This window comes from Strix uralensis, chromosome 2 (genome assembly GCF_047716275.1).
Source record: "Strix uralensis isolate ZFMK-TIS-50842 chromosome 2, bStrUra1, whole genome shotgun sequence".
NCBI classification, from domain to species: domain Eukaryota; kingdom Metazoa; phylum Chordata; class Aves; order Strigiformes; family Strigidae; genus Strix; species Strix uralensis.
This window is the reverse complement of record NC_133973.1, coordinates 49,082,834-49,152,813: the sequence shown is the minus strand read 5'-3', so window position 1 is coordinate 49,152,813 and position 69,980 is coordinate 49,082,834. Positions and strand designations below refer to the sequence as shown.

At 43.5% G+C, this 69,980-nt stretch overlaps 3 protein-coding genes and 4 long non-coding RNA genes across 13 annotated transcripts; 3 read left to right on the top strand and 4 right to left on the bottom strand.

Annotated features, from left to right (window-relative positions):
- The first annotated feature begins 9,496 nt into the window (after positions 1-9,496).
- PRDX4 (peroxiredoxin 4) lies at positions 9,497-18,736 on the top strand. 2 transcript variants are annotated; one of them, XM_074858636.1, is made up of 8 exons: positions 9,497-9,765; positions 12,082-12,199; positions 13,218-13,334; positions 13,907-14,029; positions 14,677-14,807; positions 17,002-17,036; positions 18,223-18,269; positions 18,613-18,736. In XM_074858636.1, the coding sequence occupies exons 1-8, from the start codon at positions 9,522-9,524 to the stop codon at positions 18,614-18,616; spliced, it is 819 nt and encodes a 272-aa protein (XP_074714737.1). In that variant the 5' UTR covers positions 9,497-9,521; the 3' UTR covers positions 18,617-18,736. The 2 variants fall into 2 exon arrangements, with proteins under 2 accessions (XP_074714737.1, XP_074714736.1); XM_074858635.1 differs by lacking the exon at positions 18,223-18,269 and having other exon boundaries at positions 9,499-9,765.
- Positions 18,737-23,905: 5,169 nt separating this feature from the next.
- On the bottom strand, positions 23,906-47,565 carry ACOT9 (acyl-CoA thioesterase 9). 5 transcript variants are annotated; one of them, XM_074858627.1, is made up of 16 exons: positions 47,392-47,565; positions 45,809-45,900; positions 44,200-44,226; positions 41,167-41,212; positions 37,405-37,575; positions 37,274-37,311; positions 35,071-35,154; positions 34,362-34,465; positions 33,177-33,250; positions 30,977-31,044; positions 29,905-30,016; positions 28,638-28,728; positions 28,070-28,155; positions 27,278-27,365; positions 26,966-27,116; positions 23,906-26,712 (listed from the first exon to the last, which is right to left on the bottom strand). In XM_074858627.1, the coding sequence occupies exons 1-16, from the start codon at positions 47,403-47,405 to the stop codon at positions 26,654-26,656; spliced, it is 1,305 nt and encodes a 434-aa protein (XP_074714728.1). In that variant the 5' UTR covers positions 47,406-47,565; the 3' UTR covers positions 23,906-26,653. The 5 variants fall into 5 exon arrangements, with proteins under 5 accessions (XP_074714728.1, XP_074714729.1, XP_074714731.1 ...); XM_074858628.1 differs by lacking the exon at positions 44,200-44,226; XM_074858630.1 differs by lacking the exons at positions 44,200-44,226; positions 47,392-47,565 and adding an exon at positions 42,674-42,772.
- Positions 47,566-47,839: 274 nt separating this feature from the next.
- Positions 47,840-52,273, top strand: LOC141939255 (uncharacterized). Its single transcript, XR_012627526.1, has 2 exons — positions 47,840-49,169; positions 50,120-52,273. It is a non-coding gene; the product is annotated as an uncharacterized LOC141939255 (long non-coding RNA).
- LOC141939254 (uncharacterized) lies at positions 50,068-53,161 on the bottom strand. The gene is made up of 2 exons (XR_012627525.1): positions 52,540-53,161; positions 50,068-50,270 (listed from the first exon to the last, which is right to left on the bottom strand). It is a non-coding gene; the product is annotated as an uncharacterized LOC141939254 (long non-coding RNA).
- Positions 53,162-53,425: 264 nt separating this feature from the next.
- On the top strand, positions 53,426-56,467 carry SAT1 (spermidine/spermine N1-acetyltransferase 1). 2 transcript variants are annotated; one of them, XM_074858624.1, is made up of 6 exons: positions 53,426-53,697; positions 53,997-54,048; positions 54,133-54,216; positions 55,409-55,510; positions 55,598-55,638; positions 55,952-56,467. In XM_074858624.1, exons 1-6 carry the CDS (start codon positions 53,632-53,634, stop codon positions 56,120-56,122), a joined length of 516 nt encoding a protein of 171 aa, XP_074714725.1. In that variant the 5' UTR covers positions 53,426-53,631; the 3' UTR covers positions 56,123-56,467. The 2 variants fall into 2 exon arrangements, with proteins under 2 accessions (XP_074714725.1, XP_074714724.1); XM_074858623.1 differs by having other exon boundaries at positions 53,997-54,216.
- A 333-nt stretch (positions 56,468-56,800) lies between these two features.
- Positions 56,801-60,070, bottom strand: LOC141939253 (uncharacterized). The gene is made up of 3 exons (XR_012627524.1): positions 59,845-60,070; positions 58,983-59,195; positions 56,801-56,935 (listed from the first exon to the last, which is right to left on the bottom strand). It is a non-coding gene; the product is annotated as an uncharacterized LOC141939253 (long non-coding RNA).
- A 779-nt stretch (positions 60,071-60,849) lies between these two features.
- Positions 60,850-68,403, bottom strand: LOC141939251 (uncharacterized). The gene is made up of 2 exons (XR_012627523.1): positions 68,103-68,403; positions 60,850-61,163 (listed from the first exon to the last, which is right to left on the bottom strand). It is a non-coding gene; the product is annotated as an uncharacterized LOC141939251 (long non-coding RNA).
- Positions 68,404-69,980: the final 1,577 nt, after the last annotated feature.

Sequence of the window (69,980 nt, the reverse complement as noted above, 5' to 3'; positions counted from 1 at the left end):
TTAACTGGGAACTTGAGCTCACTCAGCCAACTTTTCATAACAACTATTTCAAAGCGTAGGCCTCAGGAATAATTCCATGTAACAGCTAGCTGTGCAGCAGGTCAACACATTATTTCATTTATCTCAGCAATACTTACCATCTTCAAAATCTTGGAAAGTTTTAAAATCTTTTTTAAAATAGCGGGAATTATTTAGCAGCACCTCCCACCCAGTGGGAGGCAGAGATGATACAAATTTTGACAAGACGGTTGCAGCTCCACAGCAGTTCAGACGTACCTGTCCCCATATCCAGGGACAGGCTTTGCTGCCTTGAATCGTGTGGGAAGCAGCCCTCAGCATTAATGGGAACTGTGCACATGCAGAACTGCTATTTTATTTTCAGATTACCTGATGGCATGAACAAACCCATTCCCTTTTTTATCACTTTAGACTCCATACTGAAGAAAACAGTCATAGTATTTCCATTTTCACTCCTGTATTGTGATTTAAGTGCCTAAGTTTCATACCATGCTTTATGTAGGCTTTGAGAGCAGCAGACACAAGAAAATCAGCTGCACTCAATTGTATCAAGTATTAGTATCTTTTAAACGTTTTCCTCCATATTTTGATTCTGTAATGGTGAATGAGATTGCAGGGTATAAACATATAAATGCTTTGCGTATAAGTAGTATACTTTAAGTGTTCTATCTTGAATACATACAGTATCTTGAAATCCCTATGCTTTCACTTAAGAGTTTGTAAACTTGCAAACTTTCCTAAACATCTAAGAATGATGTCTTTCTGAAGAAAAAGTAAGCATGTAATAATAAACAAAACCCCTAGCTATAAAGGACAGGGGTTTTTTCCTTTAATTATGGGAAAACAACAGCACTCAATTTCAAGTTTAGATGTGGTAGATCAAATATTGGCTCTTGCACAGAGGCATGGCTTCCCAAGGCACCTTGGAAAGTTGACGATTCAAAGCAGAGACAGGGGTTATGTTAGTATTGACCTAAATTAATGTACAGTTTACTACCAACACAATTTATATGCCCAATTAGGCTATAGGAGCTAACTGAAGGAGATTCAAGACACATACCTATGGTCTGGGGAACACGACTATTAGATCTGTTTCACTGCCAATGACTAAGAAATTTTGCTTTGCAAGGAAACCTCTAGGTCCTTGCATTAGACCAAGCAGACAAGGTGAAATAGTTGAATCTCTGAAATGTATGCAAAATTTAATTGGAATGGATGAGAATATTACCATAAAAATTTGTAAAGTCTTCATTTATTTACAGCAATTCTAAATGGAGCATAGGGATTTCTGAAGCAGCAGAGAAGAACAAAGACCTGCGCACTCTACTCAACTTAGTTAAAGTAGAGATGATAGCTTTCTGGACTGCTATTTAACCTCCCAGAAAACTGTGTCTAGCTAGCAAAACAGGAAGCAGAAACAAAAATCCAATATTAATTTCAGTACTTCATAGTGATCAGGTTAAAACTTATCTTCTGTTACAAATTTCCACCTTTTTCACCACGAGTTTTATGGTTATTTTTTTCTTATTTTGCCCCCCTTTTTAAGAGACTACTTTAGTATCCCCAGCATCTTCACTCTTGGAGGCATAATAGAGAAAACTTACTGAAAAATTACACAAGGATGATTACCTTTGTTGTTGTAACAAGTTCACAGGAACTTCATCTTGCATTTCCCACACCTGTGGACCTTGTACTTTAGAAAAAAAAATAAAAAGAAAAAGTGGTTCTGATACCAGATCCTCAGACTTTAGGAAATTTCAGGCACTTGGAGAATACATGACTTAATTTTTTTTTAATCAGTATAACAGCATCTTACTGCCACCTAGTGAGCAGCGTAAAAGCGGCTAACTCATCAAGGTGCGTAAATATTTCTGGTCAAAAGCCATTTTTCTCTTTCACAAGTCCAAATAGAAGAGGAAGGCAAATTTAGATATGGAAGAGTGCTAGAAAATAGATAATACAAAAGGTTTTTCAAGAGAAGACTGAAGAGGGGCAGGTAGGCAAGCATAAGGAGAGGAGCTGGGAATTTTTTAAGACCACATTATCCCGGTATCATGGGAATGCAGCCTCCTCTCTTCCACAGATCTTAATGTGATCACCCATGCTTCAGGCAGTAGGGTCTACTTTTTTGACAACAGCTAAATATTTCATTTTCCTCCACTTATCCCAAATGCAAGGCATCTAGCATACCCATAAGCTTGAGCGAGGCTTTAGTGACTACCCACAGAAGAGGAATATCCAGGCATCATCAACAACTATCAGCATCACCTGTTCTGGTTTGAGAGAATATGAAATTGTGTTGCCACAGAGTTTCTTTCCATCCATGAGGCTGTGGTGCAGATCCCTGCGAGGGCAGGATGCAGCTTCGCTTTTTGTCTGAGCTGAGGTGACAAAGAGCCAAGGGTGGGACCCCAAGGGCAGGAGCCTGTGAACCCCCATGAATGACACTGAGGGAGACCACTACACTTGACACAGTGGGGTTACTGCTCTGTGGGTGAAGATCTGTCTTGGTCAGGAACACCAGACAATAAGATAGATACATTATTTTGGCTAGCAAGCTCCTAGCTGTGATGGTCTCAGGGCAAGTCAGCAGCACACTGCCAAGGGTAAGTCCAGACATCCAGTGTTGATTTTCTGGAGCAATACCTCAACTATCCTCATAGTCCATTGACTTGTAAAGGACAGCTTATGTATAACAGATGTTGTTCGGTGTTGACTTTCTCTGCCTTTACTTGTCAGTGAGACTGTCCAGACATCCAGTGTTGATTTTCTGGAGCAATACCTCAACTATCCTCATAGTCCATTGACTTGTAAAGGACAGCTTATGTATAACAGATGTTGTTCGGTGTTGACTTTCTCTGCCTTTACTTGTCAGTGAGACTGTCCAAAAATCGTGCTAATGCTCAGAGACATTTTGGGCACTTTCTTTGAATACATGTTTGTTAGGAAGAAAAAACGAGATAGAGTGTAGACACACTTGTAACCCACCCACAGGTGACAGCCAAAGGAAAACTGACAGGGCCCACAAGGACTACATTATTTATTAGGTCAAGAAGGTGGTTTCACAATATTTGTTTACATTCACAAACTCCTAGATTCTGTCAGCGCTTACAGAGGCAGAAGAAAGCTTGGAACAGGTGGTGCTTTAGGAACCCTACACCGCCATCACCCAGTGACTAGCAGTATTGATGGCCCTTTTTTGCCATGCTCAGTCAAACACATTAATAACATGCTAGGTCCTGTTGCTATCACACAGGCTCCGCAGGGTTTCTGACACTGATGCCGCAAGAAGCAAAGCCAGCTGGAGGAGAAAGGAAAAGAAATGAAGCAGAACTTTTCTATGGCAGGCATGTTTGCAGAGGAAAATCATAAATTCGTCTCCAAACACTAGCGTATTCCCCAAAGGTAGGTTATGGGAATAAATATATCTGTGATACCTCTACACTACTGAGTGGCAGGTTTTAGAACTTTATATCTACTCAGCCATACTGCTTCAGCTTGCTGATAATATTAGCAGCAGTTAGAAGTCAGGATGAAGTTCCCATCAAAGCAAATGGCACCACCCAGCACTTCCCAGCCTGATACACATTTTCTTCAAGGAGTCTTTGCAGTCAGCGCACACATAGCTGATCCCACCAGTCTAGCCTTATCAAGAGCCAAAAAGGAGAAGACTTCTCTAATTGATAATTTTAATTATGGTCATTCTGATCCAATACCACTTACAAAACAGAAGTTTTCTACCCTCTTTTCTCGAGCAAAGTTTTCTACACTATAGATTTTCTGTCATGCATGACAAGCAATGCAATATATTTGTTAAAATGTCCCTGTAAGCCATGAGGAAGATAAGCACAACTGCTAGTTTCACCAGCACAATATTGAACATCTGCTCCATCTGTTCCAGGAAATGGTGACAGACATCTTGCTACAAAATAGTATGCTAATTTTTCCAAGATAATTTTGTATTAGGTCATTTAAATGATAGTGAAGTATTTTATGACTACAGGCAAGAATAGACAGAACCTCCATAACCATTTCTAAATTGCTTTAGTAGCCTAAATCACTCTCTGCTTCCATAACTTTATTGACACCGTGGCAATTACACCCTGCCACAATCAAGCCCTTTGCCAAAACTGAACAACCTTGTGAGCCTGAATAGGGTGTGACATGCAGGAACACAGCCTGTTAAAAGAAAGGAAAGATTTAAGAGCTTTCCCCTTGCACATGGGTAAACCCTACTATCTTTGGAACAGCTGTACAACTGGATAAGTGTAGCACGGTGATGAACGTAGCACCGTGTTACTCATATTACATATTAACAGCATAACTTAATTTCATCAATTTAATACAAAAAGCAGTATTCACATCAAGTATTTCATCACTAGACAAAGAAAGAAGCTGCCCATGTTATCTGTTTGGACACTGAAGAGTGATAGATATGTGGATTTCTTCTTGGATTTCATTTACAAATTTTTTAATTTTTAATCACTTGCAGAAGTTTTGGTAGTAGAGCAGCAGCCAGAAAGTTTTTCTTGTTGCCCTCCTGAACTCTCGTCCATGTCTATATATATTTAATCACATATGAACTTCAAATTAGTGCTATTTAACTACATTATATTCTGCAGATAAAACCCATTTTTGTCCTTCAGCATTTTCTCCACTCAGTAGAGGCCTGATTCTTTTCTATTTTTACTGCATTGATTTTATTGGTTTTCTCTCTCATTTATTGGTACCTTTCAACTGAGGGATATTAACATTATACAAAGTGCATACCTCTCAACCTCTCACTTTTTTTCAACTTTAGTATACAACTAGTCTTCAAATCACTACTCTTTTACAGAGAAGAGCAGGTACAACCAAAATAATTTTGTGAGGCCATGACTGTCACTTTCCTTACAAGCAGTGGGATTTAGGAAAGCTTGATGTTAAGTTTAGTACGACTAGAGTTGGATCATGCAAGACAGTAATCCATCAATACATTTTAGCAAGCTTAAATGTAAGGCATGCCTGAATCTGAAATCAGGGGGAGCACAAAGATTGTTGAAGTGCTTTTTTTCCATCAGGGTCAGAGTGCTTAAGCAAACAGGTTTTGTTCATCCTCCCTTTAATGACATGCCCTTGATAGGGGAGGAAAGTCAAACTTAAACAGCAGCGCTGAAAAGAAGATCAGATTTTATCCTGCTTCCAACATTTTAGGAGGTATAATCAGACTGACCACCATCAACTCCATGTGAAAAAAAAGGACAAAGGGATCTCGTGCCATCAAGTCCATTTCTCCTGTAGGCAGGCATTTAATACAGTTTTCCATAATTTCACACACACTGATCAAGCCTGACAGCTATGTAGGTGTTTTGCTTCCACAGCCATCAGAGGGCTGTTCCAGAGCCTTACCCTTCTGATCTCAGTAATCTTCAATTCCTTCAGGTGGGCAAATACACCCCAGTAAGATTATTACTGTGACAGTAACAATATGAATGGCATTTTACAAGCATGATCCCTAACTTGTAGAGCCTAGACTGGAACTTAAAGGCAAGCATGACAAGAGATGGGAAGGGAAAGGAAAGGAGAATCTTCTGAAGAGGAGTCAGAGCTTTGGGAGAAAGGAACACTAAAATCACAGGTTAAGAAGTGCAAGCATGCCTGCAAGGTCTTGTTTCTCCCACTTCCATGAATTTAATTTTGTGAAATATCTTTTTAAAGGGTGGATTCTGTTGTAGGAAACCAGAAAAACAGTAGGATTTTTTCAAGGCACAATATATAATGATAGGTGCCTTGCTAAACCCTTTCTTCTTCTACAGAGACCGTATTCTTTGAAAATAGCCTTCAGCATTTTCTTTTGGCTCTGCTCTGTTCTATATCATTTCCCCTGGAAAAGGGGAAACATAACCACCATTTTTAAAAAGGGAAAAAAGGAAGGCTTGGAGAACTACAGGCCAGTCAGTCTCACATCTGTGCCCAAGATCATGGAGCGGATCCTCCTGGAAACTATGCTAAGGCACATGGAAAATAAGGAGGTGATTGGTGGCTTCACTAAGGGCAAATCCTGCCTGACAAATTCGGTGGCCTTCTGTGACAGGGTTACAGTGCGGGTGGATAAGGGAAAAGCAACTGACGTCATCTATCTGGACTTGTGAAAAGCATTCAATGCTGTCCTACACGACATCCTTGTCCCTAAATTGGAGAGACGTGGATTTGACAAATGGACCTCTCGGTGGGTAAGGAATTGGCTGGACGGTCGCACTCAAAGAGTTGCCGCCAACAGCTCAGTGTCCAAGTGGAGAGCAGTGACAAGTGGCACTCCCCAGGGGACAGTGTTGGGACCAGCACTGTTTAACATCTTTGTTGGTGACAGTGTGACTGAGTGCACCCTCAGCAAGTTTGCCAATGACACCAAGCTGTGTGGTTCAGTCAACACGCTGGAGGGAAGGGATGGCATCCAGAAGGACCTGGACAGGCTTGAGAGGTGGGACCATGCAAACCTCATGAAGTTCAACAAGACCAAGTGCAAGGTCCTGCAAGGGATCAAGGCAATCCCAAGCACAAATACAGGCTGGACGATGAGTGGATTGAGAGCAGCCCTGCAGGGAAGGACTTGGGAGTAGTAGTGGAAGGAAAACTGACTATGAGCCAGCAACGTGCGCTCACAGCCCAGAAAGCCAACAGTATCCTGGGCTGCATCAAGAGAAGTGTGGCCAGCAGGTCAAGGGAGGTGATTATCCCCCTCCACTCTGCTCTCGTGAGACCCGTGCTGGGTTTTTGTGGTGGGGTTTTGGCAGTGGGGGAAGGGGCTACAGCTGTGGCTCCCTATGGAAAGCTCCCCTGGCTCCAAGTCAGACCCACCTCTGGCCAAGGCTGAGCCAATTAGTGATGGTGGCCACGCCTCTGCGATAATGTATTTAAGAAGGGGAACCTGAGAGGGGGTTGGGACTTATGAGGAGGAGTTACAGGAAGGACACTATGTGAACACTGAGGTCAGTGGAAGGAAGGAGGAGGAAGGGGGGGAGGTGTGCCAGAGCAGCTGTTATGTGAAAAGCAGATCCATGCCTGGCGCGCAATAAACCAATCTTAACACACTCAGGAGAGATATTGTATTTATTCAAGCCTGGGGGCTCGGTGGACTTTTCCACAAATCAAGCACACCAACAGCAGGTTTTCATGCTCCTTTTATACACAAAAATCAGAGGTTAGTACTTTTCCATAACACGCCTATTAGATACTGATTGATTAGTGATTAACATACAATTATAATATGGCTTACCTCATGCTTGTACTACTATGCATGCTCAGGGGAAGGGTCTTAACCTGGGCAGGGGTCTTCTTGACCTGTGGGTATGTTTTTTAGTATTCTAATGAAGGTAGTTCACTTTCAGGACACTCAAAAGTTAGTTTCATTGCCAAGTTAAGCAAGCGAATGGTCACTTTCCCAAATTGTCAAATAACTCATCCTCAACACAATCCCAGGCATTGTCTTCATGGTCCAGGTCATTCTACCTATTTTCTAGGGTTTAGAGATCAAAACCTATTTTTTATGAATTTCTTATCGCTCTCCATATGTGCAGTAACTATAGCTACTAGCATAATGATTAACCATGGCTACAAGCAGCTGTGAAGTATAGTATATCACAGGGAGCCCCCCTGTAACCTGTGGTGAGACAGCAGGGCCCCCCCCCGCACCACTCATGCTGGTCACAGGTGGAGCAGAGTGTGGAGGACACCCAGGATTCTGTGGGAAGAAACAGCCCCTGCTGTTGTAGTTCGGTGCTGGGAGGACTGCAACACGTGGAGGAGGCCCACGGTGGAGCATCTCAAGAAGAATCCATCCCGCGGGGAGAACTCATGGCAGAGTTTGTGGAGGACTGTCTCCCATGAGAGGGATGCCATGTGGAGCAGGGGAGTGCTTCCCCCTCTCTTGGAGGAAGGAGCAGTGGACTGACTGAAAACCCCCCATCTGCTGCCCCCTGCACTGCTGGGGGAGGAGGTAGAGAAATCGGGAACAAAGCTGAGCCTGGGAAGAAGGGAGGGGTGGGGGAAGGTGTTTTTAAGATGTGGTAACGCTTCTCACTGTCCCCCTCTGTCTGTTAAGTGCTGGTTTTATTAGAGTTTGAATTCAAGTGATGCTCTTTTTCTTCCCCTAATGAGTCTGTCTTTTGCCAGTGACCATAGTGGGCAAGACACCCCTCTCTGTCCTCATCTCCATTCCCGAGCCTTTTGCTTCATTTTCTCCTTCCCTGTGCTGGGGGGGAAGGAGGGAATGAACAGCTGTGGGGCGCCCGGTTGCCCTCTGGGCTCAAACCACAGTAGAACCCACCTGCAGTGCTGTGTCCAGCTCTGGAGCCCCCAGAGTAAGAAGGACATGGACCTGTTGGAGTGAGTCCAGAGGAGGCCACGAAGATGATCAGGGGGCTGGAGCACCTCCCTTATGAGGACAGGCTGAGAGAGTTGGGGTTCTTCAGCCCAAAGAGAAGGCTCTGGGGAGACCTTACAGCAGCCTTCCAGTACTTAAAGGGGGCCTGCAGGAAAGATGGGAAGGGACTCTCTATCAGGGACTGTAGGGATAGGACAAAGGGTAATGGTTTTAAACTAAATGAGGGTAGATTTAGACTAGATATAAGGAAGAAATTTTTTACAATGAGGTTCGCGAAACACTGGAGCAGGTTGCCCAGAGAAGTTGTGGATGCCCCATCCCTGAAAAGTCAAGGTCAGGCTGAATGTGGCTCTGAGCAGTCTGATCTAGTTGAAGGTGTCCCTGCTCACTGCAGGGGGGTTGGACTAAATGACCTTTAAAGGTCCCTTCCTATCAAAACCGTTCTGTGATTCTATGAATTAAAAGGCACTTAGTGGTCTCATTTTTGTTTAACCACGCTCTTAATGCAGCCACCACATGCACAACGTGGAGCTTGCTCACAAATTACTGCCCAGCTGACAGCAATTCCAGATTTCAGACCTAAGGCAGTATGCTTTTTCACATTTTGGGTATTCAATTAGGACAGAACGTACTAGCTGCACTTGGCAGAGATTGGTGTGACCGCGAGTGATGAAATGCCCACAGAACCCACGCTGCCGCAGATAGGAGAGATAGCAGGCGGGAAATCTCACATGTTGGCAGAGAGTTTCCTTCTGCAGGCACACGCACGGGGCTGCACGCACGCCCTCTCCCCACATACACCATTTTTCTTTTCTCCTCTACACACATACTCAATTTGCCATTTCCTCCGGGGCTTAGGCGTGAGCCCACAGCCCCGCCGGGCCCGCCCGAGCCCCGGGGCCCAGGCGGCGGCAGCGCCCAGCCCCACCGGCAGGCCGGCTCTGGGGGGGGGGCTGTGCGGGCGGGGGCAGCGCGGCGGGCCCCGGGCCTCCGCCTCTCCTCCCGCAGCCGGCCCGGGGGCGGCCCCGGCGGGCTGGGGGCTGGCTCTGGGGGTGGGGGGCGGCCCTGCGGCCGGCAGCGTGTGAGAGCGCCCCGACCAAGCTCCTCCCCGTCGCCGGGACGTGCACTCGGGCGGCGGGCTATGGAGGCGGCGCGGCGGCGGCTGCGGGCGGGCGGCGCGGCGAAGGCCCGGAGCTCCGCGCTGCTGCTCCTGATGCTGGCGGCGGCGGCGCGGGGAGGCGATGCGGCGGAGGCGGAGGAGCCGCGGCCGGCGCGGCAGCGGGGGGACGAGCAGTGCCATTACTACGCGGGGGGGCAGGTGTACCCCGGGGAGGCGGCTCGGGTGCCGGTGTCCGACCACTCGCTGCACCTCAGCCAGGCCAAAAGTAGGTGCCGGGCGGGGCGGGCGGGGGCTGCCGCTGAGGGGCGGCCTGGGGCCGGGGCGGGGCGGGAGGTGCCCGTAACGCGCCTCCTCCTCCTCCTCCTCCTCTCGGGCTGTGCCGCGGGGTGAAGGGAGCGCGCGGGGCCGTTAACGGCCGCGGGGGGGGGGACGGGCGGGGGGGCGGTGGCGGCAGCGCCACGTCAGGCGCTCCGCGCCGCGGGGGGGGCGGCGGGGTTCCGGCCCTCCCGCCCCTCTCTCTCCCCCGACACCCCGCGGCGGAGAGGCGCTTCCCCGGCGGGCGGCCGGGGGACCGGCTCGAGCAGCCCCGGGCCCTGCACGGCCGCCCCGCGGCGTGACCGGCGCGGTTTGGTCGCGGGTGTCCCTGCGGGAGTGGCAGCGGCCGCACGCCCCTTCCCCACAGGGGTCCGGGCCGCGGCAGCACGGTTGCTGCCCTCCGCGGGGCCGGGGAGGGGGCACGGCCCCTTCCAGCCCTACGTCTTTGTGGGGAAGTGGCGGCGAGTTTAACGCTCCACAGACCCTTAGCAAGGTCTGTGGTTCCAGAGGTAGCGAATGAGCGAAGGGAAACGCTTTAAACAATATAGAGAAGCGTTTTGTTTAGCTGAGTCGCAGGGAGATGTCAGGGGCACCCGTTCAAGTGGTCAGATGCTCCCCAAAAGTGCCGCTCTGCAGAACAGAGAAGAGAGGCAAGTCGTGTAGAAACTATCTTCGCTGTGAGAATTTACAGCTTTAAATCCTTTTCCTTTACCAAGCCAGGGCATGACTTCTGTTTTAAACGTTTGCAAACATGCTACGAAAAAAATGGAAAACCAGCCAAAATATTTGTAACTAACACTGTTTGGTTTTTCCTCCCTTCCTAATGTAAATTCTTACAGCATTTCAGACGTGTTTTTAATCCCCCCAAAAATCACCTTAATTTAGGAAGGGAGTCAAGATACATATTTTACTTAATTGCTTTTCCTTCTCCCTCGTAATCTGAAAGTCAGATGAAGAGAATGTTTTGCTACAGAGATTAGATTTGGGGTGTCACTATTTTGTAAAAAGCAACATATTTGAAACATTTTTGGAGACCTTGAAGTTACTTGGAGGTTAATCCTTGCTTTCACTTGAAAATAGTCCCATACCTGCAAAGACTCAATAAAAAGACATTAGAAGTCGGGGGCTTGATACCCGATCAGAAAGAATTCTGCAGAAGACTTGAGGGGAAGAAGAGCATTTCTTCAAAAAATGTAAACTGAAATTATCAGTCATACCGACTGACTCTCTGTACCTGCATTGCTGCATCCTTTGTGAATTATATCAAGTGAAACCAGACTTCCCACTCAGGGGCACGAGCTGTCTGATGATTTGGGGTATTTTTTGCAGTCCTTGTTATACATCCTCACTAACTTATTCTACGGCTGTGGGTTGTCCTAAGAAAAGGAGAGCCCAACAACACAGTCATCCAGATAATTAAGATGCCATATATTTTTGTCAGCAGCATTTCCTCGGTTTCCTGGAGCTGTATGTCAATGTCCTTTACATCACAAGTGTATTTAGATCGCCTTGTACATCCAGCATACCCCATCCTTTGTCTCAGAATTCGCATTACTATGAAAACAGTACCTGGCAGATTTCACTTTTAATATTTTAAATTCAAGGTTAATCCCTTCTGATAGGAATAGTAAATACATTTCATGTGTTTTAATTGGATTTTTTTTAAACACAACTATCTTCAAGTTATAATTTGCTTAGGAGTTGTATGTTAATAAATATACACTGTATTTTTAGGCATTTGTCTCCAAAAATGTTCTAGCATGTATTTTTTGTGGACTTGAATTCCAAGTAGTTTTTCATGGCTAAAAAGTAACAATATGAATTTGAACCATCATATGCTTCTGGTTCACAACAGCTATTCAAAACCAAATCCTGAGGGTTCCTGAAGTCTTAAACAGTTTCTCCTTCAGTCTAACGGTTGTTCTGCCATGAGCTGGTAGTGCATACGTGGTTCGTTCAGTATGCCCAGATAAGGTTTGTGTGCCCTTGATTATCAGTGATTCAGAGGGCTCACGTATAAGCACAAGTTGGTCAAAATATTTGCTTTCCACGTGTACTGAAACCTACATGTCTTCATCATCCTGTAACCTCTGCCAGCTGTGAACTTTTTTAAGTGGTAAGAAAATTTCATTTTGTAACTGTGTCCAGTAGGTTGTTTTTCAAGCAAAAGGAGGAACAGTTGTCCTTGCACACCAGCTAGCTAATGAACAGCTTTGAACACGTGCTTCGCATTCTGACTTTTAACTGAATGTCCTTCCTATTTCAGTCTCCAAGCCAGCACCTTACTGGGAAGGAACAGCAGTCATTAATGGAGAGTTTAAAGAGTTGAAATTAACGGATTATGAAGGAAAATATCTTGTCTTCTTCTTCTATCCTCTTGACTTGTAAGTAAGACCAGTGTAGACATACCAAGACTGAGTGCAGCTGCCCTACACTCGTCAGTCAGTAATTTTCTTTTTTTTCAAAGGTCTTGTTTTTTTGTTTGGTAAGGGTTTGGGGGAGAAGAAATGAGTGACAGAAGCAAATACATTCTTTGCATTTGTGTTTTCTTCATGCATTGGTAAAATTGCAACACAATCTTTGTCCTAATAAGTGTGTCCACTAATTTGTGTCTCCACCCAAAAAAATAGCTTTCAGTCTGTAGTACCCAGTCAGGCAACCTTTACTTTCTGTGTGATGCTGTAAATCACTGGTGCAAATAGAAGACAGCACCCCATCTATATTTTCTAGAGTGTATGTAGTGTATCTGGGAGGTGGCATTTTCCCTTTAAGCTCATCCCATAACATCCTAAAAACACTCAACCATTACCCTTCTTTATTTAGAATACTTAACTGGCTGAGTGAAAATATCTCTGCTTTCCACCAGACAATCCCATTTCTTTCCTCAAAATGAGGAAAAGAGGACAGAGATGCATAACTACCATAATATTATAAAGGAAGTAAAGTAGCTCTTGGCCCTTAGCTTCAAGGCCCTAGAAATTGTGATCTTTACCACTTTATTTCTTCTGTAGTGGAATAAGTTCATGTCAAAATAGTTAAAACTTGCAGACATGCACAGTAGCAACAAATTATAGTATGTACCTCTGAGAAAAATTGGCTAATTGTGCTTAAATTCAAGCACTTAATGTTCATAAAGTCTAAAAGAAAGTAAGCGTAAAAACGCTTGAATCCAGACTGTAAACTAATTGTAGGTTTATAATCTTCAGTAATAAATCATGTAACTAAGCTGGAGTCTAAGGCTGGAAGACTTGTCAGGCAGCATTTCAGTTAAATACTTGAAGAAGCAGTAAAAAATAAGTAAAAGCTGAAATAATTTATGATGAATACACCATTTTAAGTTAAACAGAGAACTTACTGGATGTTTCATGAAATTTTGACTTTATCTTGTCTTAAATTATCTAGTACATTTGTATGTCCAACTGAGATAATCGCCTTCAGTGACAGAATTGAAGAATTCAGAGCAATAAATACCGAAGTAGTAGCATGTTCTGTGGACTCAAAGTTCACTCACTTAGCATGGTATGTATCTTATCCTTGCCTTTATCTAAAAATTATTCATGGGTCTACCTTAGCTGAAGAACGGTATCCCCAGATTTTTAACCTATGTAGGTATATCATACTGTGTAAAAGTGTGATGCTATTGATACAAATGCTTAAAATATTTTTCAGTGGTAAAAATTATTAACCCTAGTGCAGAAAAGTACCTTTATCTTTGAAGCTTGTTTAATATGTATTGCTTGAAATACATCATGTCTCAGTCCAAAAAATACTGCATATACAAAAAAAAAAGATAAGGATGGAAGTGTCTGTAAATGCATCACACTGTCCCAATTCATGAGCACATTGTATAAAGCAAATATGACTGATAAGAAAGAGGTCATTATTAATAGATGTAGCCAAAAACTGCAAAAGATCTACTGAACATTTTGCTCGAACCATAAATAGTATTCATCTCTGTTGTGTGCAGAACAAAAAAAATGTCGCTTGCACTAAATCCTGCTGTCTGTACTGTTCTGGTTTATGACTTCTAATTTTGTGTAGGGAATATAAATCTTTGTGAGAAATACATCTGTATCTCATTTCTTTCAAAGGATTAATACTCCTCGAAAACAAGGAGGACTTGGACCTATGAAGATTCCACTTCTTTCAGACTTGACACACCAGATTTCAAAGGATTATGGAGTATATCTGGAAGATCAAGGACATACACTTAGGTATTTCACTTGATTACGGTTTGTTGGGATTTTTTTTGCTGGGATAGTACTTACTACTCTATAGCTAAAGGAGCATTTGAAATCTTTCTTTGAGAGCATATTTTACTTGGGGATTCATGCCGAGAGACAAAATAAATATTGAAGAACACAAAAAAATAGCCCTAATGGGTCAAAACAGGGGTGGAGGTTAATATCCTATTTAATAGCAGTCATCAGCAGGTACCTAGGGGAGGGAAAACATGCAGAATTTCCCAGAATTGCAGTTACTCAGGGACCCCCAAGTCCAAGTGGAGTCAAGACTGAGGGTAACTAATGGCCTCAAGAGAGACATCTTTCATAAACTTTATTAGTTGCTTTCGGGATCCCTGTAACATGATAGCATCTGCAACATCCCCTGGCAGGGCCTGCCAAAGCTTAGTTTCATGTTCTGCAGAGAAGTATCCTTTTTTGTTTTTAACTTACCCTCAGCTCATGTATCTGATAGCCCATGTAAAGAATAGTAGGTTACTAGTATTCTAAGGTGGTGGGTATTGGATGGTGTTTGCAGAGATCAAATTCCTCCCATTCAGCAGACATGAAATAGTGCTTAAACACAACACTGTAATTAGTTCTGTTTCCTAACACACACAAAAAAAATATTTTCACAGAGGCCTTTTCATTGTTGACGATAAGAGAATCCTTCGACAGATCACGATGAATGACCTTCCTGTTGGGAGATCAGTGGATGAAACGCTTCGTTTAGTACAAGCATTCCAATACACAGACAAACATGGAGAAGGTGCTCTTTTAAATACTTTCATGCTGAAGATTGTTTTGCTTAGACTGGAAGCTGTATTTGTAGCTTTTTGGAAGGTACTCAGCAGCCTTAGAGACTAGCCTCATGCTACAAGATTCTATGGTCCCCGTACCTCCACAGGTTGTTTCTAGAATAGTAATTCACATTTTGCTTCACATCCATGAGAATGCAGAGCATAAAGCATTCCTTAGTCTGAATTAAGGCATTCTGTACCATTGTCATGGTTTAACCCCAGCCAACAGCTGAGCACCACGCAGCTGCTCGCTCTCTCCTCCCCGCTCCCAGTGGAAAGGGGAGATGAATCCAAAAAATAAGTAAAACTCATGGGTTGAGATAAGAACAGTTTAATAATTGAAATAAAATATAGTAGTAATAAAATAATAGTAAAGGAATATAATAATAATAATTGTAATGAAAAGGAATATAACAAAAAGAGAGAGAAATAAAACCCAAGAAAAGACAAGTGATCCACAGTGCAGTAGCTCACCACACACTAACCGATGCCTGAGCAGCGATCTGCCCCTCCCAGCCAACTCCCCCCATTTATATTCTGAGCATGACATACGGAATGGAATATTCCATTGGCCAGTTTGGGTCTAGTGCTCTGCCTGTGCTCCCTCCCAGCTACTTGTACACCTGCACACGAGCAGGACGTGGGAAGTTGAAAAGTCCTTGATCTCTTCCTAACAACTAAAAACATCAGTGCATTATCAACACTCTTCTCATACCAAATCCCATACTGAACCCAAACCACAGCACTATTCTAGCTACTAAGAAGAAGAATTAGCTCTGTCCCAGCCAAAACCAGGACAACCATCTGTCAGAAGCGTAAGTCTGTACAAAATGTGAGGCCATGAAGAATAAGGCCAGATATTTCAGTTCCTGCTGGCAGTACAAAATAATTGAGATGCAGGCCATCCTTGTCCTGGGTCATTCATTGAGGATCTGTGACAAGTAATTGAGAGTGCTTCATGTCAAGATACATGGGGATACTGTGAAAGTCAGACTGCCGTCACCTGTGTTTTCTTTACAAGTGCTATGTGATCACCTTCCCCTGACAAAGAAGCTTTCACTGGCTTCAGATCATTACTTTGTCTCAAGGATTCATACTACCCCAGTTCAAGCATAGGGTGAGCTTTTCACATTTCTTTAAATAATGTGGTTAAATAAACACATAGATTTGTTTAAATATTAATACACATGTTCAGCAGCTTAACTTCCATTTCAACTCAATTCACCTGGCATTTTAAAGCAGCTTTATCCGCAGGTACAAGTCATTACATGCTTTGCTGTACAGATTTAGAAAGATAAATGCTGATACTTAGGCTATGCACATGCAACTAAGGAAATTTAGCCTTTCTTTAGTTACAAAGCTGTCTTACAGAATACTGATCTGCAGTGTGTTTCCAGAGTACCACATTTTTTTCCAGCTCTACGTGGAATCTCACTGGCTTTTGTATGCCTTCCTAGGCACCTTACTGAATTCTTTGCACAGAACACAGAAGAAAAATTCTCCAAAATTCCTAATTGCATTTGTGGTGCTTTGTCTAACAGCACGCCTCAAAGCAGTGTAATAAGGCATAACTCATTGGGCTAAAGCCTCAGAGGGAGAGCTCTGAACAGATAAGAGCTTCACTCCAGAATGTGTGACTCTGCAGGTGGTCACAGGGCTCTCGGCCACACTGCATGTTAACCACATGCTATAATCCCTTTACTTTGGAGCAAGGCTCCAAATAAAATCACTCAGTCTCTTGTGGAATCTTTGAACTGATTTCTTTGCTTAAAAAATTTACCCTAGCATTGGTTTTAAAGAAAGAAAGGTAGGTCTCCATGTAGTCACCTGAATTTTATCATGAAACTTTTGTTTCTACTAGAAGAGGTGTTCATTGTCAGATACTGCTTTGCCAGTACTTTGTCTAGAGGGCCATGAGAATTAAACCAAGGCACAGGCATCCATCCAGAGATACGCAGTTTCCAGTTAATGGAAGTGGTATCAGGTACAAAATGTTATGACACTATCCCATGTATAAAGAAAACTGCATATTTAATCGTTGCAGACATTTACATGTGACACTTGTGTGTTGTTTTAGTTTAAGTTCAGAAAGAGAATATTGTGCTCAAAAATGTGTGTCTAAAAACACATTTAACGTTGTGCTTGGTTTTGGTTTTTTTCCAGTTTGCCCTGCTGGTTGGAAACCTGGCAGTGAAACAGTAAGTAACTGTTTTTATTTAAATGCACATACTACTGAAAAACACTGTTACCATTTCCACTAAAGCCAAATCCAAAATCTTTGCAACTTTCAATGAGATGATATGAGTAATCTCACATTATTATAGTTACAGCTTTTGGATTACTACTGATTTAATTAGGAGCTCGTTTCCTGCACACTAGACATATTCCAGTTGTTTCACATTCCCTGTGTGTCAACAAAAACTCTTGAGCAGCAATGAGTTCATGATCAAAAACTTTTTTTCCTCTTAACACCTGATGAGAGGAAGTTGGAAACTCTTGAGTCTCTCCTACCTTCTCAGTTATTTGTCCATATAAATTCTTGGCTCTGTTGAGTCTTACTGTGGATCCTAGGCACTACCCAAAAGAAGAAAGGTACAAGTTCCCAGGCTGCTGTACTATCTGACAGAGCCAATGTGCCACTGTCAGAACTCCAGCAGAGAGCACTGCTTTGCTGTGCAATAGTGCTTCCTCCTTTGTTACTACTCCCCTACATGTGACTACAAGCAGAAGAGGTAGGGTTCAGATAAACACTCATTGAACTTGTTTGTGTTCTCTGGCTTGGATCAAGCCTCAGCAGAATAATGAAACTTTCACTAGAGGTCTGAGCTGCCTAGTTCAGATGAGATCACTGTCATTTATTTGAGCATGTGGCTTTCTTCTGAACCATCTGGTGATGACAGAGCGTTGTTGTTTAAGAGCTGACTCAACAAAAAGTAGGTCCCAGCAGCCTCTAAGAAGGGTAGTGAGCGTGGTAATTGATAATAAAAACTGTGGAATGTTAAACCATGTTTCTTTGCTGGATGTGAAAACTTCCCAGGATGACTGGAGGCTAGGAGTCACCTCTTTCAAGCTAGCAGAGGAGTGTCTTAGTGAGGGAAGCTGGATATTAAGACTCTAAAATGAAAGAGGGCTGGCTGGCCTAACAGACATATTTTGAAGTTCTGCCCTCCATAACCATGGGTCACCTAAATAATACATTACCATATTTTCTAAAAAACTCTCTTAGTGCATCTCCAATACTACCAATTTAAAGATCTAAACCAATACATAAGCATTCTCTTTATCCTCTGTGCAAAAGATGCAGATAATTTAAATAGCATAGTAGTTCAAAAAGCCTTTCTCAAAGATGTAGCCATGCCTTCTAAATGTGTTTGATTTAATTAGATCAAACCAGAGGAAGCCATGAGAGTGTGGTGGCCAAGGGAAGAACTGTAAGTAAGTTCTAAGACTCTTGATTACAGATGTTATTAAAATGTCTCACCTTTGGGGCAAGCAACATAGATATATGTGCTCCCAACTGTCAAAATTCTTCCTTTGGTAGGCTGCCCTCTCTTTTCCCCCAGTCAGTTAAATCTTTCTGCTACTGCTCTGAGGTACCTTTAGAGATAAACAGTAACCTAGTGTCAAGTCAACTGATAAATTACTCTTCAGTGTTGCTGATGTGTTGGCCTTAGCATCATATTATGAACTACTATGCTTTTCTAGTTTTATAGTTTGTTGTGTTTGTGTGGTTTTGGTTCTTGACTAACATTTTCCTTTTTCTTTCTTGCACAGATAATTCCAGATCCAGCTGGAAAACTGAAGTATTTTGATAAACTAAACTGAGTCTCACTTCTGTTGAATTACATAGGTCACATCCAACTTGATTTTTGCCAATAAAATTTCATTAATTTTGTTACTTTCATGAGTTTGACTAATATGTAACTGTAGTAGACCATTAAAGGTCTTGTTGTTTAAACAGGAGTCTAACCTGTGCAAAGCACGGGTACCTCATTAGTTATCAGGGAATGTTCTTATGAAATACATATTTTCCCTTGTTTAGATGCTTTGTTTTCTCCAAATTTACTTTTCTTTGCATCTCAAGCTTAGATTCATGACTTCTGCTATTGCTAGATTACTTAATTTCTGCCAAAATGTTGTCTGCTGGGTCACATTCTAGGAGCTACAGCTAGAAAAGAGCCACTTTGGTTATGGTACATTAGTCTGTAGTCCAGAGGCAATAGCAGCTAACCTGGAAGTCAGAAATAAGTTACAGTTGCTGAATTAAGTTTCCAGTCTGTCCAAAGCTGGAAAACATTTTGAAACTACTGAGAACATACCCTACGCTACATAAATCAGTACAACTGCACTGAAAGAAATACAGCTGTGCCAGTTCCTGTGATTCGAGAGCCGAACCGTGCTTTTCTATGCTTGTGTTTGTAGCGTATGTGCTGATGAGATCAATTCCATTTCACATGGTCTGAATTTTTTCCCTGGCCCTACATTGTTGACATATGTACATAGTGGTTAGTGTCCTGTGCTGATCCACTCATTAACTGTGGCTCCAAGTTTTAAGGGAGTTAATTGTAGCCTTTCCCAAGATCAGTATTGACATGTCCAATGGCCATCAGAAACTCTTGTGGCTCATGTACATTAATTTCTTCTTTCAAGGCAAAAGAACATCTCCATGGATAACATACTTCGTACTTGTGTGCACTGGAGAACCCTTTCATAAGAATGTCTTTTCCTGCTTCTTCCCACCTCTCCCTCTTTTTAACACGGTGTTCTAGAGTCTGTGCAACTGGAAAAACAGCACCTGAAGTCAGTGTCAGCTCTTCATGAGGGTCATCCTTGAAAAGGCAACAGAGAAGGCATCCTCCCTGCTCCAATCCAGCACCACTACATTATTACTCTTGGTTGAATCCCACACTGGTGGGAACCTGCTTCCCCTTCCCCCACCAGACCATACAATTCCCTTCCTGTACACAGACACTTCAGTACAGTTCTACAGAACTAGACCAGAAGTTGCATTTTCACTGTAAAGTTACCTGATTTTGTAGACTCTGGTGAGTACTGAGCAGCTCTCTGGATTAGTCACTGGAGACAGCAGAAGCGGCTGCTTGACTTCTGCTTCAGCTCCAATACAAATACCAGCACCTAAGCGCATGCCTAGGGCAGACGGAACCACGGCCAGAGCAAGCAGAACTCAGCCAAGCCCCAGCCTCCCTGTCCCTGTGAGGCCCAGGGAAAGGAGGAGCTCCTGATCCCGTCCAGGGGGTAATGGAGGCACAGCAGGACCAACGCTCCAGCCCATGGGATCTCAAAGACCAGAGGGCAGCATGTAGAAAGGTGGTTTCTCACATTACTAGGCTGTAAATCAGTGGCTTGAATTTTACTCAGGATTTTGTTTACAGCCTTTATCAACCCTGAAACACCAAAAACATCAACATAGAGAATGTTCAAATAACACCAAGCAACCGCAGTGTGACAAATGCAGGCCCAGCTATTACATGGATATTCATGAGCAGCCCGAGGCACAAGACAAACCTAACACTTGTGCCTGCCTTCAAAACAGGGCTTGTGCCCTCTTCAGCAGCTTTGCCTGCCTCTCCAGCCAGGACATTCTCATGGACATCTAACACTCTTCCAGCAGCAAAAACCTCTGTGGCACTAGGCCAGAAAATGAGATATTACAAAGACAGAGATGAGATATCACCCACATGTTTAACATGCTCCATCCAGCCCGCAGCTCCTTGTGGAGCCAGGCGAGTAGCAAGTTACAGCAACAAAACCATAGGTTGTATCCCTGTAGCACATACAGCAGTGAGAGCATCAAACAAAAGCAAATGTTGAAAGCTGTACGAACCCTCAGCCAAGAAAGGAAAAAAGGACTGAGAACACTTACTGACTGAAGAAAACTGAGGCCATCTGAACACTTTGAACATTGCAGAGTTAGGTCTACAGCAGTGTATGTGTGTCAAATTTGAAAGCCCCAGCCCCCCCCCCCCAATGCATATGGTAAGGAATGGGCTAAGGAGTTACTTTTTTTTAAAAGCAGTTCAGTAGGAATAAAAAGTCTTAGGGAAATAGTCCTTAAGCAAAGACCTGAGGTCACTATGTCGCATTACATATTTGAAATAAAAGATTATTTCTATGGAAAGAGAGAATGGGGTTTTGCAGAGATTTGGATATACTGGTAGGGAAGTTTAGGAAGGAAAAGACTGGGGAAAAAAAAATGCAAAAGTGATAGTGTTTGAGAAGGAGAAATGAGAGTCTGGGGGTGGAAACAAAGGTAGATTATCAGTTACACACTGCCTCCAGGAAAGAGGGAAACCAAAGGACAGGAGATGAGATCCCTGAATAGAATAATAAAATTGGAAACTTGGTGGGGTCGAGGAGGAAGAAACACTTTAGTTTGTGGGTTTGGGATCATAAGGATTTGCAGATCATAGAATCATAGAATGGTTTGGGTTGGCAGACACCTTAAAGGCCACCTAGTTCCAACCCCCCTGCCATGGGCAGGGACACCTTCCACCAGACCAGGTTGCTCAAAGCCCCGTCCAACCTGTGCTGGAACACTGCCAGGGAGGGGCAGCCACAGCTTCTCTGGGCAACCTGTTCCAGTGCCTCACCACTGTCACAGTAAAGAATTTCTTCTTTACGTCTAACATAAATCTACCCTCTTTCAGTTTAAAACCGTTACCCTTCGTCCTATCACTAAACTCCCTGATAGAGAGTCTCTCCCCATCTTTCCTGTCTGTCCCCTTTACGTACTGGAAGGTCTCTATAAGGTCTCCCCAGAGCCGTCTCTTCTCTAGGCTGAACAACCCCAACTCTCTCTGTCCTCATAACGGAGGTGCTCCAGTCCCCTGATCATCTTTGTGGCCTCCTCTGGACTCCCTCCAACAGGTCCATGTCTTTCTTATACTGGGGGCCCCAGAGCTAAACACAGTACTCCAGGTAGGGTCTCACAAGAGTAGAGCAGGGGGGAAGAATCCCCTCCCTTGACCTGCTGGCCACACTTCTCTTGATGCAGCCCAGGATACTGTTGGCTTTCTGGGCTGTGAGTGCGCATTGCTGGCTCATAGTCACTTTTCCATCCACTACTACCCCCAAGTCCTTCCCTGCAGGGCTGCTCTCAGTCCACTCATCGCCCAGCCTGTATTTGTGCTTGGGATTGCCCCAACTCACGTTCAGGATCTTGCACTTGGCCTTGTTGAACTTCATCGAGGTTTGCACAGGCCCAACTCTCGAGCCTGTCATGACCCTTTCAAATGTTGGCGCAGAGAGTTGAGTCTAAGAACCTGATTTCCAGCCGCTGGTTTGAAAATGCTGACTTACATCATGGGAACCTCAAATGAATTCTGATAGACCAGGCAGTGTCACCTGCAATGGCCTCTCACAAAAGAGTAACTGAACAAACAACAGAGTGGTCTGTTCTTCCAGCACTCTTCACCTGATGTTTGAAATAGTGGAAGAATTCTCACACAACTCTGCTTCCCAAACCCTGAGATGTATTCATAGGTCTCTCTTGGAAGTGCATGAAACGCAGGTGCACAGAGCTGCTATCGTGAATTTAACTTTTCCATGGAAAAAGCAAAGAGCTCTGCAAAGCAGTAACCAGTAATGAGACACTGTCTTCAACTTCCACTGCTGTTTCAGGCAAGCCTCTCACATGCCTTGACTGCTCTCTCAGCTGTTAAAAGAGAAACTTGATAGGGTGCTGAGCTCTGCAGCTGAAAGCCACCTCTCCAAGCAGGACAGATCTAGCTGGGGTAGGAACTTTTGTGACCCACCCCCCTTTGGGACGGGTACTCCAGCAAGTTTACCTCACTGAACACCACCCACCCGTGCTGCCCCACTGCCTGCAGATGCTCTAAGCGAGTTCTGCCTCCCCAGCAGCCAGCCCCGCCTCTCCTGTGGTGCAGAGCCCTGCACTAGCCTACTTGCAAAGCCTGTAAGAAGAAACTCACTTTTAGCAACACTTAATTCTGGAAGTCACCCCCTTACAGGCACCCCACCAGCTGGACTCAGAGGGCCTGGGTGACTGGTCCCTGCTGCAGGACCACACCTGAATTTTCTGCTGAACAGTTACCAGATAAAGAAGCGATGCTGTGAGCAGGGACCAGAACCCGTACCACTGTCCTTTCTGAGTGTCCCAAGTACCAGTCCCCAGAGCCACACTCCCCTCCTCCAGAAATCTCCCATTTCTGCTATTTAACAAAAGATAAGAGAGTAGGGAGCAGCCAATGCCCAGAAGTGCCTCCAGCCTCGTGGACTGAAGCCCTGCAGGGATGAGGATCCCCTGCTGTCAGGGAAAGCGCTCCAGTATATTTTCTGTGCAGGTATTGTCATCCAGCTACACCTCCCACAAAAGGCACCCCCCAGTTTCTCTTTCAAGAAATCTGCATATTTACCCTTTTATCTTCCTGTTAGCTACTGCCTCGCCCGTGAAGAAATCATCTCTCCCACACCTAGTTAAAAATGCATTCAGAGGAGGATCAACAATCAAACAGGTCTGTCACCAGACAAAGGCTCGACTGAACCTGCAGTAAAACCAATTAAGCACGCAGTAAGTTTAGAGCATTTCTGAACTAAAACCCTTGCTCAGTGGCCCATGCTGCACCAGCTCCAGCAAGCTTCTTCCCAGAACATTGTACACCATGACACAGCTGCAAAGGAATCGTGCGCATTTGAAGGAGGGCTACCAGAAGCTGTTACAGTAAGTCTGAGTAAAGTAATTTTAAGTATTTTTTTAAACTCAGAAAAATAAAACCGTTTAAACCAAAGTGCTTTTCCAGGCACTGAGCTCAACCAGTCCCACAGAAATCTCCTTTTATATCACCATTAAGTGAGAGGGTTAGGGGAGGCAATCCAGCTACCACAGGATTCCCCCTCCTCCTCACTGTATTCCAAGACACAATGGGCACAGAAACATTCACTTCCCACTACAGAGCCACAGCCAATTACATAGATAGGTTCACTATAAATAAACAGATTTTCTACTAATACCTTTAGGCTTGTGTGGTAATGGTTAGTCACTTACAGTAGTGACGGATGGTCACTGAGTTGCAATGTAAACTCAATGTTAATTGGTATGTTAAAATACTTTAATTCTGAATGTGAGATCTGAGAACCATTTTATCACACACAAAGGTATACAGCGATGTGCATAAATAATACCCTTGAACAAAGATACATTTAGCCTATTATCAGAGAGGGTAACAATTTGGAGTGACTTTCTCAGAGCAGAAAATATGTGAGCACATATTCTATGTCTTTCTGTTTATTACTGTATATATTTTATATCTTTTACATATGTATATATATATACACACACACATTCTGTATGACTGTACATACATTGCTATAACTACTGTGATTGTGGTACGTGATTAAGTTATCATGAACTTCAACAGCACACTAATTCTTCTAAGCATCTTCATTTGCAGGATTCATTTTCTTCACTGTGTCCAGAGGTTCTGATGTCACACCTTGATCCCTACTCTATTAACCTCTTTTTCTCCTCTCCAATCCCTTCCTGAAGGTTGAATTTAGAAATTATGATAAATTCATCTTCAAATACAGCGGAAAAGGCAGTAGAGAAAGAACTTGGTACCCCCTTAACTTAAAAATGTTACACAAAAGTGACCCAGGTAGGACCACTGGGTCAACGGTAAAAATCTGCAGATAATCAGAAGTAACACATAGTTCTGAAATAGATCCCTCCACTTCCTGCCTTCCTACTTATTTTTTAACAGCCAACAGTGACCAATGCAGCAACAGGGGAAAAAGCTGGGATAGAATTTCAGTTCCTTTATTTGTGTGGTCAGTCAAGTATATTCAGATTCCAAAGAGTTTTAAAAAGAAGAAAAACAGAAAGTAAAATATATATCCACAGTGTCATAATCATTAAAGAAAAAGATTATATCATCATATAGATACTGCATCAGCACTGGAGCGTGGCTAAAGAGAGAAACTCTACATAAGGAACCAAGAGCTTACTATCACTGCAATGCATTCACCTGATCCGGATCAGGCAACACCCTTGTGCCTCTACTGGAAAACTATCTAACTTACAGATAAAGGTAGCCAAATCTTAGAAAGCAAAGGCTGATGTATAACACGCTGGTTATTACAGTGCTCACCGTCCTGACATGAATAGCAATCAGCTGTTAGGAGTCGTGACCTTCGTGCTATCCTAGCACCAAAGGAAGCTGGTCCTAACTGTGAATGTCTCAAACTTTCCTTCGCAGAAGTAAAATTTCCACAGGTTGCTTTATTTTATCAACCTGTTTCATGCACCTGTGCTGATTCACATGAATTCTACTTGCTGCTTCCTGATTTCAAAAGATTTTAAACCTAGCAAGGAAGCCAGAATCTATTCTCATGTATTATAAGACATCATATTTCATCCATTTAACCTACCATTGAGCCCAACTACTACTCTTTGGGTGTCTTGATCAGACAGGGTATCAGTCTTGATTTGAAGGTATCACAGGTCCAATTTTGTGCTTGGACTAATCATCCTCACTGCTAAAAGTTGACGCCTCCCATCCACTCACCTTCCTAATTTCAGGATGTTGGGCTTTATCTGCCAGATACTGGAGATTATTAAAACTTTATCCACCACATCAGAAGCACTTCAGTATCAAGTACTTTCTTCCTGTTACTTATTTGCCATAGTTATGTCCACCATGGTGTCCCCTCTGTGGTGGGGAACTACTCTGTCCTTCACAGGTAAACTTGACAACCTATAAAGCTGTGCAATATTCATGTTTCATTACAGTCTGCCATGGAACCAGACTAATAATTCAGCTGAGGAGGCTGTCCTCTAGCTGTATGATAAAAAGTCAGTGCGATAAAAATCCCCCCACCATTCAGCCGCTGACTTGTTTGCTGGCCAACACAGATTCTCTGGACCCCTAACTCCAGCATCAAACATAACCATTACCATTTTAGCAGCATTTTACCTTTCCTGCTCCCAGTCCCTAACAAACCAAAACGCTCTGCTCTGCAGTGCCATTTCCCAGTCCCACCCAATCTCACCAATCAGATCTCCATTCTACAGACCATGAGAAACAATTCATTAAGGAACTCACTTACAGTTACATCAAAAAAAAAAAAAAAGTTAGAAGAGGCTGGCAAGGACCAGCTGTATGCAAACAGAATGCCAGAAGAGACCATCTGGCCACCTCATTTCACTGCAAAAATCAGTTCCCTCCCATGGGAACGTCAAACTATCCAAAAGAGGAGCTGCAACAAACTTATGAAATCCCAGCTGATGGGAAACACCTGCTTTACATTGTGCACACACTAGTAACTTCCAAGTTTATGCTGCTGCCCAGATGCACGTCCTTGTTAAAAAAAAGACCCTAAACCTAATTTACACAAAAATGTAGGTCAAATGAATTCATCTGTGTGTATCTACTTATTGCACACATTCTTCTGACAGAACTTCTATCCCTTAACAGGGAAACACAAAAGAGAGCTACTAAGAGAAAGAAGGCAGATGGTGACAAGCAAAGGTTGCAATGAGATCTCTCAAAGCAGACAGAGAAGCTATCTAAAGCTTAAGATTGTATTTTTTCAGCCTTTTTTCCTAGCATCAGCATGTAAAAGTGGCTTTCAGCAATCCCTAGTAGCAGAGAATAAAAAATCCAAATATATGCAAATACATAAATAGCACTAAAAAGGTGGAGTTTGTTGTGGGGTTTGGGGTTTTGTTTTGGGGTGGGTTTTTTTAGTATTGCAAGCACCTGTCTGTTAGCCATCTCTGGTGACAACTCTTTCCAAGACAGCATGCTGCTACACTGCTGATGCAGCCTTCAGCACGTCAAATGTCTTTCATGATTGCAGCAAAGTGTCGTTTCCCATCTAAATACAACATGGACTCTGAAATAAGGTGGAGAAAAGAGAGAATCACATTAGTAACTCAGTATCAGTACTACAGCAACTACACAGAATGGCAAGATTACGAAGCAATCCACACTGTCATCAAAGCATAAAATAAATGTGGCTTGCCAGGAAATCCTGTTAAATTATTCAAATGCCAACAGTCCACCTACTAAAATGACCAATGTTCAAACAGAAAGCAAGCCATTTTGTCCACAGAGTTATGATGACAATGCATTAATTGGATACTTGCCTCCGTAAGTTTTGGGGACAACCTGTGGGATCTCATTTTCTGATATAAATGTAAAATGGAAGATATTTGTTGTCTGGTGCTCCCTGGTATCTGCATCATAAACCTCACTGTGTACTCGAACCTGGATGTAGTTTTTTTCTGTGTAACAGACCTGCAAAGTTAAGATAAGAGTTATAGTTTGTAATTTATCACTGGCACTGAAAAACTGTAACAGACTTCCTTACACTGTTTTACGGTAAAAGTCACACACTCTCATAATGCACCGATCATTATCAGTGATTAAAAGTCACTACAGAAAAGTTTTTCTCCTACCTGTCCAGAAAGCAGTAATAAGGATCCAACTTCAACTGGCCTCTGAAACATGATATCGTCAACAGATACAATAAAAGGTCTGGAACTCCTGAGCAAGAAAAAGAGAAATTTCTTCTCAAGAATAATGAGGATGTTTGGAGAAATTTAAAATATTTCATTGTCAGCATTTTAATGAAACCTCTCATGCAAAAAATACACACTCTCTAAAGATACATTATTGCATCATTACTGTATCTTATGACTTACACTTGCTAGGCAATCTTCATGCCATCATTGCTTAGGCCTCAATTTTCCAAGCACTGAAATAAAACACTTTCTATCAGGCTATGCATGCTCCATTAAACCTATGCATAGATCTTTGTTGGGTGATGACCTCAGTCACACTTTTTAAGCACAAGCAGTTACTAGAAGTTCAGAAACCACTCCTCTTGTGTATGGAATGAAAAGATGTAATATTTATTTGATAGAATGTCTATTTTATATGTTTAGAAAGAAAACATATCTTCAAAAGTCAATCTCAATAGCTTGGTAAGATTAAAGAAAACAGAAAAAGGATCTATTTTCTATCTTGACATGCAATGCTTAAAAACCAAGCTCCAAGGAGCAAGATGCAAATCTCTTCATAAATACAAACAGATGCTCCAAGTAAAACAGTGCTGTGCACTAATAGTGCAAGATCCTACTAGATAGCTAGGTCTTTTCTACTCATTAGGTTGGTTAGCTTGGCTTCCCAACCTACATACATGTGCACAGGGCTCTGGATTATATAAATGTTGTAGGCCTACAACTCACCCATAGCTGCAAGCAGTTGCCCATCCCAGTTCAAATGCCTTTCTCATGAGAAAACCCCCAAAGATTCTATTGAAGATGTTCCGTTCCTGTATGTAGAAACAAAAAAATCAAACTGCTGTATTACATATATTCTTTTCAAAGCATTGTGTTGAAGTCTGAACTTCAGTTCACAGTATTTAACAGAACTCCCAGCATCTGAACGTATAAAAAGCACTACTGAAATATATATGCAAAAATCCAAATGGTTGAGGCAACTTAATAGGATCTCATCCAACTCATCTGACAACATACAATAAAAACTCAGAATTTTTTCAGCAACTAGAAGCCCAACTTAAACACTCTGCAAAGTAATTTCTTTATAGAAAATGAATAGTCTGGTAAGAAAACAAAGTAAAAATCTTCTATTTGCAGTGGCAATCCATACAGATAATAGAAAAATGGCAAAAGAAACTAAGATCAAAATAAATTGCAAGGACTGCAGAACAGAAACAAAATAATGGCTTGACTAGTCTTACAAGACAAATCATAAGTAACTGTTTCTGTAATTCATTAATATTTTTCAAAATACCTGAGGATGGCAAATCTGTAGGCCTTTTAGCTTTGCATCTTCCATCCACACTGAATTGGGTGGTAATTTACGACTCCGGAAACTTACTGTCCTTTGGAAGAGACAATAAACTTTATAGCCCACATTAGCAGAATTCAGCAAGTAAAAAATGCACAAACAGCAAATGCAGACATACACTAAAAAAAAAACCAACCAAACAAAAAAAAACCACACCACCAAAAAACCCCCCAAAACCCAGAAATGCTATCACTAAACACTGTTCCAACTGACCTTGAAGCCTTATCTAAAGGGATACTTTGATTTGTTACTGCAATAAGCCTATACTCCTGCTCTTTCAAAAACTTCTGCTAATGTTTAACCTTACGTGAATGAACGAGCTTGAGAAAGGTACATGAAAGAAAAGATGAATCACAACCACAGAGTTCACACTTTGTCAGAAAAGCCTTATTCTGTTTTTTGACTCATAATATGAATTAAAAGCACACAGTGAACTAACAGAGTAACTCAACATCAAACATCCAGATGGTTCGAGGTTTTCAAATCCAGACAGAATGCATACAAAATACACCTGCTAATTTTAAGGGAAAGCATGTCTCACTTTGGTAAACAGTTTCGAAAATAACAATTGTTTAATGTTAGTAAATTATAGAAATTATAAATTATCCACAAATACAACATTGCACTAATGTTATTAGACACTGTTCTATCACCACTGGCACTGGACGATTTCACACAAAGCTCAAGTATAAGAGAAGTATGCCAACAACAGTCCCCCTCAAATAATGTTGTCAGGTATTATATTTAAAACACGTTGCAAGGTTACCCAGTCAAAATATGGCCAATTCCTGCCCTCACAGGGTTTTTTCTAGATATCATGGCAGAAAACTCTTTGATTATGCAAGTCACATGGCTGCAAAACCATTCCATTCCCTTACTTGGTTAAACATCATTAACCTTTTTTCCTCAAGATTATTCCTAACAGCTTGCTGAGAAGCTCTTTGTGCTTACACTACCACTTTCGCCATCTTGGCACAGCTAACACTCTTTAACAACAGACTCTTGTAAGAGATGCAGACATCATATTAAAGTTTGTACCTGTGTTTCAAATAAAATGCCACAGAATTTAAACAGTTAAATGGGAAAAAAAATGCGTGTGTTTATTCCATACTACCCTCTTACTAACACCCACTCAAAAGGCACATTACTTTTCTCTTTCATAAGACTTCAGTCCTCCTCCACCCCACCCCACCCCACCTCCCCTTCTTGCCTTGTGTCCAATGTATTAAGGAATATGTCATGAATAATTTTCCTTTCTTCTGCAGTGGGAGCCATTTTCAGTAAGGAAGCAGTGCTGAAATCAATCCTCTTCAGCTTGTTCACTAAACGCACACACAAAAAAATTGTATTACAGTTCAAAGAAAAAGGAAAAAAAATTTGGCTTTGCTCTGAAGATTTTAACCTGGAATGAGCTGTCTCTTTCCTTTTTTCTTTTTCCCCCTGTAAGTTAAAGGCTGTAACTTCACAGTCCCGTAAATTCAAACAGAAGTTTGGCTTTTAGAATTGACTGCAAAGAAAAAATAAGGCAGAAGTTCACTGTTACCTCACCAATGTGATGAAGACCTTTTATATATATTCTATGACACCCACCCACCACTCCTACAGAAAACTTAAGTACTCCCCTCAAAGTACAGAAAAACGTATCAAACAAGAAACCCTACAGAACAAACAATCCTCTTCAGGTTTTGCCCATGGTACAAGAATGTAAATTTATGATAGAGCTTATCACCACAGGCCACATTGATGGAAATTTTAGCTTAAAAGGTCTTCTGTTCAGTTTATTCAGTTTTTAATGTTTCTCTAATTCCCTGATTTAAAATTCCAGCTTGAAACAAAAGAAGATGGAACTACACACTCCTTCCCTGGCTCTCCCCCTTTCTTTTGGAGTTTCCTTCCAAAAGGAACATGGGTCCCCAGACAGGTAAGGAGCTATGATGCACCTAGTAGACCCACCATGTGGGCAATCAATCACTCAGAGCACTAGGAAAGCCTGCCCTGCACTCAGATCTGAGGTGGAGTGTGCATCCTGAAAACAGAGGGGTCTAGTGGAGGTGCAGAGCACATCAGGAATGCCCTTGTCTGTCTCTTTAGCCAAAGAGTTTCCAAGAACGTAAGAGGCTTTTAAACTCTCTTAGGCTACTGACAACACGTGACAGAACAAAAATCTGATCTTAAACAAATTAGGAGCATTTGTAAGTAGTAGAACTTCTGAATTTTACTTCCTTCCAGCTATTAAGTTGAACCTGAGGCAGATGTGCATACTACCAGGAAATATGACATACATTCTCCTTGCTTGAAGATTTCTTCCTCCTCAGGGCTCTCAGGAACAAGTGGATTAACAAACGCTGGCCTATGGACAGGAATTTTTTTTTAAGTTACAAACTTTACAAGAATTTGTCCTGTAAATACGTTATAACAGTCTTCCATTTTTGCTTACATAGACAATACAAGATGAAAATACAAACTTCAGGTTATATCATAGAAATAAATACATCTGCCAACAGAATAACACATTAATTTTAACTCTGAAGAGGCAGTTGAAGTAATCCAACCACTATCTAGTATAATTAAGAAAGAGTAAGTGATAAGTGATGAATCTATGCTTCTTAAAGAGGTAAAACTGTATCCATAGATTATAATGAAGATTATTCAAGCAGAAAGCTGTTTAGAAACTCAGCAAATGAAGATGTGATGATCTAGGATAGTCTAAAATAGATACACAAAACTTGAATGGTATCATTCCTCCTGGAATAGAAAGAGCACAGTGCCGGAGCCAGCAAGCGTTCTTATATCTACATGTTCCCATGACAGCCTTATCAACAGCCAGAAGCTGTTTACCACGTGTACCACTTATCAAAGAAGATGATATGAGGCTGCCTTGAGCACAAACTTGTATGTTTATTTTACTGCACAAATAAGTTTACTCTAACCTCATTATATAACATTTAATTATTTCTTTTCACAAAGAAAGGCAAATACTTATTTTCAAGAGCCACTCTTCCCCATAATTTCTAATTACTATTTTTCCATTTTCAACATTTATACAAATACTCAGAACAATATATATACACATACGCACACACAAATATCTGCTGAACAGTTCACCTCTACCCCAAGTCTTTACTCAGCCTGGTGACAAGAGACATGCAGAGAGGATCTTTTCACTTGGAACAAACTGCTCTTTACTGGTTTGCTAAACCTCTGGATTTTGGAGATACACCAGCTCCTTCTCCATCACGGAGCTCATTCTCCCTCTCCTCAGCTCAGGACACAACTACATTGGCTTTCCTGTCCAAGCCCCAGGCTGCTGAGATGCAAGCCTGCAATGGTCCAAAAGGCACACAACCACGTTTCTGTGGCACTATAACCAATCTAACATACCCTGTAGCCCTCTGAAAGGTTTTTACCTCACATAGAATAAACGCCCTCCTTATATGGACAGAATGCTTCCAAAACACAGCTGGCTTGTGGCCAGCTGGCTTGAAGAACAGCCTCTGAAGCTTGTATCTATCTGCACAAGTCCATGTAGGTTTGTCCTCAGTCAATCTGCTAGTGTATAATTACATCAGATTTTATGTAATTCTTTTGCAAAATAAGTCCTTAAAATGAGAACCATAAATATAAGTTTGGTTTTTTTAAATGTATAGTATGTTAATGAGCTATAAAAAGATCTCATAAATCTGAAGGAAACCAACCTAATAACTAACATTATCAGGACTAAATAATTATGCCAAGCAAAACCCCTTCATTAAACATATCCCTCTTCATTAAATACAGGCAATTATTTAAATTAGTTAGAAACAGAAAATTGTTTATTACTTTTGCAGGCTATACAAGAAAGAGGTAAGAAATACAACCAATTTTTCTGGTGCTGGAATCATAAACCAAAACTGAAACTGAGCAGCCTGTTAGTTTAATGACTAAGGAATTACAGAGAGAGTAAACCAGAAAAATAAGAAAATTTGCTGGGTTTTTTTTAAGTTCTGTGGGAATACTTACCAGTTCCATGTTACTTACATAAGCAAGTTTTAGGCTGAATTATTCTGATGACACCTATCATGTATCTATTAGGGAATTAACAGCACTATTCACTCAAAGTCTATTTAACCATTGAAACTCAATCTTTTCCATTTTTATGGCAAGAAGGCAATTAATTCTAACAACTACTAGAATGCAGGTGGGTTTCTAGCAGACTCATTCACTTCTGCGTTCATCAGACCAGTTATTCAGGCACAAGGAAAATCTGTTCAAGAAAAGGGTCAGATCCCAAGAGTAACAACAATTCCTGGTGTCATCTCACTGCTGAAAGCAATGCTCTGAAGCTTGCTGCAGGAAAGTAACACTTGCCAGCAGAAAACATTGACTATGTGATTTATTTATCACCTACACTGTATGGCCTATACACATACATGGCAAGCTGACATGTTTGCTATTTTCACCACAGCAGGAGTCTGAAAACTATTTTTCTGTCCTACAAATTACCGTTTATTCTCTGGATCCCGGGCCACCATGACAAAGGTTGCATCTAACACAGGGCTGTAATCACCATCATGTAGCTAAGAGAGACAGGAAACAATTATATTTCTAAACTCTAAAATTGTAAATGTGCTTAGCAAGCTATTCAGCTGACATCAACTATGCCAGCACACTGTTAATGTTGTTTATTTTCACGTTCTGTCATCCCTTACAAGATCTCTCACGACAGGTCGAACAGAAGGAAATAACACAAATTAAAACTCTAGTTTCAGGAATTCTGCAATGTAAACATTAAACAGGGAATGCTTATTAACTACTACCTTCAGCTGGGAGGGGAGGAAATCAACACCGGCATTGTAAAAGGACCGAGTTACCCTTTATTCTGAGAAATGTCAAAACATTTTTTTGTCAATACCAAATTGCCACAAATGCCAGCACCGTGAGGAGTTCTGACAGTAAAGGTGTAACGTTATTTTCTACATCAGAGACTTTACTTAAGGAGACCAACTGAATAAACAGAGATTTACCTGTTTATCTGAATTATAGCCACTAACACCACTTAAGTGTTTATAGCATATCTTTGTTAGTCTAAATAATTAAATTGACATTTCAGTTAACTAATCATTTGACAGTAAATATTCAATAGAAATGTTAAGAATTTTTAAATTATTAATATTCCTTCTGCTTCCTGAACAGTGTAACCTAGTTACACCCTTCACTTACTTTCTATTATTTACTATTTAATAACTTATTACAAAAATTGTGCTACACAGTAGATAAGTTGAACACAAGAGATACAATTTAATACTGAATCTGAATATCAACATTAAAATTTATAAATCTATAAAATGAAAAGGTATAAGGAAAATAAAGTTTTTCAAAAGCAGGGAGAAATTTATTTAAGAACATGCAGAGCACAGCCACCAATTTTTTTCTGTAGGGAATACTGTGTTGCAATTTAATTACAAAATGCTGGTTAAGAAAAATGAATGTCTTAAGAAAGATTTGCAAGATCTTGCCGCACCTAGACTACTGGAAGTCACTTTGGTCTTGAAACACTAGGGCTGTCTCAGGTCCTTCAAAAACAGTTATTCTAGAAAATATAATTTAGATTGCTAATGCCATCATCCAGAATTTCCCTTGAAGCACCTCATGTCTGTCATAAGATGGAGAGAAGTCACAGGAACTAACCTGCAGCATGTGCATCTTCACTTCCATTGAGGTCCTCCCAACCCAAGAAACATTGCCTGTGAATTTGATGTCACAGTCTGGATATATAATCTTCTTGCACAAATCTACAGGACAAACATTAGAGGTTACTGGAGACAGATCACTCACATCTAATATTAGAAAGACCAGACACTCTAAGACCTTTTTATGTTCTGCAAGTGGCAACACACACAAAGACAACCCGGAAGAGACACTTGTTGCAAGGGACCACACTGCTAGCCTGCCATTTCTGCCTTTTCAGACTCCTAAAACCAGAACAGGAGGAGGAAGTAGGCACACAGGAGGCAGACGGATGGCAGACCCACAGAGGTGTTCAGCAGAACATGCGACACAAGCAAGGTCCAACCCCACCAGAACAAACACTGTTCAATAATGAAACTAAGGAAACTCACTTGCCAAAATAAAACCAAACACAGAAGTGCAGGAAGCATGAAAATTGTATTTTGAAGGGAAGGGAAATATGAAATGCTGAAAAGCATCCACAAAACCCTCCTCCCTCCTCCCTTCAACAAAAGCCACAGTGCTCAGAGTTCAAAGCCAAAACAAGATGAAGTAAACTAAACAGGAGAGTGAAGAAATTATCCTCAGTAACAACCACGGAAAGGCAGTAGTTGCTGAAAGGGTAAGGCAAACAGATGAAACCATTTCTACTGACAAAATTGTCACTTACTGATTTTATCCACCAGAGCTGTAACTATTGATAAGGGAGACCTTGGCTGCATTTCCTGCTTGGTGTGAGTGTAGCAAATAAGAACTGTGGAGAGACCAAAAATGGAGTGAGCTCTTTAACAGAAACCTCAGTGGAGCAGATCAAAGACATCTTTGTGAAGCATGAGAAGTACCTGCAAAACACAAACTGAAGTATCATACTGTAAGAGTGCACAGGACTTCCACATTTTCATGTATGTAACTCACAGGATTGCTATAAAAAAACCCAGTAATTCAGCAGCTGTCTCAGTTATCTGCATATTTACATACCACACAGAGAAATTTAGCTGAGAACTTTAAATCAATCCATCACTCCACTTCCAATCCCATGTAATCTCTTCCCTCTATCCCTGCAGCCCACTGTCTCAGATCCTTCCAACCCTCTATTTTGATTTCATGCAGGTTGTCCAAGGATATGTGCTATCTGAGGACTTATTTTCAAATTCACCTTTAAAGAGCTGCAGATTAAACTGTGCCTTACAGTCATGAAAACATAGTCAGATGTACTCATCATACTGTAATTACTACTAGCCAAACCACTAGTTAAATTGATTAGCTGTGCTCATAAGCGCACATCCAAGTAAACATACTCCTTAGAATAATACAAGCGTGCAAAGATTTTTTTTTTTCTAGTATTCATGTGATTTTCCCTCAACACAGATTTACATAGTCAAGAGTATCTGTTTGTACTTAATGAGATAAGAGAGAAGGACAAATTCTGTCCTTCCAGGTAATCTAACATTTTTTTTTCCCTAAAATTACTGGTCACAATTCTAAAAACTGTTATGCCTATCAACTCATGACATCAATATGATTAGTAAGAGTCTGAATGGGATTTATCTGAATCTTATTGCCAAAGACAAAAAACTAGAAGTCGATCAGACCTTTATGCAGTACATCTGCCAGATCATAGAATATATTGGGGTGGGGCGGGAGGGATATGAAACAGTACATTTTCCTGTGAAAACTGCTGACCAGCATCCTGAATACCATGTTATTGAGACAGAATCTTGATAAACCCAAAACGACACATCCCCAGTGGAACTGACTGAAGCCCAATATGACTACAAACAAGGCAAAGACATTCTGTGCTACAAAAAGAAAAACTTAAGATCTTCACAGATTTCCAGGGAAAATAAACATGGCACAGGATGAAAAACAGGCTCATCTCATCTACCAATGGAGGGTAGCCAATAGTTTCAAGTTTCCTTTTCTAATTCAGGACAGGTACTGAAGCCAGTATCTTCTACATCCCAGAAATAAATATAAATCATCTAGCTATCTTGCTTATCCTTGATAGACAGGTGACATGCATTCACTTGTTTCTCTGCCTTCCTCAGTCTTGCCCATCTGGACCCACAGAAGGGCTTTCTTTCCTGTCAAAAAAACCCCTGTCCTATTCAGAACTTTCTGTTAATAAGCCCCTACTCTTTGTCAAAAACCTCCATCAAAATGGTCCCAACCAGCTACAGAACTTTGATGAAGAAGAAAGTCAGCTGGTGACATCTTAAGGTAAAACGAGTTATTTAGCTGCAAAACAAAAGTCAAGGATCTTGAACTTTTAAAGACCATGAATAAATGAAAAGGAGAAAAAAAAATAAGAAAGTTAACTCATGAAACAACTGAATTGTTTTTACCCTTAACATCAATTTGGAGACAGAACCCAAGATCTATATCAAGTGTTTTTCATTTGTTCTCAACGGATACATTCTGTTCTTTCCAGATTATACTCTCTTTTCCCCAAAGGGAAGATTAAAATATCTGCACCTCACTATCTGTTGGGTTTTGTGTTTTTTTTAAAAGAGAAAAATCATATGTTTTAATTTGAACTAGCACACTCTGCAAATTTTCTCTGATTTAATATTCAATGCAGATTCATAATCTAGGATCATTTCTCAGTAAATTATTTTCATAGTTGGTCCTTTATAAAATTGGCAGAGGCAAGAAGCTGAAGCTGAGCAATTCTGCTTCTGTCTGTTCTTTATCATCTTTTCTTCTCTTTCAGCTTTGGTATCTTTCCTTTTTTTCCCTCCCCTTTGAAACAGCCCATTGATGTGACTCCCTCCCTGAGGTCATACTATATCATACCAAACAGTGCTCAACAGTACTCAAACTCACTTTGTCTGCCCTACTTGTGCATTCTTTACAAGGGCATAGATACATACCTCCTAAACTGTCAAGATCTTCAAGTATCCTTCCAAACCTGTAAGATACGTTTTTGGACAGTCAAATACCTACATACATAGTAAATGAAAGTTAACGCTTTCCTGTATGTGTAACATAGTTGCTTTGTTACCTTACACTGTTGTGTACATTCAAGTACTTTTCTCTTATTTCAGGTTGACTTCCTAGAGGTAGAATAACTTCCAAGTAGCTATCCTTCATTCTCCTAGGAGGGAGATCTTCCTGTCGTTTTGCCAGTAAAGTATGAAGAGCTTTCCTTTCTTGCATTGCTTGCACATGATCCCTGGTAAGGAAAAAAAACCCACTCCGTCTGGAGTATGACAACAGAACTGCAACCCTAGCTAAAAGATGGCACATTGAAAATTATCAAAATGAAAACAAAAAAATAGTAAAAATAGGAAGATACAGCGTGCCTTGAAAAGAAAGTGAAATGCACATAATGAGATATACTAAGCAAGACTACTGCGGAAAACTTTTAAATAGTTTTGTGTACAAGTGGCAAGCACATACTTTGCACCAGAGATGATCTGAATGCTACCAAAATGGTTCCCCTTGAAAAGAGCAAATCAGATGTAATTTAACCTATGAGGGTCTGTGCATATTCATGTCTTCCATAGCTACTGTATCACAACTCTTCCTACAGTGCCAATTTTAAAGGACTGACTGTCAATTTACAATCTCTCCCAAGAAGTAAAGCAGATGTACAGTGTCAGTTAGTACTAACAACAAAGATAACTAATCTGCTAAGACATGCTATCATCCACAGGTGAGTTCTCCCTCTCCAGCATTAGCTCATACAGCATACACTGGATCAGCAAGCTAAAAGAAAGGGAAAATGAATATATTTCTCTCTCTCTTCCTACCCAGTCATTTTATGACTATACAGGAAAGCTATAGAAACAACACAGAAAAGGAAGCACTACCCCTTCAGAGCTGCTTTTCCAGCACCACCAAGTCAGAGAGGTTGCAACTCACACAAGGGAGTAAGGGCCAACTTACTGTCACTTCTTTCCAATCTACCAAGTTGGCTCCTTGTACAGGTATGTATAACAATCTTCCCCAACACTCTCTCTTACCTGTTTCTCCAGCGTTCCCTTAAAAGTGTAACCTGACTGAATAGAGCAAGTATTTCATAACATCCCCAGAATCAACAACAAAGCATTAAAAACCTAAGGGTTAAAAATGTAACAGTTCCGGTATAAAGCCAAGAAGTATGCAAAACTATGAATCCATCTCATAGAGCAAGAGAAGACATAAAACACTATGTAACCAAACTTAATTTTAAACTTGTGGATGCGTGCCATTCATTCAGTACTGCATGCTGCATTGCTGAGATATGAGTGCCATTGTGTTTAACAAAACCAATTTAAAAAAAAAAATATGAAAGAAAACAACAGAAAGAACCTTTTCACCAAAAAGAAAATTTGTCTTAAGCTTTGACTTTGGATGAATTCTGGGTATTAGCCATTTAAGGTGAGGACTTTTTTGGCTTGAGTTTTGTTTTTAGAAAAGTACAAAGCAGTCACACTTCAACATATTTATATTCCCTCTTTTCTGTTTCATAATTTTTGGGGAAATAAGAATAATCCATGATCAAAGAGAGTAAAAGTCTAGCAGAAAATTTCAGTTAGTTTTGTTTGTTTTAAATATGAAATATGGTTTACCTCATCTGGGCAACATGATTACTGCACAGTTCAGAGAAAATAGAAAGATAACATAGTGTTTGAAGTTATGCCACTGCATATAAAAACCAGAATATACTAGATGACTAAGGAAAGATGCAATGTCCAAAATGATGTACCTTCATGCTTTTTAAAAGATTTGTTTCCAAGGTCTTTCAGTGAAAGGTTTAAGAAAAATTAGCAAGAGAGTAAATCAGAAATTTGTCTACAAGAACAGAGAAACCAAAGAATAAAAATTTAACTATATCCTGTTTTCACCAGTCCCATCCTGGCTCCTCTGAGGTCAGCAGCAGAATTCTTCTTGACTTCAGCTTCAGAATGTACTCTTCAATATACGGAAGTATTGGGCTCAAGGCAATAACATTTTTCAACAGATAAATACTGTTACACACTGCAGTACTAGTCATACAGTAACAATACTTCATCTAAGTATTAACTAACACCTACTCTAAACATTCTGAGAAATTACATTATTGATTTCTGAAATGGCCACAACTCTATCTAGATTCTAATTAGCAATGAACAGATTAATCATTTTAATTACAATTTAAGTACAAACCCAGACTAAATATATATGCAAGATATTTCTTTCTAATACAAAATACCACTGGCCTTTACAAGAGAAATCATGAACCAAAGTTTCCTTTTAGCAAAATTAACAGCCGAAGGCATTCCTCCAACATGCATCTCTCCCCTTTCCCAGCAATCCAGAGGTACGTGCATCATTGCTTCCCCAGTTCCCATTTTGGGACCCCTATCAAGCTATTCTCTTAGGTTTGTCCTTTTTAGTCATTCTGTGGCCTAACTCAACTAAAGCACCGGCTGTTCAGTCTCCACATGTATCAACTCTTTGTCACTCCATTTTAAAAGCAGGATCTCAAAGGCTATGTGATCCATGTCCTCCAAACCTCCCCATATTAAAACCATCATTCTCGAGTACTCCCAGCTATGGGCTCCCTGGCTTTACTTCTTCATGGTAGTTGAAGCATACAGTACTCTGCAAACCATTTCTGCTGTATTTTATACAGCATAAGGGACATACCTATCTAAGAAAAACACTGCTGTGGTGATCCTGGCTTCAGTCTGCTCTCCTTCCAGTGGGGGAGCAGTGGGGGAAAAGAAATGGACAGAACATCAGACTTGACCAGAGCCCCCTAAAATCTCAATCCTCAGATGGTATTTCCATGTGGCATGGTTCCTCTCCAGCCATTCTGGGCTGCAGGAAAGGCCTTTATAAAAGTCAATTTCTAGAGCCCTTTCAGCTGACCTACCAAAAATTTCAAGCCCCCTTCTGCTTAAATACTAAGCAAAAATCAGCTTCCCAGATGCAGGCATTTTCTTTAGCGTGCCTATAATCCTGTTTAGATAAACCTAGTCAGAAGGCCTGGACACATCAGACACTCCACCCATGCAAGCCTCTCTTCATTTCCCTATCAGTGCAAAAAGTGTGAAAGAAGTGCTCAGCAAACACAGCCATAGAAAATTAACAATCAATACAATAACTATGCGACCAACCAAACTGCAGTACGTAATTCCCCTAGACTGCTATACTGCCTTTTTCAGAACTATTAGCAGTAGAGGATTATAGTCAACTCTGGCGTATTCAACGTAACAGAGGGGGAGAAAAGTCACCTGAATAAAGCCAAACCATCAATGATTTAAATTATATGCAAATTAATCTAAAATTAAGTTACAGCAAAGAAAGAAATGCCTGAGATGCTCCTGACTAAGGAGACACCGATCCCAAGCTGACAATTTTCCAAAGTGACATAGGTGCTGCCGGGCCATTTGTAATATGGCCTGCTTCACACTGAACCAGCTCAGCTGCCTCTGAATCCAGTGCAGGATAAATCCACCATATGGGTAATCCACCTACAGATAACTCAAGAAGTAACAGCAACATAACATTTCCAGCCAGACTCTATAGCTCTTAAACTTCCATTAGATTCAAAGCTAATAAGCATCAAGATCACATATTTTGTTCCTTTGGTGCTTAAGATCTTCTGTCAGAGAAACCTCAGAAGTTTGTGACTCACAAAGTAACAATTCAGAAACCTTGTTTGCATTACTTTTTAGCTGGATCTTTTTTCTTCCCCAGTCAGCAAGCTAACATTGTTAACTTCCACTACCACAATGCTGAGTTCTACCTGGGTTTCACAAATAAAGTAGAATACATTTAATGTAGACTGTACCTCCAGTTGGTAGATGCTCCCACTATATCCCTCAATCTGCTCCGCACTGAAAAAAAAAAAAAAATCAAAGCAAATCAAGCTTAGCTCTGCAAGTGATGAACATGAGGTTGCCTGGTGTAAAAGGCACAATCCTCATCCCAGAACAGGAAAATTAAGCAAAGTCATGCAAATAGCAGCCCAGAAACAGAAATTTGGCCAAATTTACTGATGCTGTTAGTAGGCATATCACAATAATGGGTTGAGTAACACGATTCCATAGCTTATCGTGTATAGCCAACAAAGAGTGTTTGTTAATGCAGTCAAGCACCTGCAGTGCTAATTAACAGCTGAAAGAGAGAGCGGATCGAGATCAGATTGAGGAATTTTGATGTGAAAATATTTCAGCCTAAACACAAACAAACTGTGGAGATAACACAAATCAGAAAGTCATAAAAGAACATAAAAAGGAACAGTGCAGCTGGGAGACAGGGAATGAGAAGAGTACTATTTAAATAATTGCACCCATGAAGGCAGGTAATGTCAGCAGACTGGCTGTTGTCAGCAGGGTTTCATAGCCTAAATTCTAAGCACTCTCAAAGAACACAGTGATAAGACACTGAAGACAGGCCTATAAAACTGATTCCGGCACTGTTTGCACCATCAAAGTTAACACTAGTTCTGCACAAGTTTTTCCTAAATTTTAAGAATAATCTGCATAAGCAGGTTTTCTACTCTTTCCTCGGATGAGGCTATTAAGTGTGCTAAGGTCCCATCAAATCTATCAAACTGCTCCATCACTGTTAGGCTGGTGAATGTATGCTGTTTGGAAACACCTAAAAACAAGCAGCAACAATTCTCAAGCTCAGAACAGAAGTTGAGAATTGTATAGTAGGGATTCCTTGCTTATTTACAAATATTTTTATACAAGGGCGTTCAAATATTAGGACAAAATAGTTAGGGACACGTCAAGAAAGGGCTACCAAAAAAAATCCAAAATTTCATGGTGAAACAGAAAGAGGGCTGCTGGTGACTCACAAGCTGATCGTAACTCTGAGTAACTTTTGGGTTATTAGACATCATCAGGCTTGGCACTTTTCAAGCTAAATGCCCAGTCAGAGTATTCACAATGATCAGCAAGCTGTCCTGTGAACCCTGGAGCGAGCAGAGCCTGATTTCCTAGGTAAATCACATACCCCTCTCTCAGCCAGATCCACTCAGCTCTGCCTCCCTCCTCTCCATACAGTCACTTCAGTTTCTGCTGCTTTCCTACCAAAGTGCCCCACACCACCACCACTGCAATACCCCCAGCCTCCCCTTTCTTGTTCCTTCCCCTGCAACACCCTCAGCTCCCATCCCTACCCTCCCAGCCTGCTTCTGTTTCGCCTGCCCATGAGCTGTGGTTAGCCCAGAGGCAGGCAAGGGGCTGGCTGCCAGCCAGCCAGTGCACAGATCCCAGCCACTTGCCACCTGCCAGCAAACACCACGGTCCGGGGCTGACCCCAACACCAGCTCTGGGACCCTAACAAACCTCTGATTTGGAAGACAATTTTCACAAAGCTTGTGGAAACACGTTTCTCTTCGAGATTTATGCTCGTCTATTTTGGCTGACACCAAGCAACAAAAGGTTCTGGAAGAAGAGCGGGACAAGAAGATAAGCGGACAAAGACAAAACAGACTGCTTAGGCCTCAATTCTTTAGGAAATTAGGCTAAAAACATGTTTTGAAATTAGAAGAGTTCTACTAATTCTAAGAACAAAAAAATTTTCAACGAAAGAAACTGATTGAAAATTTAAGGTTGATTTTTTTTTGGAAGGGGGGAAGGTCTGAAAGAAGCAGCAGGTTTGTTTACAGAATGGGTACTGCTTTCCTGTTACTCATACTCCACCTGTGAAGCTGCCATAGCATACACTGGATCAATACAGTGTTAGCAGAAACACTGTTACAGCTTCTAGAACACAAAACCTCAGTTTTCCCACAATGTGCAGACTGTGCTGGGATGGAGGGGGAATAAACAGCACTTTTCTCTGTTTAAACTAAGATCACCTTCCTTTTCGACTCTAAAGGTTGAGGTAAAGAGCTCTGAAAAAAATCTCAGGTCCAAACCTGCAAATATATATACACCGTTAGTCCCATTTAATACTTCTGATTTCAATTTTAAGCATACAAGTAAGCATTTGCCAGGCTGAGACCACATAACTTTTATTTTAACAATAAAAGGGACAAAGCGTGAAAGTGTTTCTAAAATGTTGCCAAGATAAATCTAGTCCATTTTACAGGCTCCTAAGTGCACAGTTGGTTTTTTTTTCCCTGCCTTGGGAAGACTATATCACTCTTCTAGATATTAGTTACCTTACAACAGAAATTTAAGTAAGTAATTTAGCATAAAAATCCATAAACTTTTTCTCTTTTCTTATTTGGCAAATGTATTAAATGTGCAAAACAACTGCAGCAAACGGAGTTTATCTGTCATTATCATGTTGCTTATTTCACAGTATACCCTACACTGTGATCAGTGGATCGTTAATGCCGCAGCAGCAGGGTCTGAGTTTATTTGCACTGTGCTGTGACAAAGGACACAAGGGCAGCAGGACAAGATCGGTGCATTTATCTCCGACAGTGAGATCTGTGCCCCCTTGCGCTGGTGCCTCCCCAGGCTGTATCCAGGTTCAGGTAGGTCACTACAATGTATTGTACCACCAGTTTTGGTATAGAGCTTGGTCTGGAGTTCAGTGAAAGATGCAGGTTCAAATGTCTAAAATGAAGCTAAGTACTGCAGGAATTGCTGCGCAAGAGATTTTGTACCCCACAAGCCTCTTAGAAAGGAGTTACCCGGCACGCCACCAGAAACACAGTGTGCTGCCAGAGATCTAGTACAACAATATTGCCACAAATAAGATCACAGCCATTCACTGAAGGCAAAGAGGCTTTAAGCAAGTCGACAGAGAAGAATAATAGCATTTCATTTTTCATGAATGCTAAAGTAAGGAAAACAGTAGCTGAGTAAGTTTAGTGTTATAGCAAATATTGAAATATGTACAGATTACCACAACACACCATTATTCACATGAATGGGTAAGTGTCCTGTGGAGTGGAAAACACACGTTAGAGTAACAATTAAAAGAAACAATGCAAACAACATCTAGTAAGGAGTTACCTGGTTATTCTACCTGCTTGCGTTTCACTTACGCATATGTTCCTTAATTTTAGTAAGCAACTGAAGGCAACCTGTCCTTGCCTGATTTAAGTCAGTACCTTTGTATTTTCAACTGAGTTCATCCTTTCCTTCAATGCCAGCTTTCCAGTTCCTTTGTCTACTGGATCTGTGTAGTATCTGCTTGCAATGTAATTCCAAACAGTTTTTCAAACTTGGTGCTACCATGTATTGTTGACAAACACTATTAGCTTTGGAAATAATATCTGGAGTATTTTTCAGGAAGCGGGATGAGAGTTACCTCAGAGGAAACTTCCAAAGTCCTGCTTGGTGTAGCCTTTGGGAGAAGCATGGAAGAAATGAGGGCATTCACAACTGGGACCCAAAGTTGGGAGGAAGCATGTGGAAAACTAGTAAGAATAAAGTATTTGGTGTTTTCTGAAAGCATGGAATCCAAATTAACAGAAATTAGTTTACGTATCAGCAAAAGTTTGTATAACATTATTTAAATGTTACAATTTCAAAACAGAATCTCAAATATTTACAGTTGTTATAGTCCAAAAAATATTAGCATTCCTTGGAAACAAATCAGAGGCAAGGCCAGGATGGCCTCACTGCTTCACTATTTTTACTGCCCTTCTAGGTGGTATTATTATCAAATATCCAAATAAACGGGCAGAGCAGTATTTGCAAGTATGCAATATTCTGTATCCTTGCTTCTCTCCTTTAACCTCCCAAATTACTATTTAATAACAATAATGAAAAAAAGTTCTCTGACAATGAATAACCCTCATCTTCTCTTTTAGTGGATAACCTGTGGTTTCTATTCAAATAACAAAGGGGAAAAGATTACAGAAACAAGCAGAACTTCTTGAAGAAATTATTTATACTTGTCTCCAGCCCTTTTCCTTCTACCCTTTTCTCAATACATGCGATTAGAATAGGATTAGAATGCAAGAAAACTTTTTTTAAAAGCTTCTGCAACAGGAACATTATGGTTTATTACTATTAGAGCACTAAAACAGTCTTTCAACACAAAGGTCTATTGACAAGAGCATTTTCACAAGGCAATGCTGCTGATCTGATTAAAAGATTTCTCTAAGTTTACAAAATTAATGGTACTGAGACATTAAAAGTTCTGTAAAACATTATTTCCACTCAGTTCCTCCATTTCTTGGCCATTCTCTGCAGTTGCCATAATACCTGTCTGTACTATGTTGACTTTCTATCTAGAGTCAACCTGAGAAGCAGTTGTCCCTCCAGAAAATAATCACACGCTCTTCCAAGACTAAAGAACCGGACAAGCCTCTAAATCTGCAACTTCAATGATTGTGCATATTTGTTGCCATTAATCTCCAAACACACACAGTGATTTTCTGCTACTTCCTAAACACTTACACTATGAGCTAACATTCAAGGGCATGTTCGTTATCCAAAGAAAAGCCGCCACCTCAAAGAATAAACTCCTGAGAAACATTGCTAAATCTTCCAAAGTACAGCCAATTACTTTACCTTCAGACATGTCAGGAAGTACTGGGGAGCCACTGGTCCCAGAAGTGAGTGTCCTAGCCAGAACAGAAGGAAGCTTCCGCATGATGCACAACCTATAGGCAGAATGGATGAATTTATTGTCATTAAAACCAATGCCATCAAAATAACTTAGGATTTATTTTTGGAATGGTGCTGATTTCTTCAGAAACACCACTCCTTATTTTCAGCCTCATTTTTAGAACTAGATACAATCGCTACAACCGTTCATGCCAGCTGAAACTCCAACTGATACCTGTCCTTATCTGAAAACAGGAAGGAAGAAGGATTTGCTGGCGGTAACTGTTCTCTTCACTGACTACTCAGATGCCCTGGGACAACCAGCTTAAACCAAACACCAGTTTCTACTCTGTAGACATCCTAACACAGACGGGGTCTGTGTGCATCTAGGAAATCATCCATGACCCTAACCATACACTTCTCCTGCACTTGGCTGGTGTGCACAGCAGTGGAATACCCCAAGAAGGATATCACAAGGCCTCCCACACAGTCCCATTCAGCTAAGCCTGGTCTTCTCCTCCATGGCTTAGTACTGCTGCAACTCAGAAAAAGCCCAAAGTGCAGGATATAATCCTTTTAGCTGTTCAGCCAAAGGGACAACCACAAAACCCTTCAGAGAATGTAATCCACCGAGCAATTCAGTAACTGTTCAACCAGGTAGTAGCCAGTGTGACTCCTCCACTGTGTAATGGTAACACAAAAATACACAGAGGGTCAGCAGGAGGAAAACCCCTCGCGACAGTTCACAGCGTTTTCCTGACAAGGAACGTGGGTTGCCTGTCCCTTCGTTTTCTTCAGCTGAGGCTGGGGTTTCACCTCAAAAAAATGGCAAGTCTCCAGGCTCCAGAGGAAAAGGAGGGCCATGTACACATGTTTCTCTATATACATCCCTCACATACGTACCTGCACATATATATCATGTGCACATAAGCTTCCTCTGTCTGCAGGTATACCAGGAGTACTTAAGGGAGTTAAAGGGAACACACACAAAAAAACCCCTCAGAAGCCAGCAGTGTCTCGTACGCCCCAGAGAGGACATGAATGGCAATGGGGAAAACTCCCTATAACGGGCGCAGCTTCTGGACTCGTGTCTCATGGCACAGGCAGCAAACGACTCCCCGCTCGGCCCAGCCTGCGCCCCGGCAGGATCTCCCCAAGCTGGGTGACATTCAGACGCGCTGAGGGGGGGTGACAGCCGCTCCTCCTGCCCAGAGGGGCCAGCACTGACACGGCCGGGCGCCATCACCCGGACCCGCGCTGCCTGCGCCGCTGCTGCGCAAGTTTTAGGGGGCCACGCCCTGGCATCGCCCCGCCGGCCAACGGGCCGAGCCCCCCTCGCCGCAGAGGGCTGGGCAGCCGCGGGGCGAGGGTCGGGGCGCGGCACCGCACCCCCCGGGGCAGGGCGGCGGCCCAGGGCCCTGCCCGCCCCGGCACCGCCGCGGGGAACCGCCGCCTCCTCCCCTCGGGGAGCGGCGTCTCGGCCGACCGCCCCCCCCCCCGCCCCCGCCGCGGCCCGCAGGGGCTAAGCGGCACGGGGGCAGCCTTACCGGGTGGCCAGCATGGCGCTCGCCGCCGCCGGGGCCAGGGACGGAGCCGGGGCTGGGGCCGGGGCCACGCCCGCCCCAGGCACGCGGCGGGCCGGGTACCGAACGTGCTCCGTGCGCGGCCCTTGCGCCGCGGCGCCCCGGGCCGCGCCCCGCAGGCAGGGCCGCTCGCCGCCGGCTCCCCTCACCCCCCGCCCCCGGGCCGCCGGCCGTGCCGCTGGGACCCGGCCTCCCGCCAGCGACCGCGCCCCCCACAGCCGGGCCGCGCTGAGGGGCGGGGGTTGGGGCCGCCGTTAGGCGCTGGGCGGGCCGCGGCAGAGCGGGTCGGCGCTGCCCGCCGGGTTCCGCGTGAGGCTTGCTGCTAATCAACACCGCGGTCGTTTTAATTCTTATTTTTTTAAAACATACTCTTTCTTTTTTTTTTTTTTTTTTTTTTTACTGTGCCTTGAAGAGGGCGGGCTCGCGGGCGCAGAGCGGGGCGTGCCGTGGCACCGGGTCCCGATCCCGCCGGCCTCCCCCAGCCCGCGCGGCGCCGGCGGGCGCTCGGCGGGACCCGGCGGCGCCGGTTCAGCCGCCGCACGGCTGCGCGCAGCCGGGGCACAGGGGGACTCGGCCCGCTCCCCCCGGCCCGTCACTTGGTGGCACTGTAAGGGAAGGGAACGGAGAGCCCTGGTATTTTCTAAGGAGGTTGACGGGAACGCTGCCGTGTGAAGTGAGCCGTGCGCTCTCCACAGGCGAAGAATCAACAGATCTAATTCATCAGAACTACTTTTATCGCTGGGACTGCACAGCCTCAGAGCAGAGAGGACAGTCGGCCTGCGGCGGGGTCCGCGGGCAGCGGGTCAGCTCCCGGGCTGCCCGGAGGCGCCGTGGAGCCGGTGAGGGTCCGGAGAGAGAACCGGCCGGCCGCGGCGCCCGCACCTCCGCGGGACTTGGCTGTAGGTGGCCAGGCGCGGCCCGCGGCTTTCACACCGACCGGCACGGACCGGGCTCTCGCGGGGCCTTTCAGCTCGCCAGCAAAGTGGTGCTGACAGGAGGCACGAGTCGGCAAAGGCGCTGTTAAACGTGCCTGCCTAAAGACTTACCGGAGGCCCCACTGAGATCGCACGAGGGTATGGGAAAACAGTGAAAGTGCATTAACCAGATTATTCATCATTTGCAAGAGTAACACCCAGTCACTCTTTTTTCGCTATCACCTGCTTCTTGATAAATTGCTTCCAAACCAAGGGTATGCGAACTGAAAAACAGGACTCTTTGTTGTATGAGACTCGTGAGAGATTGCAGATTTCTGTTTTGAAAGACCAGCAGCCTGAAGTTGCGTGTCTTGCACACCGAGTACAATCCGCCCGGAACCGACTGTTGCTACTAACACGGTTCTTCTGTCACGGATGCGGTGCGAGCGCTGCCTTTCTGTTCCATGGCTGCATCACCAGGCACAAGTGAGGGGCTTGGCGGGTGGTCCCCGTTTGTGGAGGAGGCAGAGAGCAGGCAGGGTGGCAGGCATGGCAGGACGGGGGAAAGGGTCCTCTCAGCTGGCTCACACCCCAGACGTCTTACTGACAAGTCCCGTCCCCGGCTACAGCCCTTGTACCCACCAGCCCACCCAGTTCTACGTGTCGACAGAGGAAAAAGTCAAGAGCGTTGTTGCAAAGCTGCTTGTTCATCTGGTCTGGGAAAAAATGCGGAAACCTGGTATGGGCGCATGCTGAAGGTTCAAAAAACAAGATGCCATGAAAAGAATCGCCGCTGGACAGTGAAAAAGGCTGCGCCAAAATACAAAGGTGTGATTGTGACGTGTAAGAAAAACACCTGCTGAAAAACTGATGTGAACTCCCATCAGTTTCAAGGAAAAATTTAGATTCCCCCAGTTTCTTTTTAGAGCCCGAGATACTGCACCCAAGAACACTGATTTAAGTATATTGCAGGATCAGAGCCAAAGGGATTTCTACTGTATCCAAAACATAAAGTTACTGTATCCAAAACATAAAGTTACAAATTGAGGCCTGGCTTGATTTTTTTCCCAACGCTTATTTCAATAACTTTTACACCCCAAATTATTTTCATGGATGATACAGATGATTTGTGGATGCAGGCAGATAATTAGTTATGTCTAAATCCCAAATTCATCAAATTGCATAATTACAAATGACAGATGAGATGGACTAGTTTACAGGAATAGGGTTCTAATGACCTAAAATATGTCTTCAAAGATAATAATGGAAAATGAGGGTCCTTTTAGTTCCACCATATGGAAATTCATGTAGTTTTATTATATGAAACTGTTAATTTTGCATTTGCTCTGAATTCTGAGCAGTGCTCCTACAGCATTTATTTACTATTCTGTACTATTCTGATAGAAATTATTTTTTTTCTGTGTACAGCCTAGTGTTGATAAACTGTAAATTGCTTGAAAAAATATCTGGAAGCACGTGTGAACTCATAAATATCACTGCAAGTTCTAAGTTATTAGGAAGAAATTATTCAGTTGAAAATGCTAAGAGAATCCTGAATTTTGTCCAAAGACTAACCTGGAAAAATTACAGGTCAATACTGAATATTATTTGCATTTTCTGTATTTTGCTCCAGAGATTTGACAGGAGAGATAATTTAGAGATACAATTTGGATTGAAATACTTGAGCACATTTAATAATGTAATCAAAAATTATTAACTCACTACATTTTAATGTGGAATAAGCAGTTCTTCTTCCCTCTTTTATTTATTATAAACAGAGAATCTTTGAGGCATGGAGGAGGCATTCATACAGGAATTCAAGGAATCTTTCTAGCGAAGGAGGAAATCAAATATTAAAATACAAGAAGAGACTTTGATTAGTTGAACAGTAAAGAAAACTGGTGCCCACTTTGAGCTTTTTCGTCCAGCCTGCAAGAAAAGAGAATATTCAGAAATTCAGATGCAAATAAAAATATGCTATCAGTACAAGTCCAGCTGAGATCCCATAACTCTCTGAATAAATTGTTCAGTTGCATCGCCATGAAGGGATCTTGGGGAACTAGCATGGTTATTTCCTGTAGCTTGTGACTAGACAAGACCTCCATCTCTGGAGAGGATGTGGGGAAAACTTGCCTCAGTCAGATACGTAGCACTCTGTGTGCTTTTGTTAGTACCAGTTCCTGTTGCATGCTAAAAAAGTCCTGCTTGCTGTTTTGCATGAAATTTTCTGTTTCTCCACTTACAAGTAAGATTTAAGGAGGAGATAAACTGAGAATAAGAGCAATGATGCACATGATCTTTTTAGGTAATTCTAGCCATTCTACCCCTCAGACACCAAAGTACCAACCCTCCTAGTGAAAATGCAGATGGATTCAGTCAGCAGGTTGTGCATGGAAGAAGCTGCTGGCTGGGAACAGAAAAGCGAGCTAACCCAGACTTCAGTGCGTATTTCATTATAACAGGTTATTTCAACATCAGTTTACCTTAAAGATGTTTGCTAACCACTTTCCAGCATACATATTGGCATAATTTGAGAAAAACTTGATCCTTTTCAGTACATTTACCACTACTCATTCCCTTGGAGAGAAGTGCAGATAAACAGGCTGACCACTCAAGGATAAAATCCAAGCCCTATGCAAGTCATTAGAGATTTCACCACTGACCTCAGCTACGTCAAGATGACATGAAACCTGCTCAAAGACGAAGAGACTGGAGACCAAAGGAAGAAGCTGTGAAGTACAAGGCCCATCCACAGTCTGATTGATTCACAAAACTGAGTTCTTTTAGAATCTCTTTTACAATATTCTTACCATTCTTATTGATCTTACTTATTCTGAAAAAATACCTCTAGTAATATATAACTAAATAATTGCAGCATAGCCTCTAAGATCTAGGTATCTCAGATATTTTTCATTTTTCTTTTTTTTTTTCTCTGCATTTCCTATTTTTTCATGAAAATATTTTTGATACTTTAGGAAATTTTGTAATAGTGTTTTCTTCTGCCTTGTGAATTTGAAAGCTAACTCCAGTGAACTGCATTCACTGGGCTAACACAATATCAGCATATTTCTGAGCAAGTTAAAGCAGGACTTTCAAAAACAGTCGAAGTGGAAAATGGGGGTTTTTTTGCTGAAACTTCAGCTTCTAAAATCATGACATTTCTGACTTGATAATGAAAGAAACCAGGCACTTTCTGCTCTTACACAACAGTAGGTTTCCTGACAGCATGACTTCCTCATTGTGAAATGCAAAACAAGAACAGTTGACACAACACAAACACTGTTCAGTCTTTCACAGGGAAGTATTCCCCATTTCTGATCCCAGTCAGATCTTTTCTAGAGATTGAAAAAATGTCTTTTAATTAAATGTATGTAGCTAGGCTGAGTCCATTCTTTGCATTCCATTCAGATTCAGTCTCCCTACCAAAAGCCCTATCCTGAAGAATTTCCAGATCTGTAACCCATGAAACAAATCTTAACTGTTCTACTACTAGCTATTGGCAGTTGATTTGCATTTTGGAAATGCTTCTGTTCTATGGGCACCTCCATTTTTGCTCCAATAGAGGGTAAACTGAGCCAGTTAGGGTGTTGGCATAAATCCTACATTACTCTTCCAGGACCCTAGGCACTTTCCACTGTGTGCCAAAGTATTTTCTTGGCTAACAGCAGCCACCAGAATACACATTTCTTTATACAATTCTCTTGTAGTATCATGTTCCATGCTGACCCCTCTGTCTAAATGAAGGTGAACCTCGTAGGTTGTTGGATACACTGAAAATTAAAGTGCGAGTGTTGTGCGAGTGTTTGGGAATCCAGGTTTTCAGGATTGTTATTCTGCAGCAGTAGCATGACCTAGTGTCTTCCCATATCCCAAATCACTCTTGAAATAAGTCAGATTAAGTTAAATGTAAAATAAAGAGTTCTTCACAGTAATCTAAGAATGGACATGATAATTGCAGTTTGGAGAAGAGAGTGAAAAAAAAACCATGTGTATGCCAAAGAATTATACTTCTCTGGGTGGCCTAGCTGGTAGGTCTATAGACACATGTAGTCATCTAGATCAGGATCTGGCTCTCATTCTGCAGCACAGATCTACATCTGTAGTTAACGAAGAGCTGGGCTGGGGATAAATCCTCCATCCTTTCATACTCCAAAGCCATTTTGGGAAATTTATCCAGACTGAACTTCATCACACCCACCTCTCTCCTCAGGGATATCCACACCTCCATCGGGAAGGCATCTCAGCCTCCCTTACGGCAGACTACTGGCAGATCCCTCCTGTTCTGAATCACTCCCTTCCTTTGTGCTTCTCCCGGCGCTACCCCTTCCTCTCCAGTCGGGCCGGTAAACCGGGTCGGTTATGGTGCGTGTGTCAGGCTGGGGACTGTCCCAGGCCCGAAGAGCAGCTAGATCTTTCGAACCTTTTTCCATCAGGACGCTCCCACCCAGTGCGTACCGTGGTACCAGACACACGCACCCGCCTCGGGGTTTGATACCGATCATTACTTAGTATTTCAAGCAGGTACAAAGCGGTTTTTTTTTGCTCCACACCGTGCCGAAAGCCGCCGTACTCCCTGAGTGCTGGCCCTGCGGCCAAAGCGGCGCCGCGGCCCCTCAAACGGTGAGGCAGAGCCCCGAGTCAGGCGCAGCCGCGCTCGCTGGGGCGACGACGGGTTCGCTTTTCGGGAAACCCAGGAAGCCGGTGCCGGAAGAGCCCGAAGGCCCGAGGGGCGCCGGGGCGGGCTCCCCGGGCGGGACTGGGGGTCCTCTCGGCCCCGGGGCCTCCAACTTCCCCCCGCCCCCCCCCAGCCCGGTGCCGCGGAGGGCGAAGGGGCGGGGTCTGCCCCCGGCGCCCTGCAGCGCCGCCCGGCTCCGCTAGGGGGCGCCACCGCCGAGAACGGGCCGGGGGGGGGGGGGGGGGGTTCGAGTCACGAGACATCCCGCACCAGCTGTTGCCGGCAGGCTGAGGCGAGGTCCCGGGGAGGGGCGTTATCATTGGCCGAGGGCGAGCACCACCGGCGCTCCTATTGGCTAGTGTGCGGGGAGGGGCGGGGCGTGGACGTCTATAAGTAGGGAAGGCGGGGCGGGCGGCAGGCACAGGCCGAGGCGGGGGTACGGTGGGAGCCGCGGAGGGTCGCTTGTCTGTCGAACGCCGCCGGGACATGCTCGCAGCCTGACTGACCGCAGGTGGCCGCCGCGCCCGGGACACGAATGAAGAAGCTGTTGCTCCTCCTGTTCACACATCGGGGACTCGTCAGCCGAGGGGGCCGCAGGGGGAAGCGCCGTCGAAAATGGCCTCGTTCAGCATCCGTGCCGCGCGTCCTGATGACTGCCCTGAGCTCCTGCGACTGATCAAGGTGCGGGGCGGAGGGAGGGCGGCGGCGGGCGGGGGCGGGGGGGGCAGAGTCGTTCTCCCCTCGCTTGAGCGCCTCTCTCGCTGCGCCCTGCCGGCGGGGGGCTCGTCAGGCGCCGGACTGCCGGTGGTGGGCGGCTGGGTTGGGGCAGATCCGCAGGGTTCGGGGGGGGGGGGGGGGCACCTTTGCCCTTCTGTCTGAACAAAAACAAGCTCTTGCGCAAGGCGGCGGGGGGGCGGGGAACGGCCAATGGGGAAGCGGGGGCCCGCGGGAGAGTCCGCTTACACGGCCTTTTCTTCCAGGAACTAGCGAAATACGAGGACATGGAGGATCAAGTGGTGCTAACTGAGAAAGGTATAAAAGCGACGGCAGTTCGGCGGGCTGGTGGCCTGGTGATGGTCTCTGTAGATCAGGTGCCGATTTGTTCCGCTTTTCTAGAACTGCTTGAGGATGGCTTTGGCGAGCACCCTTTCTACCACTGTCTGGTTGCAGAAGTGCCAAAAGAACAGTGGTCGTCTGAAGGTGAGACTTCCTTGTGCTTACTTTTAGACGCTAAATACACAAGAGGCATCTTGTACTTAATGTTTCCGATTATACATAAGGTCCCACCAGTGCATTGGGGTAGGAGGAATAGGTTAACTGTTAAATGCAGTAACATACAGCGATACTCTGCTGAAGTAGTTGCTAATCCTGGAGGCGTGGGAAGATCAGGTATAACATAATGTACTTGACTCCAGTTAATTAAATGGCTTTTCTTGTTTGACCCTGACTTACCTTTATGTAATCCTGTTGAATCACATTTTTTTCTTTAATTTGTCCCCAATCTTCAGGTTACAGTCTCTAGCTTCGCCATGTACATGGCCCTTCCGTGTACATGGATGGGCGGGGAGGTAACTAAAAGATCCGTTACACAATAAAGTAGATGATCATAATATGAGGTAAGGTCTCCAGGGACAAGTGCTATTCCCAAACCTTTACCAAAGACACAGTAGATCAGAAATCTGTTTGCACGCTTCTCTTACAGTATGTGCAGAGAGTTATAGCAGATACAGTTAAAATACTCAAGGTTTAGGTTTGAGTGGGCTGCTGTTGGAAAAAAAGTTGGTTTCCCTCTTGAGCCACAGAATTGTAATTGAAACTGCAGCTTTACTTACCTTGACTTTATGGTGCTGAAGGTAAAGAAAACAGCATGATGCTCTCGGTGGAAGCAGAAGTTGAGGTGCTGGAAATGCTGCTGTAAAGGTGGCCTGTGAGCATGCCTTCTCACACAGTGTAGTTACTGAGGAATATACATTGGAAGATCAGTGTCCTTGAGAGTTTGATAGACTGTTTTGGTTACTAAGGAAGCAGAGTTGGGGCAGTCATTGAGATTGTGAACTGTTGTGTAAAGTTTTTACTAGTATTCCAGAATGGAAATACTGATAAATCAGTAGGGTATGCATTTGTTCGTAGAAAAGAAGGCTTGTGTTCAGCACTTACTATGATACTGCTTTTGAGGATTTCAGGGTACAGCAAGGTTGTGTCAGGTTGATACAAGTTTGTCAGAACTCGTATTTTCAGTTGTGTGCTTACTTGCAAACTTCATTGTTCATTCTAACCTAGTAGCAAATGTCTGCATGTCACAGAAAGAATCTGTATGTTTAAACATGCATGTAAGACTTAATATTTTTGCCTTTTAAATTCAGACTAGCTGAAGTTACACCCTTTGTTTCAGAGCACTGCATCGTGGGCTTTGCCATGTATTACTTCACTTACGATCCATGGATTGGAAAACTGCTGTATCTTGAAGATTTTTATGTGATGGCTGAGTATAGAGGTATGTATTACAGAATTAGATGAGTTGCTTCCTGTAGGGCGTCTTGAAAATTAACAGTTTCTTGTTGTGGTTTGTTTTTTTTTTTAGGACTGGGCATTGGGTCAGAAATTCTGAAGAACTTGAGTCAGGTATGTCTAAGTGATGTCTAAAGAAGTGGAACTGAGGACACATGGCATGGCAGTATTCTTGCTTTTCTGCTAACTGCATGAGAGCTTCCCCTTCAGCAGTACTCAGAGTTAAATTAAAGGAGGTGACAGGACACTAGACAGCTTAAAACATTGTCTAGAGTCTGTTAAACAGTGACAAGTGCTGAAGTGACCGACAGAATGAACTTGATGACTTGTGGTGATACTCAGTTAGTTGCTGAGTAGTCTCACCGGTTCTTACTAGGCTTATCATCTGGGATTGTTGTTTGAAATGTCACGTTGCACACTTTTGCAGGTGGCTGTGAAGTGCCGCTGCAGCAGTATGCACTTCCTCGTTGCGGAGTGGAATGAACCATCCATCAGGTTCTATAAGAGAAGAGGCGCCTCTGATCTGTCCACTGAGGAGGGGTGGAGGCTCTTCAAAATTGACAAAGAATATCTCTTGAAGATGGCAACAGAAGAGTGAGAGATTATTCCAGCAAATAAATTCTTTCTGCGAATATATATGCTCTCTGAATAAACTCCTTCTTGCTTTCTGTGTACAGTTTGTAGTGGAATAAAGTAGTATGGATGCTAATAATGAAAATGCTATGCAGGTGTGGTCATAGAGTAATTGGTACTGTGATCTGGAGTTGAGGCATCTGTGAAGTTGTGTATGTGCTTGTGTGCATCCTTTACCAGTGTGGGCTTGTAATCTTTGTATATGGAAACTTCATTCTTGTAAGTGTCATTCAAATGTGTACAATGTACACACTGGTAGAGTTTGTTTTAATTATTGCCTTTTATAAAAATAAATAGTGTTTTCACTTCATGGCAGTAGTTTTGACTTTAATTCTCAGATACAGTTTTCAGTTAGATAACATGCAAATTAATAAAAGACACTCTTACACACCCATACATTTTCATGTATGAAGCATGATTTACCACAGTCCCAGAGTGATGAAAGGAGCACTTGTGTGCCTGTGGGACCCAGGGGGTGAGGTTCTGAACCCTTGTGCTGAAGCTGAGTGTTTAGAGGGGTTTGAGATCAACCTCTGGTTCCTGTGTGGTGCAGAGCACCCTGTCGAGGGAGCACTCTGTGACAGTGAGCTATGTTTGTGTGGCAGTTGGTTCATTTGGAGTCCTTCAGTTAGGCTGCTGATCTCAGCCCTCTAGAAAGCAGCTCCAGAAAAAGGAGCTCATGGTGGTGCCTTCTTGGGACTTCCAGTGAACTGCAGAACTCCTTGGTCATGAGGGCATAACCTTGAAGGTGAAGATGCATCCAGCTGCTCTTCAGAGCCTAAATCACAGAAATAGGTTTGACTGGTCAGGAGTAGGAGAAAGTACTTTTACAAACCACTACAGAACTCCCTCGTGAGTCTTAAAACATCAACATTGAATGCTGCTGGTAATTGGGTTTATGTACATGGTTTCAGATACTGCACAGAGTTTTTCACATTCTTCAGTGCTGTGTAGTCACTGCCTGAAATTAAGTGCCGTGTTAAGCAGTAGAATTATCTCAGGTCCTGTGTGTTTAAACCCTTGTATAGCAGTAAGTGAAAACAATGCCACTCATCAACTTTTTAATGGGCTTGGAAATGAACTTATGGACTTTGCAATACTGTGTCTGCCTTTCTCGTAAGTTGATGGTGAAAGTGGATGCATGCAAAATTTACACTGCTCTCCTCTTGCTCTGTAGTAACCCTGCAATAAAAGGCTTATTTTTGCTAGCACTGCTTTCATTTCAAAGGAAGGGAAGAGACTTACCTGCTTTGTAACATGCACTGGTTTAAATAAACCAAGGTTTTAAACTAATTTTGACTGCTGCATAAATTGTGTGCCATCTGGAAGATATCTCCTCATCCTAGAGAGTAGTGGTCAGTGACTGCTTCAACCACAGGTAACGCTGAACTCATTTTAAGAAAAAGGTGTTCCTCTGTCCAGTGCCAGCAGCAGGTTGTGCAGGGCATTTAGCATGAAATTATTCTTGTTTTATGCTTTGTTTTTGTTTTTAACTAAGGCGTAGGCAGCAGTGTGCCAGCTCTGCCCAGGTGTGAGATACAGCTGTCAGCTATTGCCTTAGGAATGAGAAGGCCAATACGGGGAAATACAGGAGCTCTTGGAAGAGAACAGGAGGTAGCATATGTCCAAGTGGTTGTCTGGACAAACACAGGCTAGATTGAGCCCAGAATCCGTCACATAAATTACCCTGATTTAGCAGATCAGGTTCTGCATAAGAAACAGACATCTCCAGACACTCCCCGTGTCTGCACAGCACCTCAGCCGCTGTGACAGCATTCATAACACAAGCAGGAGCCTGAGGCTCAAATCCCTCTCCCACTCAAGGGGAATAGAAATCTGGTTTCTTGCTTGACAGCATGTTAACTGCTAGGCTACGAACCGCCCTACTTGCTCTTGCTGAGCCTGTACTCTTCTGTAAATCAGCAGGCCAAAGGAGGTGAGAGTAAGCCTGCCCAATGAACTGGCCTGCTAACTAGAGCTGGAGGTGGTATGGGAAGGACAAGATGGTCTCCAGCACCTCTTGCTGAGCCTCAGGGTGTTGCACCTTCTCACTGGTGAAGCTCTCGTAACTTCACTGGTTAACTCTGTGAGCTGCAGCAACCTACTCGTGCATCTCAGGCCTAGTGGAATCTGGTTTGAAGTTATTTTAAGCTGGTGCTTTTGGCTCTGTATATCAGTCCAGAAGGTGATTACCAGCAGAGCAGTTTAAGAATGTTTTTATTTTCAAATTAACAGTTCATTAGATATCTAGGACAGACCTGCTTAAATCTCAGGCCCCAGACTTCTGGAGCACAATAAGGCTATCAAAGCTGCATGACTGAATAGAACAAGCTTACTAATTAGGCATTATAATCAGAAAAGTAAGCAGTTTGGTCAAATTTTCAATCAATTTAAAAGTGTTTATCGTATCTTGTTCATATTCTTCTGCCAAAGCAGTTTACCATTGCATTTTCTAAATGAATTCTGCTGAAATAGATTCTCATGGAGTCATAGAAAACAAGCGAGGCAGTGCTAAATGAGAAGACCTTTTCTAGCCAACTGTGATAATTTTAAACATTCACACTTGAAAGAAAAAGACTGACCTTTCAAATGTGACTTTCACTGAAATCCTACTAAGAGGTAGGATGTTTAAAACCAGCAGAAATATTCTCACAGTTATTGTACAGTGTCCAGCAGAGTGATGTGGTAACGCCATGGCTCAAGACCAATTTTAAATTCCCTCAATAACTGTCTCAAGCTACCAGGGGACCAAAGTGACTCTGTAACTACAATCAAGACATACAGCTGAGCATTTTCTACGGGTTTAGACACAGGAGAAACCTCACCTGACTTGACTTTCTTCATTTCCAGGATAATGATCACACCACCAAGCTGCAGTATGAGCATATAATCAGGGCTAAGCAGTTCCAGTAGGCTTTGAGCTGGTCACTGGTATCACACCAGCAGAATCCATCAGCACAGGCACTGGGCTTGTGTGGGGCCTGAAGGTATGTCAGCCTTCCACATTACTCTATTTCCTTGCTGCAGAGTGCCTGCCTCTGGGGAAAAGTTAGAGAGTGGGTGTTACAACAGTGCTGATAACATCTCTGGGGAGGTGAGGTGCAAAGATCCTCCTAGGTCTTGCTCTCAGGCTCATGACCTGGGAAGTTCTCTTCAAGCCAAACCAGACAGCAGAAGACTTTGGAATTGCAGTGTTTCCGCATTCCCATCGGGTGGGGAGGGAGAGGTGGCCTTGGACATACTTGCAGCTGGAGGATGAGGTGGAGGGCCATACCCGGCTGCAAGAAGGAGCCCCGCGCTCACTGCCCCCTCTCTGCTTGGTGTTTTCCTGCTTGCAGGCTCCTGCACAATGATCCGAGCCGTAGCCATAGCGACGGCATGGAAGGAGGCTTTTTTGTCTACATAATTTGAATTAAAACATAATATATGCGAGAAAAACAACCCTTCCCCCTCCCCTTTTCTTTTAAAGAGCCTTTGCTCTCAACATGATTCGAAAAGCCAATGAAAACTTTTCCCCCCAAAGAGCATATAGGTGCTTTAACACGTTCCTGCACATGGTGTTTTGTCTTGGGAGACTTGCCATCCTGGAGCCTGGCCAGCTGAATGCGGAGGTCTCACTGACGCAGCTGCAGGGAAAACACCAGCTACGTATGGAGCAGAGACTCAGAAAACGATTGTGTAACTCACCGCTGCACAGTGTTACCGCAGGCTGGAGGCTAGCCCAGAGATGTGCTTCATGCCTCCCTTTCTTTGACTTGAACAGAAGGGGTATTTCCTTCAGCTTGCACAAGTTTGCTCCTCACAATTTCCCTGGGCTCTCCCTCCGCACGCCCTTGAGGGAGCAAAAGCTGAGTGGAAGGAATGCACATACAGCCGTACACACACACACACGTGCGCACACACGCACAGGCACACACACAGAGGCACAGGCTGACCGATGGCAGCACCGATGAAACCTGCAGTGTGCAGCTGTTTGCCTTGGTTTAAATAATTCAGCTCACGTAACAGACTCAGCTTTGCCCAGTTGTTTTGCTTGCCTGGACAGGATTGCTGAAATGCTTTTTTTTTGGAACTCAGGTTTCAGGGAAGTGGCTGCAATTTCAATAAAGGCATTAGCTGCTATCTGAAACAAAACAGCACATGACTAGCTTGACTGCCACTAATGTTTAATCTCACTGCAAACTCAAAACAGGCCATAACATCACCATCCAGACACGACTCCCTCCCAGGACTCTTCTTTCTCCCCTCACAACCTGGCTAACTTTTTTCTGTCAAGCTGGTTTGTTAAGTGCAACCTTGATGGAGGTCTTTAGAGGCCATCAGGAGCTCACACTAGTCCCTGTTGGGAATGCATGGAGGAGAAGGTGTAAGGCTGAAGATGGTGGATGTGGGCTCTGGGGCAGGAGCACGGCCCGACACCAGTGCAGCACTGCCAGGTACCCTTCTGTCCCCCAGGCCTCACCCTACTGCGCTCTGACTTTTTCTGCAATCAGAAACGCTCACCATGGTGGATAACAGAATAAAGCACAAATACTCCTCTACCAAAAATGGGGGGCAAGGGGGAATTCCATCTTCAAACCAGTTTCAGTTTCATTTCACAGATTCACTGGATGTCAAAGCAAGAGATTAAAATCCCCAGGGGATAATTAGCTCATGAGGATGAAAAACAAACATGGGTTGCAAAAACTCCTCTAAGTTAAATAGTTTTCTTTATTTGCATTTCGACCTTTGTGTATTTCTATTATTTGCACAGCAGGTGTGAGCTGGTCACATTCACTCAAATGGAAAAAGCATCTCCATTTTCTTGAGCTCTGTTTCCCTTCTTCACCAAAAGAGGTTAAAAGGACGGTGCTTTGGGAAGCTGAAACCTGGTGGCCGTCCTCTCCTGAAAGTTTGCAGTACAGCATGATGATGTGGCTTCACACCTTCCAAATCACCTCCCAAGAGCCCACCATGCAGGGAAGGGACATGAACCGCTGAAATTCCTAGTAGAAACCTTCCTTCACCTGGGGTAAAAAGCATGAGAGAGACAGTAGTTTTCCACATGACAGCCCATCGGTGTTTCCAAGTAACATGGATATTGCAGTGGTGTTTTCAAAACACACTGGTAAAAGTGCGCGGTCAGATTTTTCAAAGCTGGTTACTATAATTAGGCACCCAGATAACACTGCAAAGGTACTTTTGAACAGTCTTCCTCTAATTGCTCTCGTGATGTGCAAACTCCAATCTGGGCTCTTTACAGTCTCCCTGAACTTTCACATTTGACCCGTTTAAGTCACTGACATAGAAACACCATCGTACAGCTTGTAAAAAAGGAAACAAAAGGACTCTTAGCTTTGGTCTACAGTCTTGTGCCTTTTGCAATCCGTTCATATGGTAGAATTATGGGTTTTTTCCCCAGCCAACTTCCTACCATGGGCTAACACGGATGTACAAGAACATTTCCCACCACACAGCCTGAATACGATTTAGCTACAGTTGCAGACACGTGGTTCTCTTTTTTAAAATTTTTTTTCAGAGTTAATGTGGAGGGAAGGATCAAAATCTGCGTTCACCACTCATAGAGGTAATAACCTCTGTACATAGCTGTAGGTTTGCCATTGGGATAGAAAATATAAAGAAAAAAAGAGGCAGGAGGAGAGGTCTGCAGCAGTGAAGAGAAGCCAGGTACAGGGGCTGACTATGTAGCCTGCCACGGGAAGCCATGCACCCCACAGAGGCAATGGCATTGAGGGAAATGGTTTAGGCTTCATTCTTTACACGTAAATGTAATCAGAAGAAACTAGAAGACTCTTATTTCGTGAAATCAGAAGCCTCAGAGGTAAATTCCTGGGATACATTAATAATTTCTGGATTATTTTTACCTCCTATTGATCTCATTAGCCAAAACTCAGTGGATTAGCAAGCATGGGATTTAGTGGTATAGGAGGAGGAATTATTTGTTGCTGAAGAGCAACAGGCAGAACTGGCAGATAGAGGCAGCAACAAGTGCTATACTATAGTAATCCAGTTTTAAACAACAACAAAACTAGCTCAGAATTCAAGGGATAGTGGCAGTCAGTGTATGCTGTTCCTTAGCCAGTCAAGGAAGCACACCCATTTTATGTAACTACATATCTCTGAAAGCTGGCAGACTGTAAAAAAGGCTGATAAAACAAAGTCCACCACATTACAAAGTACAGCTGGTCCAAATTATGGTGAAGTGAGGACAAGGTTAAAGAATACCAGAGGCAAAAAACAAAACCTTTTCATAAGCAAATACTCAGGATTTATAGACATCAGTTGATTACCTTCTCAGCACAGGGAAGTAATAAAATGATTCTGCATTTCCATGCTGGGTTTGCCATCACCAAGTTTTGACTGAAATTTGATTACCGAAGCCTTTCAGGGAATCAAAACCCCAAGGCTCCTTTTCTAGACTTTTGGGCTTGGTGTCAACAAGCTATTATTTTCTGCTGTTAAAATCCAAAGCACTTTTCACCCTTGCAGTTCAACGTATTCACATCACTGCTTCACTCCCAGGCAGGACCAGGTTTGCCTCTATGCACCCATAGCCACGTGCCTCTCCAGCACAGTTCAGGCAGCTGGGGCTTCGCTTATACACATTTACGTCTGGTTTCTCAGCTAGGGTATTTTCTGGAATAAGCACAGGACTGTAAGAGCCAAAGTTCCTCTTAACACAGGTCTAAAAGCAAAAAGGGTTCATGAGGTGTAGAGGAGGATGTGACATTATCTCCCGTTTTTTCTTACAGAAGCTGTTGAGCCTTTGGGATCCAAGAATTGATGGACCTTTCATTTAAAATATAAAGCATCAGGTGCTCCTGTTGCAGGAGTAAAGAACGTAGAACAAATCTAAATCCTCCTAAAGCCACGTGCAGCTTGCAACAAAAGGGTTAGAAACACAAGTATGCTGTGGGCTGTGCGGGGCCAGCCCTCGCCGCTTGCTGGGGTCCAGCCCCAGCCCCTCAGCTGGCTGGGCTGCCCCGCTTGCTCCATAGCCCCAGTGTTATGGGGACAGTGGCACTTGCAGCTGGTCCTTCTGTTTCATGATCTTTTCTAAGTTCGGCCATGGTGGTCTTACTTTACACAGCTCCAAACAGCACCCGTATCCTCTCCCTAAACCCATCACAGGCACCACAGTATGTGTTTCAGTGGAGGATCTGTGGGAGCTGGCGCAGGAGGAAGTGGCATGGAGGTGGCCATGAGCAACTGGAAGCCCTCAACCCTTTGGTGCACAAGAACTTGCCCTGCGCTGGAGGTCCCACCAAGTACTCCATGGGAGAGCTGACTGGGAAATGATCACAGACAACTCCAAGCATCAAAGTCTCATAGCCTCGTCTCTGCTGCTACTGCAGCCAGCAAAACCTGCCCAGCTGCAGTGTGGGGAACATCTTCTGCAGGCTCAGCACCTGCTGACACACCACGGGGACTCATGCTGCCGCCAGTCAAAGCCAAAACAACATCCCTTTCCAGTGAGGCTGAGCCCCAGCAATCTCATGACACAGCAAACAGTATTTGGGAAGAGCCCGGTTTTGTTTAAGACAGCTTCTCTGCAGCGGGGCTGAGCTGTGGCAGATGAGATCTGGTGCCTGCCAGGACATGAAAGCCAGAATCACGGCCGTGGGCTCACTGTGGTCTGTGGTGGGAGCACGATGGAGGAGAAACCCACTGAGGTAAACATGGGAAGATGTGGGGAGCAGGTGTGGATTCACCCTTCCTCAGGCATTTGGGCACCCCACTGGCCAACGGGGAGGCCTGGGCTCACCAAGGGCAGGGGAAGGCTGCCAGTGGGTCCACTTCACTGCCAGGCTCCCTCAGCAGCCATCTTACATCCCAGGGAGAGGAAGCTCACCCTTCTTCTTCAGACAAGGAAGTGTCTCATCTGAAGAGACTTTCAGACTTGAACGTGATACACAAAGGGCGTGTTATGGGGCCATGGGCACACACTTGGGTACCTGTCTCACAGGCTGCTTCCTGGCACACTGCATAAAACTTACATCAAGTTTTACAAGCAAAAAAATACAGCACCCTGCAGTCAAACAACAGGCATTCCCCAAACAGCTTTCTGCAACACAGCTGGCATGAAACATAAAGATTTTTTCCAGAGACCCTTTTTGACCAAAACCCTGCAAACTCAGCTACTGCCTTGGCCGGGCAGCTGCCGGCAGTTGGGGCCTGCACACCCATGATTGGGGACAGCACCAGGGTGTCCCCGGGGCCGAGTGAGTACAGCCAGGGGGATGTTCAGGGCTGCCCTTGAATCAGCTCTCACTACAACACCTGGCAATGACCTCTATGGACATCTGGCAGAGCTGTTGCCATTAACTAAATCTCCTTTTCTTCAGTGTAGTTTATTAAATCACATAGCCTCATAGTTATGTTTGACTTCTTGTATAATGTGTGTGTGCATACGTATGTGAATTCCTCTTCTTTTGCTATGTTAAAGCTATAGTTAAAAGGCTTTTCCCACAGAAACATAGTGGAATTTTACTTCTTTCCCAGCAAATGCAGTATCTGAGTGATAACATGAATACATAGTGCGTAAGTCGCACCAGGTCATGACGTGGTTTTTGTGTTCTTTCCATTAAAGGAGTAACAGTGAACTTCTAATGCCCATGCTCGGCTGTGGGATGAGCAGGTTTACGGTGTGCTGGGTGAAGAACTGGCCAAACAGCAGGGATCAAACAATTGTAGTGAATAGGCCTACATCTAGCTGGCAACCAGTCACCAGCAGTGTTCCTCAGGGCTCAATTCTAGGGTCAGTTCTGTTCAATATTTCTATTGAACTATTCAATGATCTGGATTCAGGAGTTGAATACCCCAAGTTTGCTGATGATACCAAACCGGGAGGTGCTGTTCACTCTCTTGAGGGACGAGAGGCCTTGAAGAGGGATCTAGATAGATTGGAGAATTGGGCAATGATTAACGGGATGAAATTGAACAAGTCCACATGCCGGATTCTGCACCTAGGACAGAGTAACACCGGGCACAAGTATAAATGGGGAGAGGTGTGGCTGGAGAGCAGCCCTGCAGGAAGGGATCTGTGGGTGCTGGGTGCCAGCAGGCTCAATGTGAGTCAGCGGTGTGCCCTGGCAGCCAAGAGGGCAAACTGCACCCTGGGGTGCATCAGACACAGCATAACCAGCTGGACAAAGGAGGTGGTTATCCTGCTGTATTCAGGGTTGGTGCAGCCTCACCTTGAGGACTGTGTTCAGCTCTGGGCCCCACCATTTAAGAAGGATGTGAAGGTCCTTGAATGTGTCCAGAGTAGGGCAACAAAGCTGGTGACAGGGCTGGAAGGCATGTCCTGTGAGGAGTGGCTAGGGACTTTGGGTTTGTCTGCTTTGGAGAAAAGGAGGCTGAGGGGCGATCTCATTGCTCTCTACAGGTTCCTGAGGAGGGGAAGTGGAGAGGGAGGTGCTGAGCTCTTCTCCCTGGGATCCAGTGACAGGACACGTGGGAACAGTTCAAAGCTGCATCAGTCAGGGAAGGTTCAGAATGGACATTATGAAGCATTTCTTCACTGAGAGGCTTCCTAGAGAGGTGGTCAATAACCCATGCCTGTCAGCGTTTAAGAGGCATTTAGACAAGGCCCTTAACAATGTTTTAAGTTTTAGACAGCCCTGAAGCGGTCAGGCAGTTGAACTAGATGATCATTGTAGGTCCCTTCCTGCTGAGCTATGCTATGCTATGCTATGCTATGCTATGCTATTCTATTCTATTCCATTCTACTCTATTCCATTCCATTCTATTCCATTCCATTTCATTCCATTGAAGACTACAGAAAAGTGTGTTAAAGACACTAAACGCTGCATTTATGTATAAAGTAATTTATTCTAAGTGTTTTATTCTTTAGACAAGCAACTGCACTATTAGAGCATTAAATAAGAGGCTTTTACAACCACCAGTAACAAGTGCATACTATAGCCTTGGGAACTGTTGTCCATTGCAACCAAGTGCCATGTTTTGTGTGCCCTTTGCTCAGCTGAGAAAGACACGCTACACCCAGCAGCCCTGGCATGTCCCCAGCTGCATCCTAGCGGGCGAGGAGCTGGTCCCTGCAGCAAGGACCAGCAGCCCTAGAGTGCTCTGGCCCCAGTCAGTACCTGCCAGCTGCCTCCCTAGAGGTGTTACAGGGCTTTTTGGCATGGGAGGAGAGCCCACATCCCGCTGAGCCCTGTGGCAGGGCTGACTAATGGCAGAGGCGTGTCTCCAGTGCAATCCTGTTTGCTTACAGCAAGCCCTCTTTTCCTGGGGGGCAGGGGGTGGCTGAGTGCCATTTGGGCATTTTTTCTTGCCTTTCATTTTGGAAAAAGGGCAGGTGGCCCTGCAGCGAGCCCCTGGGCCACCCATGTTGCCCTGGCATGCAGCGCATGGGGTCTCAGCATCGCCTCAGGATCACCTTCCTTGGGCCATCACCTTGCAAGTGGCCTCGGCACAGTCCGACACCACGAGTTCGCACCAGCACTGCCTGCAATACCAGCTTCCTGCAAGTGAGCCCTAAAAATACCGGTTGGGCATCCGACACCTGCCAGTTTCTTTTTAGTCAGAGGCTTCACGACACTCAGTTTTATCTGTCCTTTCCTGCCCTGCAACAACCCCTCATTTCACTGACTCATCTGAACGTAAATAATGCCCAGGTAACTCGGTGCTCAGGAGGAAATCCTCACCTCTGCTGTGGCTGCTAAAAGGTTACGAGACACAGCTGTAACCTTCAAGCATGCACCAGGAAAAAAATCTGGCACACTTTTCAGCAAAGCATTTAATAACATTTATTAATCCAAAACCACCACTGGACTGGGATTGTCATATGATATATTACTCCAGGGTGCCTACTTTTCATTAAGATAATCAATGGCTCAGGCTTGTTAATCTATAAAGAGAATTAGGGCACTGTAATTGCACAGGCATGCTTGGAGAGGCCCAGATAGCTGCTGCTTTGCTATAAGCACAATTTTGCTTGTCTCTTGTTTTTTTTTCTCTTTTTTTAAGGACAAATTAAACAGATCAGATGAATAAATCAATGGCTAAATCTCTATCCCAGGAGAAGCAAGCAGCTCTTCTGTATGCCTTGCCACAAGTAAGTTATTCTCTATGAATTTTTTTAAAACCTCACATTAATTCCCTTTTCCTGAAGCCAAAATGTTTGAACATCGAAATGTTTAAAGAATACATTACCTACAGCAATCAAAAGAAAACTCATTATGAAATATGCGTTTTGAGCGTTGCCTTTCAATCTAATGATCCAGTCTAATTCTCACATTTGTTATGAACATACCGTTGAAAAAAATAAATCCCTCCTAAGGAGGTGAAAAACTCTCCTAGGAGATTTATCAGTAGGCAGGGTTTCTCCTCTGCACACAAAGTAGCACTCAGTCTCTGCTATTCCCTAACACACAAGTAACATAAAGACCCTTTGCAACTACAAGGGTACATTAGGAAAAAGTAATTATAACAAGATTTATGGGGCTATGTAGCACCTTGAGTGAAATCAGGGCTGTGTTGTTGCCTGCCCATCTCCAGCCTTTTGCATCCCAGAGAAAAAAGTTTTCCTCTTACACAGCTGTAAGTCACCCACAAAAATATCCCTTAAGCTTTAATGTGGGGAGGAGTGTGGCCCGCCTCCAAGTGTACTGCTGAGCTGGGAATAGGAAAGGGGAGAAAGGAGAGGTAGGAAACCAGTCCTTACTAGTGGGGGTAGAAAGTCAATAACAGAGAGCACGCATAAAAAAATCTGCCATAGTTCCTCTGCATGCTTTCACTGTGTCCTGGCTGATCACAGTGCACGCTTTTGCTCTCTCTTGTTCTGATGATTCTTTTTTCTCTGGTTTGTCATTGCCATAGTCCCCACACTCAGCACGGAGGGAAGGTCAGGTCCAAGGAGCTCACCTGCCCAAGGGTACCACCACATCCCACCAGTCAGGACAGCTATCCCCTGTACCTACCTTCACATGAGCAGGAAATTGAGAATTAGAAAAACAAATGCAATGCCAATCTCTTCATAAATAAACACTCATATCCTTCAAGTAGGACGCTTTTATGCAAGGCATGCGGTAACACCCTTTCAGATGGTTTTGGCTGCAGGGTGCCAAAAGCGAAGCTGTTGTTGCCAGGCTTTTAGGGACAGCCACCCAACCTGCAGCCTCTCCCGTAAGGGAGGAGAGGCTGCTGCTGCACCAGCATGGGGAGAGAACCTGCACGCACCCACGTCAGCACTGGGTGATGTGCCACGGCCCCACACACCACGTGTTTAGGAATAACGGCTCCAGGGGTATCAGGAGTCCTCCAGACATGCCACTGCAGAGCCAAGGCCCCCTGTACTGGGTCAGATGAGGCCAGCACAGCCATCACCGCTAAAAATTAACCTGGCTCAACACCTTGACATTTAAAATAAATTTAAAAAACAATGAGAACACTGTTCTCCAGTTCTTAATTGACCAGGTTTTAAGGAAACACTGTCTCAAAATCGGTGATAAAAGCTTTTAGCGGTAACCACACATGAGAAGGAGTTTGAGGAATCCATAAATGAGAAACCTTGAAAGCAGGGGCAATGAGGTGTCAGAATTCCTCTAGAAAATAACTGAGATGAGAGAAAAATGTTTGGAAGACCTCAGCAGGACCCACGGGCCAGGGAGGTGTGCCAGGCAAAGCCAGGAAAGTCAGCCAGAGAGGGGTCACAAACAAAGCGAGAGGAGAAAGGGGAAACAAGTTGGTGCAGAGAATTAAGTCAACAATCAAGTATGGAAATGTTACTGGACCTTCTGCCTAGGGACCACAGCGTTGAGTTTCTGTGGATGTGGGCAGAAAGGGTCGCTGTTTTCCAGTTGGGAGGGACAGTTTTGAGCTCTCCGATGGTCTGGGAGCATCCCTCCAGGGCTGGCAGGTGAGCTGGGTGGTTCCCACGATTCTCCTCAGCCTCCCTACAGGCAGAGCAGGTTTTCAGCTACAGAAGAGGGGAGAAGTTGTGTGCAAATAAAACTGCTCCCCGCATGCCTTTCACTCCGCAGGAAAATACAAACACAGGGAAGTCCTGCAGGATTACTAATTAAAATTACCACTTCACCCTCCTTAAGGGTTATGGTTTTCTTTACAGCAGTTTACTTACAATTGATGGCTGAGTTTATACATAGTAGCTAACCCTGTAGCCTTCCAGGACAAAAATCAAACTTGGAGCACAGGACGTTCTTAGCTCAGAGACTTGTGGCCTGAGGTATGTAGCAAGTTATGTACATCTGTGTCACACCTTAGCTTACCCACCAGGAACCTAAAATCACTTGGGTTTTTTGCTCCCATAGTTCTGTTACTTTTGTGTGTGAGTCACCCGTTAGCCCAGGGCTGAGGGTGTTTTTACACCACTGTTCCTCTAACATTCCTCAAACAACAGAGTCTCCTTAGCAGGCTAACCTCATCTACAAATAGAATAGTGTAAAAACAATAATGCTAAAAAGCAACTGGTAAAGTATCTGGCTTTTTAAAGAGTTTGAGAAGGGTCATGGTAGTAAAAGAGGATGCACTCACATTTATGTTGAGTTACCTCTTTTTTCCACAAGCTAAGACTTCTTCCCCTTTACTGTTTTCTTCTTGGTCAAAACACGGTTGCTGATTTTAGCATGTGTGTGTTTTGCTCTCTTGTACAAGGATAGATCATGCTGATCTTATGCCATCAAGACAAAAGTACAGCCAAAGGTTGTTTGGCCCCAGGGACATGCCCTTGTACAGTTGGATGCTGTGCAAAAGCTGCTAAATGACAGAGGACTCCAATATTATGTATGAATTGGCTCGCTCTCTCTTTTGGCAGAGATGGGGGAGAGCCGAGCAGATGC

Excerpts from the sequence above, each read along its gene's own strand:
- PRDX4 (XM_074858636.1), top strand. The coding sequence starts at position 9,522 with ATGGAGGCGGCGCGGCGGCGGCTGCGGGCGGGCGGCGCGGCGAAGGCC. Across the intron at positions 13,335-13,906 it reads AAGTTCACTCACTTAGCATG|GATTAATACTCCTCGAAAAC; the intron begins GTATGTATCTTA and ends TTTCTTTCAAAG. Across the intron at positions 17,037-18,222 it reads GGAAACCTGGCAGTGAAACA|ATCAAACCAGAGGAAGCCAT; the intron begins GTAAGTAACTGT and ends TGATTTAATTAG.
- ACOT9 (XM_074858627.1), bottom strand. Across the intron at positions 33,251-34,361 it reads TGAAGATGCACATGCTGCAG|CTACATGATGGTGATTACAG; the intron begins GTTAGTTCCTGT and ends TGTCTCTCTTAG. Across the intron at positions 31,045-33,176 it reads CGGGATCCAGAGAATAAACG|GCCAGCGTTTGTTAATCCAC; the intron begins GTAATTTGTAGG and ends TCCTGTCCATAG.
- SAT1 (XM_074858623.1), top strand. The coding sequence starts at position 53,632 with ATGGCCTCGTTCAGCATCCGTGCCGCGCGTCCTGATGACTGCCCTGAG. Across the intron at positions 53,698-53,996 it reads AGCTCCTGCGACTGATCAAG|GAACTAGCGAAATACGAGGA; the intron begins GTGCGGGGCGGA and ends CTTTTCTTCCAG. Across the intron at positions 55,639-55,951 it reads TTCTGAAGAACTTGAGTCAG|GTGGCTGTGAAGTGCCGCTG; the intron begins GTATGTCTAAGT and ends ACACTTTTGCAG.